This window comes from Pagrus pagrus (genome assembly GCF_965226575.1).
Source record: "Pagrus pagrus genome assembly, chromosome: 16".
Classification (NCBI taxonomy): domain Eukaryota; kingdom Metazoa; phylum Chordata; class Actinopteri; order Spariformes; family Sparidae; genus Pagrus; species Pagrus pagrus.
This window is the reverse complement of record NC_140200.1, coordinates 28,553,809-28,625,897: the sequence shown is the minus strand read 5'-3', so window position 1 is coordinate 28,625,897 and position 72,089 is coordinate 28,553,809. Positions and strand designations below refer to the sequence as shown.

Sequence of the window (72,089 nt, the reverse complement as noted above, 5' to 3'; positions counted from 1 at the left end):
CGTTCTGTGTTCATATGTCTGGATTTCTGAGTCACATTCATTTGTTTGTGTCTGTTGTTCAACACTGTTCTTTTTGATACATTTCACCAGTCTGTGTTTTGACACGTTTCCTGTTTGTGGGCTATAAACCAGGTATGCTGGGCTGTTCTTACTGTAACTCACAAATATTTCCTTCACACATCTGGGGTCAAGCTTCTTCTGGTGATGTTTATATGCATTACAGTCTGATCCAATTACCCACATTTTTGAAAGATTAGGCTTTCTCTTTGTTAGCATGGAGTATGGGGTACTTTTAGTTATGTCATTGTAACATCTGTTACGCATGTAAGTTTTATGTTGAATAGCATAAGGCCACAATATCTTTGGTAATCCCTTTTCCAGTAACATACATCTTCCCATTTCAAAAAGGGTCCCCTTCTGTCTTTCAGCTGTTCCATTTTGATGTGGGGAATATGGTGATGACGTCTCATGCCAGATACCTTTACTTCTTAAAAGGGACTGAAAGACACTGCTTGTGTATTCTGTGCCATTGTTTGATCTAATAAAATTGACACAACCGTATTGTGCATTGTCTGCCAGAAACTTTTTTGTTGCTAATGTTGTGTCACTCTTGTTTTTTAAGAAATACATGGACACAGTTCCTGTAAAATTGTCTGTGAATAAAATGGCATACCTATAACCATCTTGACTAGTCGGCTCAATGGGACCTACTAAGCCAGTATGTACCATTTCCTGAGGCCCATTAGCTTTGGTATCAGTTTTCCTATTCCTGCTGTTAGTGAATTTTCCTTCTGTGCAAATACTATAGTCTATCTTAGCATTACCTGTGATTTTCATACCATCTACCACATTTGGTCATTTTAGCACATCATCTACGTTACAATGCCCCAAAATCTCATGCCATGTTTTGACATTGCAGGTTAAGTTCACACTGTCACTGAACATCATAGTATTAACTATGTCATCACATTGTTTGTGGTTATTTACCATTTTCAGATAATACAGTCTCTTGTGTTCCTCTATGCGGAAGACAGTTAGATTTTTGGTTGTGAGTTCATTCTGTCCCTTTCTGAAGACCACTTTGGCACCATCAGCTGTGGCTGCTCTCACAGAGAATATATCCTGATATGTTGGTATAAACAAGGTCTCCTTCAGAGTGACCATGATACATCTTCCTTTTAAATCCTGCAGGCACACCTCCATGTCGCCACATTTCAGTGCCACATTGTTTGCTCTGGATCCATCGGCTCCATGTAGTGCTTATTTGGGTCAAAAGATTCATCAAATTTTCTGAATTTGTCTTTCTCTTTCGTGATGCGGCTCCACAATCTACCATTAGTCCTTTTTCTTTAATGTCATCTGGCAGAAAATAATAACTGACTTTGAACACAAAGGTTTGTTCTTCCTCATGGTCCCCTTGTCTTTCAGCAATTTGTTTTGCATCATCTATGTACTTAGTCTTTCTCCTACATGTCTCGTCACTGTGTGTTGAGCTCCTATGGTAGCTGCACCATTTGGGTACTCCATTTTTTTTTTTTTTTTTTTAAATATATTGTTTTTCAGAATGAAACAAAAAAAAAAAATAGAAAAAAGACCCTCCCTCATCCCACCCCAAAACTAACAAATAAAACAAAAAACATGAACAGGATCAGCACATCATAAGTAAGAAATAATAATAATAACAGGAGCCACAGTCATGACAATAAAATAAACATACAAATGTACAAAATGCAGTACCGGGTCCCACATCTTATCAAATGTCTCCCTTGTCTTCATTATAAAGTCTCAGTCTCTCCAGGTGAAGCATTATTTGCCATTTCTCTCAACCACTGATCGTACGTGGGTGCAATGTCTGACCTCCATGCCCAGAGGATCAACTTCTTCGCAATCACAGTTCCAAATAGGATAGCCTTTTTCTCATATTTATTGGCAGAGGACAAAGGGGTAGTTGCCCCAAGAATTGCTACCAACGGATCCCAACATTTCCCATAAGCCATAGAGAAGCAATGAAAAATACTTTTCCAGTATATATAAAATCTACTGCATAACCAAAAAGAATGTGCCAAATTACCAGTCGTAGTATTCACATCTGTTGCAAATGGGCGAAACATCAGGAAAGAAACTGTGCAGTTTTTCTCTAGAACAATAGAGCCTGTGTAATGTCTTAAACTGTATAAGGCAATGTCTGACATTCACAGAGCAATCATATATACTTTTTAAACATTCATCCCATACTTCATCTCCCAGTTCTGCATTCAGCTCATCCGTCCATGCCTGTCTAAGACTCGCTGTGCTCAATGGAGTATTGTTGTGCAAGATCCGGTAAAAGAACAAAACAGCCCCTTTAGCAGCAGGGTCAAATTTGTTCATTGCCTCAAGGGCCTCATGCGCTACCAGAATTTCAAAGTTGGGTAAATGCGTCCTGACGTAATTTCGAATTTGAAAGAATCGAAAAAGGCCAGATTTAGGAATGTCATACTTAGCTACAAGTTGTGGGTATGAGGCAAAAATGCTGTTAATGTATAAATCACCTATGTTGCAAATGCCTTTCCGCTTCCAGAGGAGGAAAACACTATCAGTCAGACCTGGTAAAAAAGAATGGTTTTCACATATTGGGGTATCCAAGTAGGTTTTTGGAGCCTCAATGTAATGTTTTATCTGCTTCCAGATTCTTATGGTGTTGCCAATTACAAAACTGTTATTAAAGCATGCCTTTTTAACAGCAGTGGGACTGTTAAGTAGAGCGGATAATGAAGTTTTTTTGCAAAGCATTTGTTCCGTACACAACCATGCAGGGCAGGAGTCTGCCTCAGAAGGAGGGCCCTTCTTCCAACATGCGAGAATAGATAAGTGTGCAACCCAATAATACAACTTAAAATTCGGTAAAGCAAAACCTCCCATATCCTTTGGTTTTGATAGGTGTTTTTTAGAGATTCTAACTGTTTTATAGCTCCAAATGAAAGGTATAATATTCGAGTCTAACTGCTTGAAGTATGATTGCGCAATAAAACATGGAATGGATTGGAAAAGATTGAGAAAGCGGGGCAATAGGATCATCTTGATTGCATTCATCTTTCCGACAATGGCTATTGGGAGAGTTTTCCAAAACTCAATGTTGGTTTTGGCTTGCTCAATTTTGCTTTGCCAGTTTAATCGGAGTAGATCATTTGGGTTTTTGGTGACAGTCACTCCTAAATATGTAAAAGTTGATAGAGAATCCTGACAGACTGCCAAACTTATCAATGAGAGTCAAGAGAGGAGGTATTGATACTTGCAGCTGGGAAATGAACAAGAGAATGTCGTCCGCAAATAGCGAAAGATGTTTATAGCCAAACATATCGATGGGAGAGATTAAAGGGCTCTGTCTGATACTAGCAGCAAGTGGTTCGATGATAACCGCAAACAAAAAGGGGGAGAGGGGGCAACCTTGACGGGTCCCATGGTGAACTGCAAATGGAGGAGAGATATTCTGATTAGTGATAACTGATGTGGCTGGTCATGAATAAATTATTTCAATCCATTTTATGAAGGAGGGTCCAAATCCAAATTTTTTGAGCACAGACATCATGTAGGGCCACTCTACTTGATCAAACGTACATTGTGCATCCAGTGAAATAACAACCGCCTCTCCTGAATGCTTGGCATATAAGATGTTAAAAAGGCTGCGTAGATTAAAATGCATGTGTCTACCAGGCACAAAGCCGGTTTGATCTGGATGTATGATGGAGCATATGCATTCCTTAAGCCTATTGGCAAGAATTTTTCTGAGGATTTTGGTTTCAATGGATAATAACGAAATTGGGTGATATGATGACACCATCTGAGGGTCACGGCCAGGCTTTGGGATTAGCGAAATATTAGCTTTGTATAAGGTAGGTGGCAAACCCGACGTCAACATTGTATGCTTGAAAATGCGTAAGAGCAGAGGTGATGACTTTGAGCTAAATTTTTTTTTTTTTATTCTACGTTAAAAAAATGTGGGCCTAGCACATCAACCGAGTCCAATGATAATTTTGGTATGTCCAGATTCTCAAAAAATGTATCAAAAGCTTGAAAATCTAGGCCGCCCTGTGACCGGTAGACATTAGCATAGAAATCTGCAAAACATTCATGATCTTCACCGGGTCTGTATGCAAGGTACCTCTCTCAGATTTGATACAATATATGGCTCTGGAAGCCTGTATTTGTCTTAGCTGGCGGGCTAATTGCCTGTGTGGCTTGTCGCCAAGCTCAAGATATCTCTGTCTGACTTGTATTAACAATTTTGATATGTTTTTTGACATTATAAAATTATATTCACACCGTAGAGCAGTTATTTTATTAAGTACTTACGTTTTGTATGAAGCTTCTAGCTTGGTCAGTTGATCATCAATTTCAGTTAGTCTTTCCTTAGATTTTTTTTTTTGCTGCTGCCTCATACGATATTACATGGCCTCTAAGGACAGCCTGTGGCCTCCCACAGAGTAGAACCATCCACATCACCCGTGTCATTGGTACTTAAATATAGTTCTATTTTACCAGAAAGATAGGTACAAAATTCTTTATCTTTTAAAAGTGTATTATTCAAACGCCAGTTATATTCACCTCTCTTATGGTTCAAGTCCAGACTTAAGGAGACAGGAGCATGATCTGATATTAGTATATTATGGTAGATGCAATCAACAACTGACTGTAGCAGCATAGAATCAAACAAAAAGAAATCATTCCTAGAGTAGGATTTATGTACTGTGGAAAAATAAGAAAAATCCTTTGTGGTGGGGTGGAGAAGCCTCCAGATATCCACCAAGTTGTAAGACTGCATAAGATTGCTGAGTGTGCCACTGTTTCTAAATATACTGGTCTGGGAGTACTGTCGATCAAGAACAGGATCTAAAACGTAATTAAAATTGCCACTCATGATTACATTTGAATCCGATAAAGTTGGTAAAGCGTTGTAAAGGTTCTGAAAAAAAAGTGGGTCATCGAAATTGGGCCCATATACATTTACTAATATTAATGGTATGGAGTTCAGAGTCCCACTAACTATCACATACCTGCCCCTCTGGTCTGAAATCGTTTGGGAGTGGATAATTTTTCTCATAATTGCAACGCCTCTTGATTTTGTACTGAAGTTCATCTGATGGACCTGTGAAGCCCAAGAGGGACAAAGTATTTTTGCTGCCGTTTTTTTAATGTGTGTCTCCTGAAGAAAATATATGTCAGATTTAAGTGCCCGTAAGTGTGCATACAGCTTCCCTCTCTTCAGTGGGCTGTTCATCCCTCTTACATTCCAGCTAGTTATTTTAATTTTATCATTGCTGTGTCTATGTAAATCAGCTAACATAGAAAATATCTATTGCATATGTAAAAAAGAAAACATTTACCATATCTGTGGCTAGGCATACTCAATAGGTTCAAACTGACACATAACATGTCCCCTAATATCAGTCCGTCCCCCGGCTTGCAGCAGCGCTGGCGGCTACATTCCATCCCTCAACCTCACGGCTCAGGAACTTCTTGGCTTCGGCCGGGGTGGTGAACGTGTCGGTGTTGTTGTTGACCATGACCACGAACTGTGCTGGGTGTCGGAATCCACACCGAATCGACTTGGCCCTGCACTTCTCCCTGATGGCTTGAAAAGCCTGACGTTTTTTCATCATGGCCGAAGTGAGATCCGGAAAAATGTACACCGGGCGCCCATCATATTGTAGAGGAGCTTTCTCTCTTGCACGCCGTAGCACAAGCTCTTTCACCTGATAATAGTGTATCCTAGCGATGATGGCAATCGCTTTGCTGTCTGTAGCCAGAGCCAAGCTCCAGTGGGCCCGGTCCACTTCTATTGGATGGCTGAAATGCTCCTCTCAAAGCAGTTTAGGAAGCAGCTTAGATATAAACTCCGTAGGCCGGCCATTTTCCGTCTTCTCCTTAATCCTGACAATACGAATATTCTGCCTGCAGGAGTGGGCCTCAAGGTCATCTAGCATAGCTTGTTGCTGCTTGTATTGGGAAGCTTATGCGTCATATCGCCTCTCCAGCCACTCTAGTCGCCTCTCGTGTGACTCGGTGGCGGCCTCAGTAGATGACACCCGCTCGCTGACTTTGGTTAGGGCAGCTTTAAAGTCCGAGATAACTCCATTGAGCTTGGTGAACCTCATGTCGACCCTACTACCCAGCGTGTTTATGGCTGTCAAGATGTCTTCATTGGTAGTAGGAGCCGGGGAACTAGCTACGCTAGCGTTAGCTTCACACGCATCTGTTAGTGTAGATCAGTCACTATGTTATCTTTACATATAATGACCTCATTTTGTGTTAAAGTATAAATACATGCTTTGCTAAAACAACTATTTTCATATTATTCATTAAGGGGAAATTGTTTTGTGCATTTGATAATCCTCACTCTGTGATTATTGAACAGTTGTTTACTGTATGTTGTTTGAAGGTTTGTTCACTATATACTATTCAGCAAACTGATAATTGACAACATGGTTTTGTCAGTGTATGAGCAAGAGCTAAGAAAGGGGGATGTAGATCAGTCACTATGTTAGCGTTGATGTTTATTGAGCTACTGCGGACACCGTACTGAGGAACACTCAGCTATACAGGTTACTGGGTCCGGGTCAGAGCAACGTTACACCGCTAGGTGCCAGCTGCCTGTATGTTGTTATGCATCCTCGTCGTGTTGGTTAATAAACCAGGTTGTGAGCACTAAGCCTGCGTATTTCATGAGAACACGAAATAGTTAGCATGTCACAATTGTCGCCAAAGTCGTCCTGCCCAGGACATTTGTCTTGCTTCTTTCCTTTACCAGTTTTCTTCATCTCGACTAAGATGTTGTTGTTCACTTCTGGCACATGAAATGATGATTAAATGTCTTATGTGCAAGGCAAATGGTGAAATCGAGGTGGAGCTCCCCTCACACACATCTACTCCATATCAAAACCAAACCGGAAGCCCCGGAGTACTCCTTTTTGGCGACAGTCTCTCGCAACATGCCCACGTTGTCCACATCTGTAGCAGGTAACAGAAGATGCATCTACTTTCATGAGAAGGCTGAAAGAATGTAAAACTAGTAGTTAACTTGGTCTGGGGCATTGCTACTGAAATAAACATGGTCTCTGCCATTTCTAGAGTAACATTTTACCTCTCGTTTTATAGGACACCAGAGAGTGATTTGGAGGGGAAATAAGCAAACGTTAACTTGGACAATCATTTTTCTGTAACGTTAGCCTAGTGACTGATAAAAGTTGTGTCTGACCGACCTAACTCTCAAGCTACGACGTTATGAAATTAAGATGCAAAGAAATGTTGTGTGCTAAATTACTAAAGTGTATTGGTGTAAATTATTGTGCTCTGTGGGGTGTGATGAATGTATTTTATTGTATTTTCCATATCTGTAGAGTGGACCTAGTGGGTATATGATAGGCCTACTGAAAACTGTATATTTTCATCATGCTGTAAATGTAAAAACCTAAGTAGCCATAGTGCATGCTCCAGCACATAAGTTAATTCCTCTATGTTGGAACTATGGTAAATTACATTGTCCCTATCAAATGAAATGTAAATAGTAAACAATGAAAACAAAGCTATGTCAATGAACATTCAAAAGTTGAATTTGAGGAATTCTAATTCAATAATGTATAAGCATTTTAGATTGACGTTAATAACATGTTACTGTATTATAAGTATCACTTTATTATCTTTCCTCAGGATCATTGCTGAAGTTTCTGGCACCAGCAGCAAAAGAGGATAACGTGCCACTTCCAAATGTTGATAACGGTAACTGTAAATTCAGTATTCCACTTGATTGATTACAACTGAATATGTATTGCACTCAAAATAATATATATAATATGCCTTGTGACATGTCATGCCATGTTTCTTTTTTGGTCATAACAGTTCAGTCAGCATCCACTTCCAGTGGGCAGTCAGCATCCACTTCCAGCGGGCAGTCAGCATCCACCTCCAGCGAGCAGTCAGCATCCACTTCCACCTCACGTGAGACGGCAACATGTTCTCATAGTGAAGACACATCACCCCAACCAGTATCACCACCACTTTGCTAATATCAGATGACCCTGCACAATGGCCAGATGTGTTGAGCCATCCAGAAAAGTGCATAATTGTAACAAGAGGACCGATACAAATTAAGGATATAGTTTTCCCACAAAATACTGACAAAACTTCACATAGATTCACAAAAGAAAACTTCGAAATGGTAACGAAAAATGTTGAAAAGATAGAGCGATCATGGCTTCTGTATTCACTCAGTACAGACTCAGTCTTCTGTTTTGTGTGCAAACTTTTCGGAAAACAGGACAATGTACTGACCAAAGGGGGATTTCGAAACTAAAAAAACTTAGCCAGTCAATTAAAGCCAGACAAAAAATCACATAATAACAATATGTGGAGTTGGCATGAACTCCAGACAAGGCTCAAAACTAAAACAGGCATTGACCAGATCAACCAAGATTTGTTGCGCCTTGAGGTGCAGCACTGGAGAGGAGTAATACAAAGAGTGCCATAATTTGTCACCTCGCTGAAAGGAACCAGGCATTGCAAGGGCATACAAATGTCCTATATGACCCACAAAATGGCAATTTCCTATCACAGGTGGAATTGATGGCACAGTTTGATCCTGACATGAACGAACATTTGAGGAGGATTCAAAACAAAGAAACAAAGGTGCACTACCTCAGTAGCCAAATTCAAAATGAAATCATAGCACTAATTGGAGACAAAGTACTTGACAAGATAGTCAGAAGGGTGAAAAAAGCAAAGTACATCAAACTGCAAGCCATCAGTTGGTACATCAATCTCTGAACATTTTGTAGGATTTATTGATGTTCAAGACACCACTAGAAAAGGTCTGTGTGACACACTCCTGGAGAAGTTGGACAAGTTCAACTTGAGCATTGCAGACTGCCATGGACAATCCTATGATAACGGAAGTAACATGATGGGACACAGACAAGGTGTTCAAGCAAGAATATTGCAACTCAATGAGAAGGCACTATGTGTCCCATGCAGCAGTCACACTCTTAATCTGGTTGTAGCAGATGCAGCCAAATATTCAGTGAACTCCATCTCCTTTTTTGGTATTCTCCAGAGGTTGTACAATCTTTTTAGCTCTTCTGGTCAACACTGGGCAGTTTTAAAAGAACATGTTAAGCAATTAACATTAAAATCTCAGATGGGAGGCCAGGATTGACTGTTAAAGTGGTGTGTTACCACCTGCCAGAGGTCTTACAAGCATTGTCTGCTCTCCAAACCCTCTCGGTCAAGAAGAAGGACTCTGAGACAATGTCCACAGTAACCAGCATAAAGGGTGGACTCACAACATGGTGTTTTGTATTGTGTACTGTAATCTGGTACAACATATTGTGTCAGATCAATCGCATCAGCAGGATTGTGCAGAGCCCCAATGTTTCTCTTGAAACACTTAAAGCAGGAAACAAGCACAGTCAGAGTATATCTGGAAAATGGACTTGCTACCTCTGAAACTGATGCTAGAGAGATAACAGAAAACCTAGAAATTGACAGGACATTTCCAGAGAAAAGACAACGAAAAACAACCCAGCAGTTCCGGTATGAGGGCAGTCAAGAAACTCAATCTACTCCAGGAGAGCACTTTAAGAGAGAGTTATTTCTCCCCCTAGTGGACACAGCCCTCAGTGGCTTGAATGAGAGATTTTCGAAACTTCAAGATGTTTATCACCTTTATGGTTTTCTCTTCTCTAAAGAGGCCATGTCAAACAGTATACAGAGTGGCACACTTATAGACAGGTGTAAGAAACTGGAAGAAAACACTACATGACGTAGATTCTGAGGATTTGGTTCTAGAGGTCAAGGCTGCCTACCATGCCTTTCCAGATCATGCATCTTCCTCCCCAAGAGAGATGCTTGATTACATTTATAAGGAACAGCTTCTGGATCTCTATGGGAACCTCAGCATTGCCCTTTGTCTGCCATGTCCCAAGAGAGACTTTCAGGACTAGCCCTTAGCTCTATAGAGCACAATGTTTGAAAGTCTTTGGATCTGGAGGACATAGTGACAGCTTTTGCACAAGCCAAGGCCTGTAAGCAGCAGTGGTAGAATCTGTGCTCAAATGGTGTACCCATGGGCACTCATGGGCATGTGGGTTTAGTTCCCTAAGATAACTTTTTAATGTTATGAGACTGTATTTTTTACAATGTGTATATATAAGTTATTTAATATTTTCATTGTCCTGTTTATATTTTGGCAACTTATTATAATACTGTGAACACTGGCTGTTAAGATTTATGTTATGTTTAAGTTATGTTAAGTTACGTTATTTATTTTTTGTTCTGTGTTTTATTGCTATTCATATGTTTTAATTAAGTTTTTTGTGGCACTGTTTGAAATAACAACACAAATTGTGAAATGTAAACATTTTTTTGTCATGTTATTTATGACATAAATGAATGCTTGTTCGATGGGCCCCCTGTGAATTTTTGCCAAGGGCCCCATCGGACTCTAGAATCGCCCCTGGGGAGAGTGTGTCTGTTCATAGAATTCTTTGCCTCTCCTGTAAATAACATTGAGATTGTAGCGCTGTAGTTTGAACCCCATTCTCTGGAGACATGCAGAGGCTGTGTGCAGTGGTTTCCTCAGGATAGTGATGAGGGGCTGATGATCTGTTTCCACTGTTACGGGTCGGCCGTATATGTAGTCATGAAACTTCTGGCAAGCATAGATGAGGGTCAGAAGTTTTTTCTCAATGTGGGCATAGCGTGACTTAGTTTCTGTGAGGGCTCTTGAGGCAAACGCCACTGGTTTGTTATTTGCAGGCAGACAGTGCCCAGTCCATGTTGTGAAGTGTCTACAGAGAGCACTACGGGCAGGTGCACATTGAAGTACGACAGCACAGGTGACAAGCTCCTTAAGTTTGTTGATTACCACCGTGTGGTGCTCGTGCCAGCTCCAATCCACTTCTTGAAGCAGGAGTTGACGTAGGGGTGCTGTGACCTCGCTGTAACCTGGGATGAACTTGGATAAGTAGTTTGTCATGGCCAGGAATCTCTGGAGCCCATGCTTGTCCTCTGGGGGCGCCATTAGATGGACTGAAGCCGTCTTGCCAGGGTCAGGCTTGACGCCCTGGTTGGCGAGTAGGTGGCCCACATATGAGACTTTGTCAGGATTCAGTTTGAGATTGACAGCTCATATTCTGTCGATGACCTGGTGGAGGCGCAGATCATGCTCCTCTTTTGTGCGGCCCCACACCAAGATGTCGCCGAAGACTACTGCACATGGTTGTCCTTCGAAAATTGTGTGGAAATTCCATAACGCATGCAGAGGAAAGCATAGCAGCCCACAGGAGTTATGAAGGTCGTCTGCTTCGATGACTCTTCACTGAGTTGCACTTGCCAGAAGCCACACTTTGCATCGAGGATGCTAAACATCTTAACCTGTGGCATGTCAGCAATTACCTGTTCTATGGTTTTCATGGGATGGTGTGGTCTGCAGAGGGCTTTGTTGAGGTGGACGGGGTCAATACACAGTCCCATGCTGCCATCTTTTTTACATGCAGCCACCATGGCTGAGACCCACTCAGTAGGCTCCTGGATCGGTTGATGACCCCCACCTTAGTCATTCTGTTTAGTTTGTTAATCATTTTGTCTTTCATGGCCAGTGTCACTCGTCTGGGAGCGCATATTGTGGGGTGCACCAAGTCATCCAAGTGCACATGGTACACCACGGCAGCTTCCCTATGGTGTTGCAGTCAAACAGATCTTTATATCCTGTGAGCTCTAGGGCCCCCTGCTGGACAGTATGTACTTCCGGTCCAAGGTGCACAAAGTGCCGCTTGACGCTGTCAATGAGACCCAGTTGCGGTTTAACATCACTGTCTACAACATGGAACTGCAGCATCCCACATGTGAAGTTCATGTCCGTCACTCCAACAGTCCTGATTATCTGACCCCCATAAGCCACAAGGTTGACTATGTGTCTTTGGTCAATGTGAGCATTTGGGTCAATGCGCTCTAGGAGAGCTCTGGATATTACATTACATCTGGCTCCAATCTTGTGTCAATCTTGACCTTCAGTTGCTTATTAGTGTTCAGTGTGGACAGGTGAGTGAATATCTCACATTTCTCGGCTGGCATCTCCAAACTCTCACAATAAAATATCTCTGTTGGTTCAGGTGGAGCCTGTGTGTCAAGCTCACTTATGTCACAGCCACTTTCAATGGCTGAGTTCAGCATTAGTGTCTTTTCTTTCAGCAGCTGTGAGCGGAGAGCATCATTCTGGATACAACACCCTTATCGATCTCTAATAAGATCATCATGTAGCTGCTAACGCCTTCAACGTGGATATGTATGACTGTGTGGTTTTTGATTCGTTGTGTTGAATGCGTGTCTGTCCATTATTACATTCTTCACCGGTAGGCATATTTCCTCGAATTTCCTTACCAGTATTTTGGGGTCTTCCCGATCCTCCTCCCCGTCCAAAGTAAAGGTATCATATTTATCCAATGCATCAGACCGGCGAGGTTGGGAAAGGTGTAGCCTTGACTTTCTGCCTCTCCGCCGGACTATTGCTGGGCGTTGCTGGGCGGCACTCTGGCTTGAACTTCACCCAGTTATCAGCAACGTTTTCGTCAAAGATGAGCGGGTAGATTTTGCGGAGTCCTTGGGCCATCTTGTAGTTAGGCTTGCTTCTGACACCATGTAGATGTGGGCACAATGATTTACAGACGCTCGACGTGCTGTGTAAATGCCAGGTAAACTTTATTAGCTGTAGCCTTAGCCTGTGTGTACATGCAATACCCTTGACATTAACACGTCATCTCTTGCCGACCTGGACGGTTGCTGGGGCAACCATCAACACACTCTACATACATAATCTGGGGGTGAGTATTAACCAAAATCTGAAGTGCCATTTGGATTCGTGTAAAACCAGCACACAAATTGAAACATCTTCAGGATGACTGAATATTATTTGTCTTATGCCGCGGCTCAAATTGCCGTGAGCTGGAATGAGCTAGAATTAAGAAAATTAGCACATTAATTCGAAATCATGTGCAAATACTTCTCAACATATAATGAGCTAAATCTGGCACAAGGTGGCGGTTTAACTGATTAAAAAAAAATTCAATTATGGAAACATTTCAGGCTGACTTGGTTACACCATCATAAAAACTGAAACATACCTGCAGGCTGAGGTTGGAAATGTGTCTACCAAGGCCCCACAAATACCAATTTGTCCACCTCAGAACCTGGTGGACAGAATTTCACAAATTTCACTAAATCTCACTAATTGCTGGTTGCGGCTTAATGTCATTTAACTTCTAGAGCTTCTAGCTATATTTATTATTATTATTTGTCTTGTGCCGCGGCTCAAATTGCTGTGAGCTGGAATGAGCTACAAACACGAAATTTGGCACAATAACTGGAAATGTTGGTCCACTTGCTTCTGATCAGATATAACCCAAATCTGCCACATGGTGGCACTATAATTAATGACACAAAATTGGATTACGGAAACATTTGCCAAAGGAACACTGTACGTCAAAGTGACTAGAAATTTGACACACAAGTCCAGGTGAAGGTGCTCTACAAATAATACCATTGAAGCATATAGGTCCGCTATGTTGGATTTTTTGCTAATTAATTTGACTCAATCAACACCAAATTGGGATATAGCACTAGCATTAATTAGGGTTAGGTTTAGTCATTTTAGAGACCCCCACAAAGGTCAGGTTATAACTCGAACCCTGCTAGTCAGTGTTTATATATGGACTGATGAGTTTTGTGTCCTCATCCATATTTTTTGTATGCACCTTAAGAACTGTATGTTCAGTTTTATTTTGTATGTATGATGTCTCTTCCTGTCGTAATGTTTTTATTTTTGTATTGCGACGTGCTTTACGTTAGTTGTATTGCTTTTACGTTTAAACGCTAGTAAGCGGGAAGCAGGTGAAACACTGGACTGGCCATGGCTACTGATTGCTGTTCCTGTCGCTACTGATGAATGGCTTAAATAAAAGGAAGGTGTTAACATACAAAGAGTGATTGTGTACAAAGAAAGAAAAGTGTAATGTGGGTCAACAGTAAGTTATCAGCAGTTTAACAGCAGACTACTAATGGAGATGTGGGAGTAGATTGTGGAACTAGTAAAAATGAAAAAATATGGTTATGAATGTGGGTATTCTTTGTGAGAATTTTTATCATAGGCTAAAATCCTATTTCATTTTGTTTTTACAGGGAAGCCCTCTGTGCCAAGACAATAAACTTCAGCCACGTCATGGATTTGGTTACCAATCTGATTCGAGGGGGGAACAGGTCTCTCAATCATAGAACGTTTGTAGCCTTTTTGGATGAAGTGAGCGCCGCTTATGGAGATTTACAGATGCACACTGAGATCAGATGGATGAGCTGCGGGAAGTGCTTGGAGAGGTTTTTTGCGCTGCACACTGATATCCCAATGTTCTTGGAGGACAGCATTCGATGTGATGCAAGTGCTTACTGCAGTAAACTCAGGGATTCAGATTTTCTCTTTGACATGGCCTTCCTTGCAGACATTACCTCACAACTGTGTTAGATCTCTTTTCTCAAGGACAGAGCCGACATAGAAAAACTGCAGCAGCAGTTCAAAGACCGCTTTCAAGATTTCTATGCCATGAAGCCACGAATTGCATTATTCACTGACCCCCTCTCTGCTGCTGTCATTGAGCAACCCCCAGAGTTGCAGCTTGAACTGTGCGAACTACAGTCAGACTCCTTATTCCAAGCAAGGTGCAATGAGAGGGGAATTTCATTTTGGAGACTCTAACCCGAGTCCCGCTTTCCACTTAAATCAAAAGAGAGAAACAGGCTGACAGATGAAACTCTGTTCCAGCTCATGCAGATTGGATGCACAATGCAACATTGACATTGACATTCAGTCTATTGTACGCCAGCAGGAGAGGCCACAAGTATCTGATTAAGACAGAATTTTACAGGGCGCTGTTTAGCTCAGTTGGTAGAGCAGGCGTCCCCTGTACAGAGGCCTTGTCCTCACTGCAGCAGCCCCGGGTACAGGTCCCGGCCTGGGGCTCCCTACTGCGTGTCACTCACCCTCTCTCTCTCATCCTGCTTCCTGCCTACCTTGAGCCTGTTCTATCAATAAAGGCCAAAAAAAGACAGAATTTTACACTGATCCACCGGTATATACTTTGTTGTTTTCATTTATTTTAGTAGCTATAATTGGCTAATTGAATGATGGGGTTACAGTATCCTACAGATGGAAGTGCACAATTGCAATCTGGCCTTCAGGTAGTGAGTATAAAATCTTTGTGGCCCTCTCTATCATCAAAGTTGCTCATCCCTGCCTTAGAGCTACACTCCTCCTACCACAGCAGAGGCCTCAACCACAACCATCAAGGCCCCACCAGTCTCTCAGCACAGCACTGTTGATCCAGGAGTGGCGCAAGCACAAGAACCTGTGGTCATCACTCACTCAGGAAGGGTGTCGAAACCCAACTCCCTCTACCAAGACTCCATCACATGATCATATATACTAGGGGTGGAGCCGAACCCGAATACGGTATTCGGGAAGGCACAAATAACGTGTTTTTTACGAATACTTATTTCGAACAAATACTTTAAATATATAATGTATTCGGGAACAAGAAAAACATCATATCAAAAGGCTACGTTTTCCTCATGAGAGGAAATACATGCCCGGATGAGTGAGTGAGTGACGTTCAGGAGTCGGGGGTGGGGGTGGGGGCGTCGAAACACACGAAAAAGTTTACACACACACACAAGCCATAGCTGTTACATATGTTGCCCTTAGTTTTTACAGGCTCTATAGCATTAAGAAGGGGGATGTAGAGTGTGTTGATGGGTGCCCCAGCAACCATCCAGGTCGGCAAGAGATGACATGTTAATGTCTAGGGCATTGTGGGTACAAGACACGGCATGTACACACAGGCTAAGGCTACGGCTAATAAAGTTTACCTGGCAGTTACACAGCACGTTGAGCGTCTGTAAATCATTGTGCCCACATCTACACTGTATACCAAAGATGGTGAAATAATGTCGCGCAGACTTGAAGGTACATGATTTTGATTTTTGATATTTAAGTTTCTCCTCATGATGCTACAGCTCTTAAAGTCTCACTATTTGTAAGGTAGTCTGGGATATTGCTGTACCAGTGACATAGTTCATCTGGAAAACCTGCTCCTTTTAACCTATTTATATCATCTCTCTCATCTCATCTCATTTTCTTTTGCTGCTTATCTGTGATAGTCGCGGAGATGTTGCCGCTTTATCCCCCCCTTTCGGGGGGTTGCGGGGTTGCTGGAGCCAATCCGAGTTTCTTTATGGGCGGAGGCTAGGGTATATCCCTGGATAAGTCGCCAGTTCATCGCAGGGCCCTTCTGGCGGCAGAGGCTGCCCCACAGGGTGCCAACTGCACGCCAGGAGCAATTTCGGGTTCAGTATCTCGCTCAAGGATACTTCAGCATGTAGTTCAGTTCCACCCAGGGGGAGATCAACAGTGCCACACATATCAATGTATGTAACTGTGGTTATGTCTGAGAATGCTCCTCTTGTTGTTCAGTACAACCACATAGCTCCCTTATGTTGTGCTGTAATTAACAGCTAGGATTACAAGGATATTCTTTATCATTGCAGACAAAGGTGTCTGTGCCATTAAATATCCTCCTTGTTCCTGGACTGAAAAGAGTCTTTGGCTCCAAGTGACTCTGTGTCTCCACCCAACTAGCAGCCCCTGGCCCCGCTTCCCAGCTGTGTCAGCCACTTCCAGTAGCCCTTCCAGCCACCCCTCCCCCTGAGCCACATGTGCCAGCTCCCGAGCATTATTCTGGAGATCTAGGTTTGTGCAAAGCTTTTCTTTTGCAGTGTTCACTAGTCTTTGAGCAACAGCCGTCTACCTACTCGACTGATAGAGTTAAAATAGCATACATAATGGGGCTTTTGTGGCATAAGGCTTTAGCCTGGGCCACTGTTATTTGGGATAATCAGCCCCTTGTGATGTCTTCCTACCCCACGTTCATTTCTGAATTAAGAAAAGTGTTAGATCACCCAGTACGAGTAATCTTCTCCTCCGTTTAACGAAGGGCTCCTGTAGTGTAACTGAATATTAGGTGGAGTTCAGGATCATTGCTGCAGGGTGGACTGATAGCCCCTTGCAGGGGGTTTTCCTAGATGGGCTTAATGATAATATTATGGGTGAGTTGGCCACTAGGGACGAGACTGACACTTTAGAAGCCCTTATTTCACTGTCAATTGAGTTAGCCGACCCTCTCCCTCACCATCAGTTGGGCCCTCACTTACCACCCATAGGCCCCTTCCCAACCGGCCTTATGCCCACCACCCAGTTCCTCACTCAATCAATCAGAATAGGAGCCCATGCAGCTTGGTCGAACACGCCTAACACCTCAGGAATGCCTCCATAGGATGAGAGCTGGGGAGTGCCTCTACTGTGGCCAAACTGGCCATTTCCTTGCCACCTGCTCCATTTGACCAAAAGGGGGAACTCACCAGTAGCTTTGGGAGTACTGGTGAGTAAGATTCCCTCTTCCCCTTTCCCACAAATGCAATTTCAAGCCACTGTGTGTTGGAATCTGGAGAAATTGCCTGTGCAAGCTCTAGTGGATTCCGGGGCAGTTGAAAATTTCATGGATGTCACTCTGGTTTCCTAAGCAGAAATAAAGACAGAACCATTAACCCACCCTCTCAACGCTAACGCATCGGATGGGAGACTCCTGGCACGCATCACTCAGCAAACTTGTCCTGTGCAGCTGATCATCGCCGGAAATCATCGGGAACATTTTGAATATCTTGTGATGCCATTTGGTTTGACTAATGCCCCTGCTTATTTCAAGGCCCTAGTAAATTATATGCTCTGGGATTTCCTCAACCTGACTGTGTTTGTTTATCTTGATGATATCTTGATCTTTTCCCGCTCCAAGGAGGAACATGTCCTACATGTCAGGGAGGTGCTACAGAGACTGCTGGACAACAAGCTGTTTGTGAAGGCCGAGAATTGTGAGTTTCATGTCCATTCTGTGTGTTTCCTGGGATACATCATTGAGGATGGGCAGGTGAAGACGGACCCCGAAAAAATTCACACAGTGGCAAATTGGCCAAGACCCACCACCATCAAGGAGCTGCAGAGGTTTTTGGGGTTTGCCAACTTTTACCAACATTTCATTCAGCAGAGTGGCAGTCCCCCTTACCTGACTAACCTCCTCTTCTGTCCCCTTCTTCTGGTCTCCTGAGGTGGAGGAGGCGGTTGGGGAGCTGAAGAGACGTTTCACCTCAGGACCTGTATTGGTGCAGCCTGACCCCAGTGCCAGTTCGTTGTGGAGGTGGATGCCTCTGACACTGGAGTTGGGGCAGTCCTGTCCCAGCGTTCCAATCTTGATCAGAAGTTGCACCCCTGTGCTATCTCCCCTCGGCGGTTATCACCTACTGAAAGAAATTATGATTTGGAGAACCATGAGTTGTTGGCAGTGAAACTAGCCCTAGAAGAATGGAGGCACTGGCTGGAGGGAGCTGAGCACCCATTCATTGTTTGGACTGACCATAAAAACTTAGCATATAGTCAAACAGCTAAACTCCTCAACTCACGCCAGGCTTGGTGGGCCCTGTTCTTCGGTCAGTTCAGGTTCACCCTCACCTACAGACCCGCTTCACGCAACACTAAACCTGATGCTCTTTCTCACCAGTTTGTCTCAGAGGAGGGGGTCTTCAGGCTGGATACCATCCTTCCACCCTCCTGTGTTGTGGCAGCAGTAACCTGGGAGGTCGAGACCATCATCAAGGAGGCACAGCGGATCCAACCTGACCCAGGCAATGGACCAGCAAACCGGTTATTTGTACCCAACTCACAACTCACACTGTTACGGCCTCGGCCGTACCCTTGATTTCTTTTCTCCCCCCCTCCTTCTTTCTCCCGTGTGCATCTGTGTGGTGGGCGTGGCATCACTCTCTCCCTGCTCCCTGAGATCATCTACACACCTGCTCTAAGCTGCTCACCTGCAACCCATTTGTGCCTAGGTTCATTCTCAGTCTCTCTGTCTGTCTGCCTGCCTGCCTGCCACACCACACCACCACCTGCACCTTTTGTTTCCACTGGACCACTCCTGCCTTCCCCAGCCTGGACTTCACTCCCTTCCTCACCCTCTGAAACAGTTTTTGGACGATAAACTCTTTCAATCAGAAACAGAAAATTGCATTGTAATGAGATCATCAATGTGTTGTGCTTTTATGCAACATTTATAGGGATTTTGGGTTAAATGTGGCTATCAATAATAATGATTACTGACTACTCAACATTATTTTGTAACTTTTTAGCGTATCTGTGTGAATCCGTACACCAAACTCAATCACAAAAGTGTCGCCTGCATACTGCAGAGTTTAAGGAAAAAGGCTGAGTGAACAATATATCCACAGCGGTACAGTGGTTTCTTGTTGAAGATTGGGGTGCCTTCAAAGCTTGCTTTTATGTTCACAACGTTTGAGCTTTAATGTTCTTCAGTGTCTGTAGTGTTTTGTGTCAGATTTGGTATTGATATATTACATGTTTACTTAAGTTCATGTCATGTTTACATGACAGTTTTAAGGTTATGATTTACTGAAATTCTTAGGTGCACTGCCTTATATGACATAAACACAACTACGTCTTTTCTGTGTCTAAGGTTCTCTTTGAACGCAGCAGATGTATTAATATCTTCTCCTGGCATCTTTTGTGGTAAGCTTTAAGTTATGGCATTTATGTGATATTGGCTCACATTGATTAGTTATTTAGTCATTTTAATTACATATGGCCAGATGAATTGTTCAGAAAGCTAACATTTTATTTATCTACTAAAATGCATACAGAAAATGCTGGCAAAGGTGGAGTATGGAGGGGTAAAAAAATACATAAAAGTTCCAAAAGATGAAAACTTTGATTTCCTCAAGTTTCTTCAGGAAGGTTTTTATCCATATATATATTATGAACTCATAAAATTAATTAATCAGTTAAAAAGTCTAAATGATCTGTTGGATGTTGTAGCTTAATATAATTCCTTTTTAATTTCCCCCAGTCACAGACAAATGTAGTCTGCATGCACAACTTCTAACTAAAGGTGTCCTCAGTCTGACTTATACATCTGGTACTGAGGTTGAGACATATTTGATGAGCTGATAAAGGGGTCCGAAACTTCAAGGCTGGATACTGCCAGTACCCAGCTACAGATAAAATTATTAAATAAATATTTTTCATAGAACTGACTCAGAATTTAAAATGCATACATAAATATTTCTTTTAATATACAACTGATAACTTTCTCATGCCAATTTATTTTTATGGAATAGTTTAAAAGTTGTCACACCAGTTAATGCATTTTCCATAATGTTTTTAAATGAAGCTATGTTTTCTAAAATGTGGTTTCTCAAAGGGCCATCAACTAAAAACATTTTTAAATACTTTAAATATGATTCCATCTATCATGTTGCCATTTGAGTCCTCTCAGAGACCACACACACATACACACATGGATCTGGGTTTAAGCCCTATTTATTGCTCAACCCTCGTTCAATATAACGCTACACTCAGGGAGAACTGAACGCGGCTCGTGCATCTCGGCATCTCTCTCTCTCTTACAGCTTCCCCCTTCTGTTCTCCGCAGCCTCTCCCCGGCATCTCCTCCATCTGAGGTCCAGCTCGCTACTGCCTATAAAGGGGAGACAGTGATTACTGATCAAGTGGCAGCCCTGTTAATCGCTCACCTGGCGCTGCTCTCCTGAGCCCTCCCCACCTCTCGCTCTCCCGCAGCCGCACCTCGAACCACTCCCACCCCCACATACCTCCACTGCCCGACCTAGGCTGGGGAGCCATCCGGCCAAACCGACTCCCCCCCTCCCCATGACAGCGAGAGAGGAAATCGGCCACGGCCATCTGCACCCCCTGGTCTATGCACCACTCTGAATTTGAAGGGCTGCAATGCCAGATACCACCGGGTGATACGGCCGTTGGCATCCTTCATGGGGTTGAACCACTGGAGGGGAGCGTGGTCCGAACAGAGGACGAACGGCCGTCCCAGCAGGTAATACCACAGAGCACTGACCGCCCACCGGATAGCCAAGCACTCCTTCTCGATGGTGCTGTATCAAGACTCCCTCTCAAACAGCTTCCGGATGATGTACAGCACCGGGCAGTCGGCCCACTGCACCTGCTGAGACAAAACAGCCCCCATACCCCTGTTCGAAGCATCGGTCTGCAGGAGAAAAGGGAGAGAGAAGTTAGGTGTGTGGAGGAGAGCTCCGCAATCGCAGCTGTCCTAATCTACCTGAGGACGCACCTGCCTGCCCCCAAGTGGTACCCCAGATACCGTACCTCCCCCCGTCCAACCACACACTTCTTTGGGTTGGCCGCGAGCCCCGCCCGCCGCAGAGACTCAAGCACCGCGGCCACCTGCTGCATATGCTTGGCCCAGCCGCCACTATGGATGATCACGTGACCAAGTATGCGGCCGCATACGCAGCATGCTGGCGCAACACCTGGTCCATTAGGCGCTGGAAGGTGGCCGGGGCCCCGAACAACCCAAACGGAAGTGTAATAAATTGGTACAAATTGTACGGGGGGGAGGATGCCGTCTTGTCCTTAGACCCTGGAGACAAGGGAATCTGACAGTAGCCCTTGGTCAAACCCAGTGTCATGATATAACGAGCCGTGCCCAACCAATCCAGGAGCTCGTCGACCCAGGGCATCGGGTAGGCATCAAATTGTGACATGTCATTCACCTTGCGATAGTCCAAACAGAACCGGACAGACCCATCCTTCTTGGCCACCAGAACTATGGGGCTACACCAGGCACTGTTGGACTCTTCTATTACCCCCATCTCCAGCATGGCCGCCAATTCCTCCTGAACCATTTTCTCTTGTTCTCCAGTAACCCATAGGGCCGTGAACGCACCGTCACGCCCGGGCGTTTCTCGATATGGTGTTGTATGAGGTCTGTGCGTCCTGGCAGGGGGGAGAACACATCAGCGTAACGCCGCTGCAACCTGGCAACATCTGCTCCCTCGGACGGTGTGAGATGGTCACCACAGAGAAGCGAGGCGGGATTGGCTGATTTTGGCACCTCAGGCCCCAGCTCATATATCTCCCCCACCGTCGTCACCAGGGAAACAGGCTCCGCCTCTCTCCAGGCTTTGAAGAGGTTGAGGTGGTAGATCTGTGTTGCCCCTCCCCTGTCAGAACGCATAACCTCATAGTCGACGTCGCCCACCCGCCGTGTGACCACGAAGGGTCCTTGCCACTTGGCGAGTTATTTGGAACTGGATGACGGAAGTAATACAAGCACTTTATCTCCCGGTGTAAACTGTCTCAATCTAGTTCCTCTGTTGTACAGGTGCCCGTGATAACTGCCCGAGTGTGTGGAGTTTTGCTCTAAGGTCCAGGACGTACTGAACTTCATTTTTACTGGGGCTCTGCCCTTCCTCCCAGCTCTCTTTAACCAGGTCCAGAGCCTGAGGTCCAGCTCGCTACTGAATATAAAGGGGAGACAGTGATTACTAATCAAGTGCCAGCCCTGTCAATCGTTCACCTGGCGCTGCTCTCCTGAGCCCTCCCCACCTCTCACTCTCCCACAGCCGCACCTCGACCACTCCCACCTCCACACCATTATTTTTTAATTGTCTAATCACTATATAAATGTATTTATTTTATCCAATTTTTAGATTTAGATATTAACGTGGTCTCAAATCACAGCTATCTGTATTGCCAGGCCCATCAGCATCGGCAGCTTCTTCTATTACATCAGATTGGACTATTATACTGCCAGCCACAAAGAACAGAACGAGGGGCTAAAAGAGCTTAAGATCATGATGGAGCAAGACAGGTAAACCTTGAAACCATCTACAGATTTATTAGAATTTTAGATCATTATTATTAGATGAGCAGACCTTAAACTATTAAACTATCAAAACTAAATAAGTAAATTTGCCTAAAAAAGAAGCTGATCAGGGATTAAAGTTCTCCGTCGCCACGACGGATTTCCGTCATTTGGAAAAATGAGAGGGGAGGGGGGGGGGGGGGGGAATACACGTGTTTTTTGTTGTGGTCCCATTAAGCCTATCCAATCTAAGCATGATATTAAAATGACACTGCTTTCAACAAATACAACTAGCCAGAGCCATAGTTTTAGCCAATCAGATGCAGAGCAGGGCGGGTCGTGCTTGCCAATTGGCGGTGGGCCCGGGTGGGAAAATGCTTGTTTTACAAGATCATCAGAAACTGGCGAAAGTTAACACGGGTGGAATGGTCTGACGTTATCTGTGGAAATATATTACTAAACGAGGACAGCTGGTGGGTACTCTGAGAGCGACTTCTACGGTAAGTTTCTATTCGCTACTTGTTGACGTCTCTGTGAAGTTAATGTACTGTTGAAGAAGACAGGGTTGGTTATAGTACACAATATATATAGAGCTTGGCAACGTAATGTCACCGCGGTGCCATCTTGGTTGGCCAAGAAGTATTTTTTATTTTTACCGGATTTCGATGTCGATCGTTTTTTGCACCACTGAGCAACTTTCGATAGGAATTAATGGAGGCTCCGCCCACGACGTTGTATCGAGTTCACATCCGTGAGGTGTGATTGTTTTTCAGGATGGATGCACTGTTTGTTTTTGAAGGCTCAGACGTTTTGACCATTGACAAAACTGTCAAAAATAAATGGAGATGGGCTTGGTTAAATGAAGTGGGGGAGAATGGAAAGCCTATTAGTACATGGTGCAAAAAAATTAAATTGCCGGGTGTGTGCATGTGTGTGGTTTGCCACAAAAAAATTGTGTATGGCAGTAATGGTAAAAAAGTGCTAATGCGGCATCAATCAGAGGATGCACACAAAGCCACCATTCGTGCTCTCCAGCACACCTCCTCCCTGCCTGGCGCAACAACCACCACAACAGAGGCATGCTCATCTATGGCTGACCGTGTGTGCAAACAGAAAGTCCGCATATGTACTTTTATAGCAGAGCACGACCTGTCACTCACCATGTCACAGCCACTAGTGGAGCTAGTGAAGTCGGTTGCTGAGGATAAGACTGCACTTTCGAGGATGACACTCTCTAATGCTCATGCTTCCTACCTCTGCACACATGGCATTGCTGCTCACTTTAAAACGGAATTATCTGCCAATCTACAGGGAAAAGTGTTCTCTTTAAACGCAGATGAATCCACAAATGCAAATATGGACAGGATCCTTAATGTGCTTGTCAGGTACTTCGATGAAGATATGGGCAAAGTATTGACCCAGCATCTGGCCTCAAGACGGGTCAATATTGCCGATGCCACAACCCTCACACACACACTGACTGATATTCTGGAATCAAACGGTCTTACCTGGGACCAGGTTGTTTCTATCCTGCTTGACAATTGCAATGTAATGAGAGGAAAAAGGTCTGGAGTGGAGACCCAAATTCGAAAAGAAAACCCATCACTCCTGGACATCAGTGGGGACACAGTCCACATGGTCTCCAATGCAGCAAAGGCGCTGTTAACTCCATTCCACGGATATGTTGAGGAGTTTTGTGCTGATGTCTACTATGACATCGAAAAATTCCCCAAACAGAGGGAAGTTTTTGGAGAGTTCCAGTCCTTGCTTCATTTTGAGAAGAAGAGCCTAATGCGTCCCATCAGCAGCAGGTTTCTGCAAACACTGGATGTGTGTAACAGAATTCGGGAGCTTATTGATCCACTGATTGTTCATTACTACAGTGTCCTGTCTCCAGCTGATCAACACAAACACAGGTAAAATAGCATTATTGTCTTTAATATCATATGTGTGGTGGCCTGGGAAAACCCTTGTAAGAGCTATTTCTGTCAACCAAACAGCTATACTTTGAATAATTTCTAATTTATGGAAAAATAAGAATTTAAATGTCAGATTTTCACCATGTGAAAGGTTTTCTCAGGTCACCACATATTTGTAAAATCTCATGAAATAAGTCGGAACATTTCTGTTGTCACTCTTTAATCTTACGTGTATACCTGTATGCTTTTTATCATACAGGGGGCTCCTGAACGAAGTCTTTGAAAAATATGCTGTTACAACTGATGAGAAGGCCAGGGTTGGTGTTCTGCAGCAGGAGATGGCAAAATCTGCTGGGATTGCAACTGATGTCGGCTAAAACCGGAAGATACGCATCTGTATACTTTTTTCAGAGTTCGACAAGCTCACTGCCCTGATTGATTTATACAGAGGTATGCTCAATTTAACAAAAGAAAAACATGCTTTTTTTCTCTTGTTGTTGCACATTTTTCCTTTAAATGGAGTCTGTGTAAATGAAATGCTTTATGTGAAGTAACAGCAAAAAAAATTACCATTGGCTTATTCTTTAACGGATGATTCATTAACGGATGATTATTTCCTGATGTGATCAGGAAATAATAACATAATATTCCATCCACTTCTAAATCATGCTCTGTTGTGTTTTTCAGGTGTACTTCCAACTTTTCAGGTTTTCCTAAAGAAGCTGCAGCATGACAAGCCCATGGTCCATGCACTGCATGCTGAGATGGTGCTACTCATCAGGGAACTCCTTTCCAAATTTATGAAGCCTGCCGCCATCCCCTTGAGTGTGAGGGACCTGATAAAGCTTGATCTTCAGAACAGAGACCTACAGTACCATGACAAAAGGTTGTCTGTGGGAAGATTCAGCTACTTTGCCATGACCAAGGCTAGAGTGTTGAAGAGGCCCTGGGTGGAGAATGTCTACTTCTCTCTAAGAGAAGGCTATGTCAAGGCAGCAACATTTCTCCTGAAAAACCTTCCCATCAGCAACAGAATCATCACCTCTTTGTCTGCACTATCACCGACATTCATTCTCCAAGAAACAGTCCAGGATGCATTCAGCACCTTAGCCAGAGCCTTGCCAAATGTGGTTAGGTCAGAAGAGCTGGGTCAACTGGATGAAGAGGTGAGAACCTACCAGGTTGACTCAAATCTTGGAGAACAGGCCAAAGGCTTTGATGACAATACAGCACGCATTGATGTTGACTGGTGGAGTACAATCCTTGCCATGAAGATGCCAGCTGGAGACATGAGATTCCCTATCTTGGCAAAGTTGGTGAAGGCTCTTCTCTCACTGTTCACTGGCCCTCTTGTTGAAGGATCATTTAATATCATGGACGACATTATTGAAAATGACAGAGTCAGGCTAAACATTGAGACATACGAAGGCTTCGCCATTATCAAGTCCCATATTAAAGCAAGAGGGAAAACAGCCTCCAATATTGAAATCTGCCCTGCAATGAGGAGCAAGTGCCTCTCTTCTTATGAGCGGTATAAAACCCATTTAAAGCAGAAGAAGGAGAGAATTAGAAAACAAAAGGAGAAGAAACTCAGAGAAGCTGTAAAGGTCCTCTCAGCCATTCTAAGGGTTAGAAAGGTAACAAAAGCTTCCACCTTTTCTGCTACTAGAGCCTCCTCCACTGCTGGAGTCAGAGCCCCACGACCTGCCACAGCCTCCTCCTCCACTGCTGGAGTCAGAGCCCCACGACCTGCTACAGCCTCCTCCTCCACTGCTGGAGTCAGAGCCACTGGACCTTCTACAGCCTCCTCCTCCACTGCTGGAGTCAGAGCCACTGGACCTGCTACAGCCTCCTCCTCCACTGCTGGAGTCAGAGCCCCACGACCTGCTACAGCCTCCTCCTCCACTGCTGGAGTCAGAGCCCCACGACCTGCCACAGCCTCCTCCTCCACTGCTGGAGTCAGAGCCCCACGACCTGCTACAGCCTCCTCCTCCACTGCTGGAGTCAGAGCCACTGGACCTTCTACAGCCTCCTCCTCCACTGCTGGAGTCAGAGCCACTGGACCTGCTACAGCCTCCTCCTCCACTGCTGGAGTCAGAGCCCCACGACCTGCTACAGCCTCCTCCTCCACTGCTGGAGTCAGAGCCCCACGACCTGCTACAGCCTCCTCCTCCACTGCTGGAGTCAGAGCCACTGGACCTTCTATAGCCTCCTCCTCCACTGCTGGGGTCAGAGCCCCACAACCTGCTACAGCCTCCTCCTCCACTGCTGGAGTCAGAGCCCCACGACCTGCTACAGCCTCCTCCTCCACTGCTGGAGTCAGAGCCCCACGACCTACCACAGCCTCCACCTCCACTGCTGGAGTCAGAGCCCCACGACCTGCTACAGCCCAGTTATGGAGATGGTTGAATATTTGTATGACTACATTATATCTGAGTTAAGCCTTGCAAAAAGTGTTTTATTGAATAGATTGAAAACATTGAAAATACATAAAAGCAAATTAACAGAAAAGCTGTTCTAAATAGTAATCAAATCTAAATAGTCTAGGTGAAAGTCTTCTTACAACTCGAAAGCTTTATTAGAGAACAGTGTACTGTGTACATGCCCGCCTTGGGATAAGGGCATGTAAACAGTGTACTCGTTTTTACATGAAAACCTTTGGGAAGTGACCGATAGGCAGAAAAAAAGGCTCTTACATGTGTGGCATGGTGGGTTGATGGTCGGGTAATATGATTTGGTGTCGAAAAAAAATTTCAGTCAAAAGATTTTTTTTTGCTTTAATCCCTGAGCTGATATTTTAGGAAAAAATGTCTTTGCAGAAGGTTGAAACTGTCCTGAGGTCCAATCCAAAGGGTGAAGAAATCTTAAAAGAGTATGATAAAACTAAAACGCTGTCAGATGCAACACGTAGACAGATGGTCAACATTTTGGTTGCTGAAATGACAGAATCACATGGGTAAGAAATCACTTAATCCACCAAGGGAAACACACATGGCTAGAATGAAGCTGCTATGCCGCTACTTCCTCACAGTGTCTTCAAACTCTCGGAAAAGTTCAAAGGTCAACGCCAGAGTCTTGGATGTGGCACAGAAACATTAGCGTAGCATTGCCAAGGAAACAAAAGCAACATGTCTGACAACACCGACAAGATTTACAATGCACCGTCAAATCATAAATCAGAAGTTTGGCTGAGATTTGTATTTTAGAAGGACAGAAAGTTGGACCAAAAGTAGGCCGTTTGCAAGTTCTGTAGAACAGCATTTAAACACAGCGTTAGAGACAGTACCTGGTAAGACAGCATGATGAAACCTGTGCAGACGACGAGGATGCTAGTAAAGCTAGCACTAGCAAGACAATGCAAGGCAAAGACACACAAGACTTTATCCAGCCACAACGTAGCGATGTCTAAGGTAATTACGGCATCTATAGGCCGTTTTATTGCTAAGGACTTATGACCTGTCTGCTTTTGAACGTGTTGCTATCATTAGCTGTATTCTGTGTATCAGATATTCTGTCAATGCAATTTGTAAATTGTGACTTTGTTGTTCTGTTCTGTACATGTGACATCTATTGCATGTCTGCCCATCCTGGGAGAGGGATCCCTCCTTTCCTGATATTTCTTCCATCTTTATTTTTGCCCTGTTAAAAGGTTGTTTTTTTTTCTCAATATGGCACGTTTTTCCTCACTTGAGTCAAGGGTCCAAGGACAGAGGATGACTGTACAGATTGTAAAGCCTGCCTCAGTGGGCTTTACAATGTGATAGCAATTTTGGGCTATATAAAAAATGAAAATGTATTTGATTCTGTTACTGCTGGTAGTACTGCACACTGTTAACTGTCATTGTCTACTAAAATTACGTAAATCAAAATCAAATCAATTTGAAATATATAGCCCAAAATCACAATCATATTGCCTCAGTGGGCTTTACGAACTGTACAGTGAATGACATCCTCTGTCCTTAGACCCTCGATTTAAGCTAGGAAAAACTTGCAATATTGAGAAGAAAAAACAACAACGGGGGAAAAAAAGATGGAAGAAACCTCAGGAAGAGCCACAGAGGAGGGATCCCTCTCCCAGGATGGAAAGACATGCAATGTTGCATGTACAACAGAACAACAAAATCTAGTGTTTCTACATGAAACAAAGAATTGTATCGGATTGTATTGTACCCAAACTGGATCAAATCGTACCACATCGGAATTGAATCATATCGAATTGTTCCACGATAGAAAGAATCGTCCCTGAATCGTATCATAGCCCATGTCTCTAGATACATATTCAATTGTCTTATATGGAAGAGATGCACACCGATACTGTGTCTGAATGCGTGAGCAGGAACATAACTATGATCCTGAGGCCAACACTGGCTATTTTGCTTTGGAGACTCAAGACAGTACAATGCAACACCTGTGACGGCTTCAGTTGGCTTTCCAGACCTAATTTCCAAGACCACCCAACAAACTACCGAGAATCTCTGTTAGTTAGTGATCAGCTCTTTGGTGAGGAGTGCAGGGAGGCTCTCTCCATTATGAGACACTCAACAGATAAATCTGTGGTTAAGAAGACGAAGATAAGAGCAACCTTCAAGCATAGACAGAAGCTGGTTCATGACCCGGATGCAACATCTTCAGTGTTGGATGTCCCCCCTTGTTTCCTTGACACAACTGGATTGGTATGTGTATATATTATTTCATGGTATTTCAAATATTTTGATGAAGTATCTGGAAAGTTCCTCACATAGTGGCCATCATATTTGAAGCACAGAGTCATCGCAGAATCGCATGTTCACATGTTTTGTTTGTAAACCTCACCACAAAAATTGTTCAGTTCTTTGTCACCACTTAAAATTTCAGCATGGTTTATATTCAGCAAAAAACTTGTGCTTGAAATGTGGAGAGCAAGGATATTCTTCATCTTTTTGTACATACAATGGCTTCAGAAAGCACCTTAATGCTGTACACGTGCAACAACATGATGAACAAGTGGATACTAAACAGGAGGCCACACAAAGACATTTTGAGGTCGAGTTTTCAAGTGATCAGCCAGCAACGTCTGTATCCACGCTACATTTCACTTGTTACACAAAACTTGCTTGATAGAATGTGTTGATCAATTGTTGCACACTCACAAGCTTCTGGACTTTCTGAAAGCACTGTCCAAACAATAGTTTGGTCAGTGGAGGAAGTTGTCAATGATGTTTAAAGTCAAGCACAAGAAGTAGTTCTCCGAACATTTTCTTCGGAAACTAAGGAGTCCGACATTTATAAGAATATGGGGCACAATTTAAATCAATTAGCTAATCCCTAAATCCCTAAGCCTAAATAATTTGTCCTTGGTGTTAGATTGGATACACGCATATAGAGCCACAGGTGTCTAGAGCCAGATTCCTGTAACAGACAAGTACAAGCATGTACCCATTTTAGGTACATTAAAATCCATTTTTTAAAAATAGTGATATAAGACAGTGCTTTTTGCAAGAGAAACTGAGTAAAAACGGGACATACAAAGACATTAATAATGGGTTATATTTCCACAGCAGAAGCATGCTCTACAAATTTTGCTCTATTACGATGATTTTGAGACAGCTAACCCACTAGGTTCTAATACCCCTTTTCCACTGGTCAAAAATCCCACTTAAACCCACTAAGATCGGGACCGGTTACCTGATTAAAAATGGCTACATGTCAATGAACACACTGTTAGACAGGATACACAGTTTTAATTATGGTTGCATGGAATGTAAAAAAACGACCAAGGGGTTTAAAAATTGATGATAACATCAAGCACTTAGGTTTAAACGCCATTCAGTCATTTTTGTTTTCTGCAATACCCCACTTACCTTTGGTGATGTGGTTGAAAGGGAAAATAATCACTAGAACTGAATGGTGAATGTGCCAAGTCTTGTAAAGCGCTTTGAGCTGTCAGTAGACTGGAAAAGCCCTATCCACCTTATTCCTGGGGTTGTTGCTGTAGAAACGATTATAGGTGCAACTTCCGGTTTTCACCGGAAGTAGCAGTGAGCCATTGTTTGCTAGCGGTTTTTGTTTCCCGTAGCGGTTTATTTGAAAGTTGTCTCTTACTGTTTTCTTTTCTAAACGATGATCAGCTAACCCTAAAATGTCCTTGCGCAGCTCGGGAACATGTTGCGCTGTTCGTGTTTGTACTAATAACCACACAAAGTTAAATCTGTAGCTACAAGAACAATGTTTTGAACATGCACCACGGACTAAGAGAGAATGTTGTTTCGAGAATCGGTACAGTTTCCACCGCCTACCGAAGGATGAGGAACCCAGAAGGATGTGGCTGAAAAATCTTAACTTGAAAAGACCACCTAAAACGTTATACATGTGCTCTTTTCACTTTGTTGACAAAAAATATTACTACTTACTTACTTATAGAATTATTATAATATATATTATATTATAGTATATTATATATTATATAATATTATGAATTATTAATACTTACTTATTACTGTCCAGGCACTGATACACCTCAGAGCTTTTCAGATTATTCATTGCCTCCCCGTCCGAAGCAACAGAGTTAAGAAAGTAGCTAAAAATGCAACTGTCTGTTATCTTAGGCCACTTCTTCATGTCATCCTCCACCTCTCTATATGAGTAGGCAACGGAATTGTAATGTCTCGTTTAAGCTCTTACAGCTGATGTTCCCACATGTTTTACCTCTCTAACCCTCATGAAAACCGGATTAGCGTCTACCGTTACCATGTAAACAAACGCGACCGGAAGTCGCACCCATAATTCACGCAAGGCATCATGGAGGCTAGGAATAAGGTGGATAGAAATGCAAGACCATTTACCATGCCATTTGAAGCAAAACAATATTTTTGAAAAATGTTAACCCTCTAGGCGCCAAAGTCGCATTATTGCGACAGGCAACATTGCTGATTAAAACAGCCCATATCTTTAAATCTACTGCCTTGTGCTGTTACTGCTTGCTACAACTAGATGGGCACTAGATTCAGCTTCAATCCTGACGTCATTTGTGTGTTTCTATGCAAAATACCTGAGAAAAAAAAGTTTGAAACCCGACACCAGCTGTCAGAGCGACAGCAGCTAAGTGGCAGAGTGGGAGAGGAGAGAGCCGCGGCGCGATGGCAGAAGTGTGCTGGACAGATAGAGAGACAGATAGCTATTTTTTTAATAAAAAACAAAATGCCCAAAAGACTTTACAGTGCAGATTAGGTGCTTGCACAGATCTTTGCTGATCGCGATTCAGAAGGGGACGATTTGCCCTCTCAGAGACGAGTGACTGACGATGCTGCAGCTGCACACACTGTCACACAAGCAACACACACTGATCACGGCGAGAGTTTTCTTTTCTTTTTACAAATTAGATTAGGAAATGTACTCCTATCAGATTCCTGTTCCTTTATTTTGAGGATGAGATGACAATATAAATATTTTTTTTCTGTGTAAATATGTTCAAAAATCAGACAAACTTTAGGTCATTATGAATATTTTTCTCATTTACACTATGGATTTATCTCTCACCGCTTCCAAGCTACAGCCTTTTGAAATCTTAAAATCCAAACGGAATATTTTCCTAAATAAACTCTGGCGCCTAGAGGGTTAAGATTTGCAGGTTGTAGTTTTGGACCCAAATGCGGACACCAGAGCAGGCAGAGGTTTGCAGGAGGTGCAGACAGGTGAATGGAGCAGCTCCAGCTCTGGCTTGACTCTGCTGGGGGTGCAGTGGAGGCAACTCACGGTGGTGCTGGTGGATTGCGCAGGGGGAGGGACCAGAGGTTTGCTGGCAGTGTTTCTATTTCTAGAGTGTGATCTTCACTCCATCATTGTCTCCGTGCCACTCTGAGTGTTGGCCATGTACCGCTGGGAACTGACAAAATAATCTGGCAGCAAGCAGGGTGAAGACCACAGTATTTAAATAGGTGCTGATTGCCAATGCGCTGCAGGCGTGTGAGAGCATCAGCAGCTCCAGTGGAGGGGAAAACCCCGCCCCACCTTTCCAGCACCTCAGAAGCACAATAAGCACCAGAAAACAAACAAAAAGAGATCACTGGTGGAGACCGGATTCAGGTGGGACACATGGAATGTGGGGAGAACAGGTAGGCAAGCTGGTAGCTTGAGACAGACGGTGGACAGGTTGATAATTTTGTCGACCTTGAATGGACAGACAAAAACGGGGAGGAAGTTTACAAGACACCACTTGAAGTGGGAGGTCCCAGGAGGAAAGCCACACCTCTTGCCTCAGTTTGGTACAGGGGAGCTGGTGAGCGGTGACGGTCCACCAGGCATTGGTTGCGCTGGGGGAAGAGATGAGGACGGCATGGGAGCTCGCCAAACCTCCTTTCAACAGGCAACATGAGTCTGGATGGAGGGAACAGCAACCTCACCTTCCTGAGAGGATAAAAGAGGGGTTAAAAGCCGTAGGCTGCCATGAATGGACTCATCCCGACGGCTGAGCTGGTAAGATGGTAAGTTATGGGAATATTTGACCCACAGGAGGAATGTGGACCAGGTGGAGGGGTGCTGGGCAGTGACGCAGTGGAAGGTGGCCTCAAGGTCTTGGTTGGCTTGCTCAGTTTGTCCATTTGACTGGGGTGGTATCCAGAGGTGAGTGTGGAGGTAGCGCCCAGCGCTTTGCAAAACGCCCACCGAAACCTGGGATGTGAACTGGGGTCCCTGATCAGCGACGATGACACTAGGGAGGCCGTGGATTCAGAAACATGGAGTGTGAGGAGCAAAAGGTGGAGCTAGTTGATCTATGACACAAAGAAGCCCTCTCTCTCTCTCCGTCTCTCTCCAAGGCGTCAACCTCTACCACAAACTGAAGGGAAGGGTCGGATGCTGGAGAACAGGTGTGTTGGTGAACAGTTTTTTTTTAATCTCAGGAAGGCTGCACTAGCCACAGGGAACCAAGTGAATGGCAAGCTTGCCAACTTGAGACAGCGGCTGATGCCCAGTCAACGTGAGGGTTATGTAGTCTGAGCCAGGGGTGGCCAAGAACCACAGGTGAGGTAGGAGAGGGAATATCGAACAGTTGGATAAGTTCGATGAGTCAGGGTGTTGACTGTTTTAGGAAGTCAAGGGCAACAATGGAAATCTGAGCTTGTTCCACCAGAGTAGAGTCAATAAAACTGTCGTCGGCACTGGAAAACATGCATGGGGAGGAGCTCACGTGACCACTGGAGAGAGGTAGGCAGGGGTATGCATTTATGAGAGCTAGATGTCTGGCTCGCTAATGTACTTGCATTCACTGGGGAGCCTGTCCTTTTGTCATAGAGGGGCATGAGGCGTGGAAGTGTCCAGGTTATCCACAGTTTGTTCATGACGTGTCGTTGATGTTCCTCAGGTGACAGACGAGTCCAACCCAGTTGCATGGGTTCCTCTGTAGCAGCAGGGGGAGGTCTGGGGTTAGGTCAGGGGCATGAGACTGGTCTGTGCTCCAGGGCAGGGTGAGGAGCCTGGCAAAAGGTGGCGCTAGCTGACCTATGACACAAAGAAGCCCTCTCTCTCTCCCCGTCTCTTTCTAATGCGATTGTCAATGTGAATAACAAGTGAGATTAATTCTACAAGGGTTGATCACTGTTCTCAGTTGGCTACCTCTCCGCCTGTATTTTGAACTACGTACAGTACAGTAGAAGAACAGTAAGATTAATATAGCTATTGTAGCCTATGCAGAATAAGCAGAGGTAATAAATATTTAGATGTAAGAGACGATGTAGTAAATGTCGCCTAAAAAGGGATCATATACACTATAAAATTGCTGATTAATGAAAGCAGTATAACTGTTAATCATTGTAGATAAAGATCAGCTGTGCTGATGAGTCGTTGACACAGCACCTGCTACCGTAACATTACTAGCTTAAACTGACTGTAAAGTCAGCAGACATAATAACTATATCAGTCCATGAAAAAATATTTTTTTCCAGCGGATATATCTTAGTTACAACATGATTGAGCTAGCAAAGCAGTTGTGTGTTCCTATGTGTGGTATTTATTCAGTTTTGGGAAATTGCGATGTCTTGAAAGCATAAGCTGAAGTTGGCTGTAGCTGACAGGGACTAGTTAACGCCAGACGTCATGTATTTCCATTGAAACGGGGACAAACACTAGCAAAACACTTACACTTTGAGAGCGTATTGTTCCACATTATGGATACATTTTTCTAATGTATTTTATTTTTGTTGTTGTTGTATAATCACATTATTAAACGAGAGGATGTGCTTTACCGTCATTATTGTCACTTCAGTGATACTAACGGAACTTGCCGCAAGCACCTCGTTCCTGACCGCATCACTGTCATGGCGATAATGACGGTAAAGCACACCCTCTCGTGTAATAATGCTTAATTCAAACGTGTCTCTGAATCAAACATCGAAGTTCAGACGATGACTTAATTTGTTTAAAACAAAACAAAGACCTCCCTGTCAATTTTCAACAGCATAGTCCTATAAATTATGTATTTATAAAATATTTAATCCTACAAAAGCAGACTCTTGCATTGTGACTGCTCAATGAACTTGCTCATTTTCCTGGCAATTATTCCACTGTCTTCACCGCCATCCACATGGCCAAATCTATGCTCCTCCAAGTTAAAAAGGACTCTGCGTCCCCCTGACCAAGAGGACGATAGATGTAGCATACTGCCTGCTTGAAGCAGAGCCATTAATCACATCAGTGCCATTACTGAATGGGACTCGGTCAGCAGAGCAAGAAGGGGGGGGGGGGGTAGGAATACCTCTTATTCAGTTAAGATGAAAAGCACAGACTGACAATGACTGAGGGATGTCCCTTATCCAAATGGAAGCAGATTTTTCTATTCATTTGGACCTTTACAGGACATTTTCAGGGAAACAGTTGGAAACACAGCAGCTACATTCTTCCTCTGACAAAAGTATCTACCACTCATAATAGCACATTGTTTCGGTTTCTCTCCTCATGGAGAGACATGGAGTCTAAGTAATTGCCTGCAATGAAACAAGCTGTAAATGTAGATAGTTCAGCAATTGAAAACCTCCAAGAGATTTCCAACTTTTCTTCGACTCACTTGACCTATAAACATGACAGTGATTGATGTTTAGTCCAACATTTACCCGAAAAGTGTGGGCCATGTGTTGAAGGTCAGAAGCCACTGGGGGTAGGGGGGATGCTGCTTGGTAAAGCAACAGATGCCTGGTGTCAAAAGTCACCATGCATCCCCCCTCCTCCTCCTCAGACAGAAGGGAAATAGGGAGGGGCAGACGGCCTCTGGGCCCCTTTGAGGGCCTAAACAAAAACACTCTTTTCCCTGCAAGCTTCTGATGCTCCAGGCTTTGTCTTCTTCTTGAAACCTGATGCCTGGAATTATCAATGGACTAGCCAAGGGTGCAAAAGATAGTGTTTGATGCAGGTAGTTTATAAAGTGAATCTGTAGAACACATGCGTCCATACATTTAATTTTTCTTTAATCTGATTGAAATCCTTCTGATTAGAGATTCCAACTTAAAGGTCCAGTGTGTAATATATCAAGTATTTAACGGCATCTAGCATTGAGGTTCTAGTGTAGATGGGCAAGAAAAATCGCAGCTCAAGAAAAGCATCCACTTTGTTGCATCTAGACTAATCAACTGATCAGAAACACAGCATCAATAAGATCCTGACACTTTTCATGAAATCACTCACCGAACCTGTTACGACCCCAGAGGTCATATAAACATTTCTATTGTATGTGCTTTAATACCCCTTTCGTTTTGTGGCTGTTGCACTCTACTGTTGTGTTGGTCACCTTTTGCTGTTTTGTGGTATGTGTGCGTTACCACAGCAACTATGTATTTGGTTTTGTGTTCTCTCCTCATGGCGGTAGCCTGATTTTGGTCCTGTGCAGAAGATTAAGTTTTTATGTACTGTAGACTTTGTGGTTCAGCATGACAGAGGGGACGGACTTGTGATAGCTGAACACCCTATTGCATCTGAAATTGAACATTTCTTTTGGGGAGAAATGTTCAGTTTGGGGGCGGGTGTTACAACCCTTGTGGTCATATAAACAATTTCATTGTGTGTACTTTAATTGCCTCTGTGCTTAAATGCCCCTCTGTGTTACACTAGTGTGATTGGTTGCAGGTGTGTTTCGTTAATTGAGTAAGTGTACGTTGTCCAGGATTGGTTCCTGCCTCGAAACCAGAAGTTTAAAGGCCAGCGCTTGAGACAGGCAGAAGTTTTCTGAGGTGACAGTACTGTGCATTGCAGGAACCAGTGGCATCATTAGGGCTGAAGCCCCCCTAAATAATTTGGTGTTTTTATTACATTTTTTAAAGATTTTTTTTTTTTAAAAAGTGCCAATAAATTCAATATAAAGTGGCCAGAATATGAGTTTAAATAAATAATCATATAACCTGTCATTATTCACTTAAATATGATCATAAATCTGTCAGTTTCCCTTCACTTCATAGTGTAAGGTAGAGAGAGCCCCTTTTTCCCTGTGACAACAATTCAATTCAATTCAAACAACATTATTAATCCCACAAGGGACAATTAGTTTTGAGCAGCAGGTTGTCGTGGTTCATATAGCCTACATGGCCCACAATAAATAGTCAATAAATAGTCAGTACATCAAATCAGACAACATGGAGCTTAGTATGGACAGGGACACATTTTCATGGACAAAATTTCAAAACTTTTCCATGACTTTTCAAGGACCCATAATAACATTTCCATGACCATTCACAACCTATATAAGTACACGAACAGAACTGTATAGTATACTTTACTCCAACTGTTAATTATTGTATGAAAACTAAACAGTAAACCTTTTTCAATCTCTAATAGTTGGTTATGTTCGTATTCACTTCAAATACTTTTTGACATTTAACATGATAAATATTGTACATAAAATATAAAAAGCAGAGGCTAATTATGTTTATATGTTGATATGGTTTTAAGTAACTACTGCCCTCCACATGTGCGCTGAGATTGCTTGCATAGTTCAAACATATAGCCTCATCTCTTCAAAAGATCTTCAGGTTTACAGTACAAGCAGACACATAAGTTTCTTGTGTCATGAAATACATTTTCCATATTAAATTCAGATCTTTGTACTAAACTACTGTTACACTCTTCAAAGGTCAATTATGTATAAAAAGCATAGATTAAAGCCAAAAAAAAATCTTTTGACTGAAATGTTTTTTTTCGAGCTGCAGCCAAGTCATATTCCCAATTTGTAATTTGTGAAACATGTTACAGGGCATTTTACTTGACATGCTAAAAAAATAAGATAAGATTTACAGCCTCAACCCACACCATGTTCTCTAATGCAGACATCAAGTTTAAATATTTGACCAACAGTGTTTTACAGGAGGACGATCTGAACAGCTGTTCTATTTACACTTAAAATGTTTTTTGTCTTTTCAATGTAATTTTCAATCTATGAAATCAATCTGTGCCTTTTTTTGCCAAGCTTCTCTCAAGTTTTACTCTTTCAAATAATCAACCATCTACAGAACTTTTCGGTACGCTATTTTTCTACTTCTTCTTCTCATCATCATATCATTAATTATTATTAATAATATTGTTTAAAGTGAGCCTCTTATCGTTTAACAGAAAAATACATCATACAAACAGCAACTTTTGCAGCCTTGTCAGTCTGATGGCGAGTTATCACCTTTCTGTCATCATTAACATACTGTTAATAATCAAAGAAGCTCTGAGGCTTTGTTCTGTATGTTATAATACACAATTTCAGCATTGAGCTACAATCAGGCTACATTCATGATTCTGTACAGTCAAACTAACCAAAAACTTCTTATTGATCATCATTATAAAGTTTCAGGGCGTTCCTGTAACCATGGTAACTCACGGTGCCAGAAGGGAGGGAGAGACGCTGAATGAAGCCGTTTACACAGATACACTGCAGACAAAGTCCAGACTATAGTTGTTGTTTCACACATGTAGCACACAACAGGAGACTCTCCGTGTCAGACGAGTTCTCACGTGCTGACTAAACTCAGTTGATAACATAGCAGCGCAACGACTCCTTGCTAGCTAAGCAGCTAAACTTTAGTGCTGCTCCGTGTTGAGATCCCGCCCTGTGTGGGTCACTACACTGTCATTGGTCAGGCGAGCACACGCTGTTAACGATACCATTGGCTGTAGAGTGTGACAATCTGTCAATAAACATCAGCCAACAGTTCTCCTCCGATCTACATTGATCTCACCGTTATGTTACATTACATGGGAAGTTATCCACTGTAACAATTAATTTAATTTCACACAACAAAATTCCATGACTTTTCCAAAACTTTAAAGAATTTTACTAATTCCATGACTTTTCCAGGCCTGGAAAATTAGTTTTTAAAATTTCATGACCTTTCCAGGTTTTCCATGACCGTGGGAACCCTGTATGGATAATAACTATAAGAGCCTGTGATAGCCTACTGTATAATTAAAAGAATTTACAAAACACATTGCTTCAAAGAATTAAGAAATAAGAAAAAGAATAAAAGGGTCATTATACGAAAACGTGCCATTTACCATTCTTAATGTTTGATTTTCAAAGTACTGTTTTAAAAGTCTTTAAGCCCCTTTTTGGATGAAGTATATCCTTACCTTTCAGAAAAATGTGCCGTGCCATCTCAGGCCATCTTATTTTTTTATTTATTTTCACATATAATCAACATACATATGTGTTTTGTCAACCCTGTTACTGACACATCAGTTACTGTTTGAAAAGGTTTTAAATCTAAATTTAAAACAAATCTGATATACAGTGAAAGATACAACCCCCCTTGTTACACTAAGTATGTTTACAAAGTGAGAATATTGAGGATTTGACTTTTTTCCATGAATGAATATGCTCATTTACAATTGACTCTTTCACAGCATATTCTGTTTTAAGAAAACGTTATGAAAACAAAATAATAATACCACAATTTCTTTGAGTGGATTACTGGTCTCTTTTACTTAAAGGATAACTACCGTTTTTTACAACCTGGACCATATTTCTGGCAAAATATATGGTCATTTACTCACCCAGATAACTTTGGTGTCATTCGGCGTCGTTCGGACGAAATTAGATCCAGTGTAGCGGCGATATATCCATATAATGGGAGAGACGGGGCAGCGACACACAGCCTCTATATAACGCATTATCTGCCACGAAACTAGTTCATTTCATCAATATTTTGTTATGAAATGCTAGCGCTATTAGCCTCTGAGTCCGGGCTCGTCTATTGTCAACATCCGGGGTCTGTAGGCTGATCTACTACCTCTGACCTGGAAGATGTCGTCTCTGAGCTGCGCGCGCACCCGCGACAGCGCGGCTTGTTTACCTGTAGCTGCTACTGCTAGTTTGACCCCGGATGTTGATAACGGACGAGCCCGGACTCAGAGGGGAATAGCGCTAGCATATCGTAACAAAATATTGATGAAATTAACTAGTTTCGTGGCAGATAATGCGTTATATAGAGGCTGTGTGTCGCTGCCCCGTCTCTCCCATTATATGGATATATCGCCGCTACACTGGATCTAATTTCGTCCGAACGACGCCGAATGACACCAAAGTTATCTGGGTGAGTAAATGATCATATATTTTGCCAGAAATAAGGTCCAGGTTGTAAAAAACGGTAGTTATCCTTTAACATATACAATGAGTTGATTTTACATTTGTCTTTTCATGTTTTACATTATATTAGAATATTATACAAGTAACAGGGTTGACAACAGTTACCGTATTGGTTATACTGCTTGTTTAAGTTACAGTTATGGCTATAATCAAGTTATAATGGGACATTCCTAAATCTTTCATTCAACATGACTAATCTGAATATTTTTTTTATTAAAATAAAAAGATCTTAATCTATCTAAAAAGATAGATCAGTATAGGTCAGTAACCTCAACAAATTGTAGCCCGCCTATCAGTAGAATAAATAGAAAAACATGATATTTAGGTATGAAACCTGCAAAAACATGTAAATACTATTGGAAAGACAAGTATATTTTCATGTACACACAAAAGCATATACTTTCGTCAACCCTGTTACCCTAGAATGGTAACAGGGTTGACGAAAGTATATGCTTTTGTTACGGTAACAGGGTTGACGAAAAATGTTATTGGCAGCCATTACTAGCCATGTGGTAAATGTAATGACACCACATGGTGTGCATTCATGAGAGGCTTAAATGTTGTTATATATGTACATTTAAAATTTCAAACAAATAACTTTTTAAAGTATGCTTTTGTGGTAACAGGGCTGACACAATGAGCTCGTCCCCCCCTGTCAGACATTACATAACTCAAATAAAATTCATTAAAAAAAGAGGACACTCACTTGTTTTTTCACCATCAACTTCATAAAAGGCAGATGATTTCACTACCGGGAATGATGCAACTTTCGGAACAGTCCATTATCTCTGAAGGGGTGTTTTCATTGAAAGTAACAGGGTTGACAACAACCCAGGGACCCGAGTAAATTGTTGTTGTTTTCAACATTTAACACATATTAAGAATAAAATCCATTCATGAGTAATGAAACAACACTTGAGGCTTTACATAGGTTTAAGTTTTTATGTGATAGTTTGACTTTTTTGGCCTTACTAGCTAGTAAAGGTAGACAAAACATACTGTGGGACATGCCATTTTTACATTTCTTGCAAGATGCTTTGCACAAAAAAGGGTTTAAAACTCTAAAAACAAAAGAAAAAAACTTTTAATTAGTTTGTATGTTACTAGGCTTATCAAGGAAACTAAACTATATATATATATCTATATTATTTATTGTTTATTCAGATTTACTGAGCAGTTTTGTTGGAGGGACACAAAATGGCACGTTTTCGTATAACCACCCAAAACCATACGAAGAATTTAAAAGTCTGAGTGCAGAGGGGACAAATGATTTAGAGAAGCGTTTTGTTTTACACATAACAGGACATAACAGCACCCTGAAGGCAACAGAGAGAATTCACCTGCAAGGACATGACTCGGGGAGGCTAAAATGCACTCTGCTTTTCGGAGGATTTGCTGGTTGCAGAAGGAACTTAAGTCTCTTAGTTTCACTCCAGTAATCTTAGAGCAGGACTTATACAATACAAACCAATACTGGTCAGGCTGTTTCTGTCTTTAACTGAAAGACAGTGAAACCAGCAAATAAAGGAAAAACACATAAGGCTCTCAATAAATGCTTGATATAAACGACAGAGTATAACAGGCCTGACAGAGAAAGAATTTAGTTTCCTGAGAAGATGAATTCTCTGTTGTCCTCGCTTCACAATAAAATCTGTGTTCACATCAAATTTGAGATGGTTGTCAAAAAAGGTCCCCAAGTATTTGTATGATGAGACAATTTAAACTTTTTTGTTATGTATGATGCACTCAGTAGGAATCTCCTTCTTACGTCTAAAATCAATAATCTATTCCTTGGTTTTGGATACATTTAAATCCAAAAAGTTACAGTCACACCAGGAGATAAAATCAATCTGACCATAGAGGAGGGACAGCAGTGCACTGTCATCAGAGAATTTAATCAGATAGCTGTCCTCCTGCCTGCTCCTGCATTCGTCAGTATACATAATAAAAAGTAAGCGTGAAAGGACGCAGCCCTGGGGTGAACCCGTGGAGATGGTTACAGAGTCAGAGAGACAGCCATTAACAGAGACTCTTTGCTCTCTGCCAGTTAAAACATCTAAAATCCATAACACAAGCTGGTGAGACAATTCAATTTTAGACACGAGCCTCTCTATTAAGAGATGTGGCTGCATTGTATTAAATGCTGAAGGAAAATCAGCGAATAGAAGCCTGGCTTGTGGCTTCTTTAAGTGTTTGTAGAGGTGATTGAGTATGAAAAGCTTTGCGTCTCTCCCTCTCCCTGCTTAATAGGCAAATTGTAATGGATCAAGGCCCTATATAGAAGACATGACCAGGCCTTTAACGATTTTCTCAAAGATTTTCATTATTAAAGACGTTAATGCAACTGGTCTGAAATCACTGAGTTGTTTAGAAGTAGATGTTTACGGGATGGGAATCACAGTAGAGGATTTCCACATGCCAGGAATCTGGTTACAATCAAATGACATTTGAAAGGTATGCTGGAGGGCACAGCAAAGTTGGTCAGCACAATATCGAAGTGTACGCCCACAAATAAGGCCTGGACCAGGGGCCTTCCTTATATTGACCCATTTTAAAAGATCTCTTACATGCTCCTGCTCAATGATAATGTTGGATCAGAGGTAAGAGACTCTCTGAGGAGGGAAATATTATCAGAGAAGTCATGCATTTCAAAGCGACAATAAAAGCTATTAAATGCATTTGGAAGGTCAGTCACATTTATTCCCTCAATTTTAGTAGGATTCCTGTCGCTTCCACTACTTCCCTGAGAGATGGAGGTCATTGCCTTTATTCCTTTCCAAGCTGCCCGAAGATCTCCACTGGTATATTTGTGTTCCGCCTTATCCCTATAAACTCTTTTAGCTTTCCTTATCTCACTTCTTACCACTCTGTTAATTTCTTTCCTTTCCTGAATGCGCCCTGTGTAAAAGATGCATTTCTTCAAGTTTATGACACTTTTTAGATCCTTGGTGACCCACGGTTTGTTGTTGGGAAATATGGTAATTTCCTTACAGGGAATATTAGAGTCCACACGAAAAGATATATAAGAGGAAACAGTTAATGGCCGCGTTTCCCAGATTCGATCATTCTTAAGGACTTAAGAAGGCTCTTAAGAAGGGTTCGGCTAAGAAGGAGCGCTAAGATACGGGTGTTTCCCAGATGCGTTCTTAACTGCCTTCTTAGGAGAACCTTAAGATCAAGCCAAAGAAGCTTCTTAAGAAGCTCTTAGTGGGAGCAGTCCACCGCGGTGCTGCTGAAACTGAATCAATCGATGCCAGGCAAATCGATCACCCACCACTTTATCAGCGCATAAGTCACACGAAGCGCTCCGTGGTCCCCCTACAGGTGCAATTAGGCTACGCATGTATCGTGTGTGTGTGTGTGTGTGTGTGTGTGTGTGTGGGTGTGTGGGGGTGTGGGGGTGTTGATGGCCGCGTAGTGCTTTCTACCGATCCAGCACGGATCCACCAGGGAGGGATTGTGGATTGGAATGAGGGTGCCATCCACCACACCGATCACCCGGGGGGTCCCAGCCACTGCGTGGAACCCTTGGTGGACCTGGCGGTCCTCGTCCAGTGTGGTGGGCAGCTTTATGTGGGTCCGGGCATGGCGCAGGAGAATCGGTGTCACAGCTGCCACACTCCGTGACACCGATGCCTTGCTGAGGCCGGTGCCATCCCCGACCACCTCCAGGAAGCTCCCCACTGCGTAAAAACGCAGCGCAGCCAGGAGCTGCACCTCCGGGCTGAGGCCAAAATTGCGGCGGGTTGCTCTCTGGATGTGTGGAGACACCAGAGTGATCAGCCGTTGGATCGCCGCACGGGGCAGCCGGTACTTTGCCTGACAGCACGTCCGGTGCGGAGAGGTGTTGACGCACGTATGCATTTATGTAAACTGTCTGGCTTCGCGCACGGCGACGCTGTTGGTTCGCAGCGAGAATGTGCTGTATTGCAACCATGGTTTCTCACACGTGCGGACTTTGGCAACGCATATATAGCCTATAGAGTAGCAGGTGAAGCCTCTCTGGATGAGGTTCAGCTGAGTTTAATTACATCTGTTTCCTTGATATCTGTGAAATGCCACAGGGTTGTTTTTTTAATGTGTAGTACTATAAACTCATATGCAGATGTGTGTGGAAAACTTAAACGTGTAATTCAATAAAAAGTTGTTTTTTTTTCATCTACTATTAGCCTATGTTTCTTGCGCCAGTTCAACATTGAGCATTGTTTTATTATTCCGAAAAGTGGAGGATGTAAATTTCCCTGACGCGCTTGATCACTGAGCATTTGGTCGCTAAGAAGGCTGTTAAGAGTGGGTCAGCTCGATCTTACATTTCCGTCTTAGTGAAAGATCTTCTTAAGCTAAGAGCGACTCTGGGAAACACATCCTTCTTTCACAGCGTTCTTAAGAGCGCTCCTAAGAAGATCTTAGCACTTAAGAGCTTCTTAACGAATCTGGGAAACGCGGCCAATGTCAGTTCATTTAAATCCTCACATGAACTATAAAAGACATCCCAATCTGTCAAATCGAAGCATGCTTGCAAGTTGGCAATGCTTTCCTCTGTCCAACACCTTACTGTTTTTATTGTATGCACTTGCTTCTTGCAGATAGGTTTGTAGATCGGCATCAGCAGGACACTGCTGTGGTAAGACACTCTAAAGGGAGGCATGGGCAGGGACCTGAAAGCACCAGGCACTGAGCCATAACACAAGTCAATTGTGGAGTTTTTTAGGGTTGTTGCACAGGTGACATATTGCTCATACGTCTTCAGAGTCCTGTGTATCTGACACTGATTGAAGTCTCCTAGAATAAATTTAGGTGCGTCAGGTGAGATAGCATCGAGTTTATTGGTTACCTCCGCGATCAGCTGGGTGGCTGCCGGGATGCTGGCCCTCGGGTGTATGTAGACAATGGTGAAAAAAGCTGGGGAAACTCCTTTGGCAGGTAAAAGGGCCAAAGTGAAATGGATAAAAGCTCAAGGTTGGGGGTGCATATTTCCTCCCGAACTGTGACGTTATTGCAGTACCTCTCATTTATGTAAAAACACTCCACCTCCGCAGGTTTTGTTCGTTATGAGAGGCGACCGGTCCATCCGGACAGGAGGCCCAGGGCCGCTGATGTGTAGATCCTTATTGCTGTCCGAGGCTTTCAGCCACGTCTCTGTAAAAGCCAGCAAACATGTCTCTAAAATCACGCTTACATCTAGCATAAGCCTCTATTCATCCATTTTATTCCGGATGGATTGGACATTAGAGAGAAGGATAGTTGGGAGCGAAGGAAGCCGGGGTCGGCCTGTTGCTACCAGGATATTGCTTGGTAGCGAGTAGGGAATGGGCGGAGTTGCGTTGCCTGCTGTCTGTGGTCACAGGTCAAGCAGTATCTCCCGGCTGTAGGTGATCCTGTAGCCAGCCACGCCGCCATCAACATCTAATCCCCAGGCAAACTGACTAAAAAGAGTACAAAGCGCCACAAGGACGCCTAAGTAGATGCACCTCATCATTTAAAGCTTCCACACCAGAGTGCTCCAAAGTGATAAAAAAAGTGTTAAATACAACAAACAATTCACAACAAAGGTAGTCAAGATGACAATAACAATAAGCATCTTTTTGGCCACATTAATTGCACTTGCCCAAATTTATTTACTCAATCTTTTAAAACTGCTCTGTCCCACTGCACATTGACAGGTTATAATGAAGGCCTACATTTACTGTATTTACCTCAGAAATTGGCCCACTGGGCTTGTTTGCTTTATGTATTATTTTAATTTTAAAGGTTTATAACTACTTCCTTGCAAATTGTATGTATGTAAAGAGAGAGAGAGGAGGATGGAGAGAGGGCAAGAGCAGGATGGAGAGAGAGAGGACACACAGGACCTGGAAGAAGCAGGTGAGAAAAGGGCATTGATTGTTATAGGGGCAAACCACCTCACTACCTATAAAAAGAAAGTACATTATATTTAGAGTAATTTCATGGATGACTTTTTAATCTCCCTTTAAATATTTATATATTTTTTCTGAAAATTAAGTTTATACAAACAATATTCCAATATCAATAAAACAATTTGTTTTGAAGTTCATATTTTACTTTGTCTTAAAATTTTTACCATCCATTTTCCATATTTACCATGTGTATTTTACATTGAAAACCAATGTGTTTCAGTACTGTGTAAATATGATACAGAAATACTGTACTGTCCATGGCATGGAGGAAGGTGGTTCATGTCTCAATGCATGCAAAAATAGCCCAAAATAGGCTATAGTTCAAGACAACTTTTATCCCTTAATAGACCAAAAAAGCTGAGACACAATGTTATAGACAGACAGCTGTGGTCAATTGAGCCTTCTCCTCAGTTTACATTAACTATTTTTTGGAGAAAAGTTGATCATTGTTCATCCTTAATCATTACTGTTATCATAGGTTTAGGGAGATATTAGACTCTCATCCGGTGAAATGACTGATTTATGTCAGTGGAGCGTGTACAAAGATTCTTGCTTTTATGAAAAATCTAAGAAATTTAAAAACTGGATAAAATTCGGTATCCTCATAATTCCTCGTCAAGAGCGGATGTCACCTGCTTCCTGGGGGCTAAGCCCCCCCAAAGGTCAGATCCTAGAATCGCCCCTGTGGACGCCTCAGGGTAAGCTTCAACTACATACTCATTGCTATCAGGAAACACTGTAGCATGCATCCTCTCAGGAGATTCCATTGCCATTTGGCAGGGAGATCTGCGCAGCTCGCCTCCAACCTCCAACATAACCAGGTCGCTATCACTGGGACATGCTGGCTCAGAAGGGACGAACTCCATCCTGGCTGAGACACGCTTCACCTAAAAGCAATAGAGAAACACAAAACTTTAGTACATGCATCTATTTACATTGTTGTGGTGTAACACTTTCTATAGAAACGTGCACAGTAAACTAACAAAGTAACTCACCGGGCTCTGTATTACTGTTGCAGCAGTACCAGCGAACCCGTTGGCAGACACCTCTGGGAGAGCTTGAGCCTCCACCTGAAGAAATACAGAGCAATTTTATATCAAACATTGTCATATCTTCTCAATAAGGGAGCACATGTACATATCTGACAAGTTGGCTCAACACACATATAGCCAGCAACCTCTATCGATGAAAAGGATTAACAAATCGTCTTGACCATTTCCATACCTAATGCTTGGCTATATGGCGTGGAAATGTCGCCATGACTTCATCAAGTGTGGCTACATATTAACAAATACAACCCTACAAACTACAAGTGTGCTGTGGTTATGCATCACGTATTATAACAAGTCGACGTGTCTCCATGCTTCGATAAAATTACTGATATAGGAATGGCAGTGCTCTTCAGTCTGACAACGTGATAACAAAGTGCAATGTACCAACCTTGCCCACGATCACCGTCCCAGCTCTACCAGCAGACACGGGAGCTGACTCCGCCGGGGCTGGCGTGGTCAGCTCCTACACAACAGGCATAAGAATATTTAGCAAACACAATGACATGCACACTGCACAGGAGAGCATGAAGACATTGACACTTTGTCTGCCATGTCTACACCTATATACATACTCAGTAGTTTTTGTGCATGAACAACTGATGCAGACAGATTACACATCATAACATTCTACACACCTTTGTCTTGCTGCTGATTGGGGTTACCGCACAAGACTGTTCCGCATGGCCACACTGAGTAACCTGTAATGTAAAATAGCAGTTAGCTTTGGACTCTAACATGTTTGTTGTCATTAGTATAGAAAGTAGGTGCATATTAGCCCTCGTCATAAATGACAGAGTCAAGACTCAATGTGTACGTGTCGTCCCACAAGTGTTGACAGTCTCTGGCTTAAATGCAACTTTACCATACAACTACAATATACACATGCCACAAAAGCCAGCAACTAAGACAAGTATTCCTGCTTACATTCAAGTGCTGTAAACACTCATGCAGTAATGTGTTGCTTCAGAGTGGCGATGTTAGACACATGCATAGAGTTCACATGCACATCAACAATGTGCTAACATAATGACTACTGCGTGACATCAAATAACACAAATCATACTGTTGTATATACACTAACCATATACCTTATGCTGAACAACTGTAGTTGGCACACCACACTGCACTTGCTGCAGCTCAGGCTTCTCAGGTTGGGAATGCTGGCATGACAAACAGGAAAGCTCGTGTTAGACAATGACAAAGTCAAGATAATTACACTGAGCCTTTTGTACAGTAAACATGCCTTCCTAAAACACACCCTGATACATGACATGATCTTCTTATCAACTGTCTACAAATGTGCCTTCCAGTCAATTAAAGCTCAGTAGAGCTGAGGGGGGCTGCAGAGTTGGATGATAATTATCTGTGGATTCACCACTAGAAGCGTCTCCTTTTAGACAACACATAGTCATTTGATCCTGTTAATAGGACTGAGGTTATATCATCAAAAGAGGTCAGACAAGACAGGCAAGAAACGCAAGGACAGAAGATCATTTTAGACAAACGCCCAAGTTAATCAGAGTAGAAGTCAATACTTCAACAAGATGGCGGAGGGACGTTGGCGCCGAGCACAGGACGAAGACAAAGATGAAGATAAGGAAACAAACCTGTTGCTGAAAGAGATGAAATTGCTAAGTACGAAGATGGATAATATTGAAAAACAGTTCAGCAGCAAGGTTGACAGCATGTATGGTTCTCTTGAAAAAATGATGAAAGTTGAACTGAAGAAGTCTGTTAAGGAGATACAAGAAAATATCGACTTGGAAATAGGTATCCTAAAGTACAAAAATACAGACAACTAGCTCCAAACCCTCTGATAAATTTGACCCTGATGTGTCGATTGTGATACTGGGTCTGGCCTACGATGAAGGGGAAGATTTGAATGGAAAAGTAAGAGAGCTACTGGAGAGTGGTTTGGAGTGTGAACCTGCGCCAGGAATTGCTGCAGTGCTGAGAATGCGAGCGAGAGGACCCGGCCCAGGTGTGGTGAAAGTTGCCTTTACTAATGTGGCTTGTTGATGAGCAGAATGGGTTTAGAAAGTACCGTGCCTGTGTTGACCATATTCATTCAGTGTCAACTATTATTAGAGCCAAAATCGCCACAGGTAAACCCACTTTCTCATGCTTTGTTGATTTCCAAAAGGCATTCGATTGGATTAATAGAGATTTACTTGCCTTTAAACTGATGGAAGTAGGGGTGGATGGTAGATTTTACAACGCTATTCAGAGTCTGTATGGTAGCCCAGTTGCTTGTGTTGAGATCAATGATATGTATACTGATTGGTTTGAAACCCCTTTTGGCGTGAAACAAGGTCATATTCTTTCCCCAACACTTTTTGCATTGTTTGTGAATGATTTAGCTCTACAGATTAAGAAAAAAAATTTGGGTATATGTTTGGATGACACTTATTTAGGTATTTTATTATACGCAGATGATATGATTTTACTGGCAGAATCTGAGTCTGATCTACAAAATATGCTAAATTTGGTTAGTTCTTGATGTCATAAATGGAGATTGGTGATAAATCAGAGCAAAACACAGATAATGCATTTTAGAAACAAAGGCATGGAAAGAAGTAAACAAAAATTCTATTTTGATTCAGTCACCTTAGAATATGTTAGCTCATATAAATATTTAGGTTTCTTTCTTGATGAATTTATGACGTTTGAAACTGGTTTTAGGTGCCTTGCTGATTCAGCTGGGAGAGCTTTGATATCAGTTATTAATAAAATGAAAGTTTGTAATGATTTGGATACTTAACATACACTCAATTGTATGATGCATGCATCTCCCCCATACTGAATTATGCTGCAGGAGTGTGGGGATTTAAAGAGTCCAAAGCTATAGATACTATACAGAATAGAGCTATAAGATGTTTTTTGGGTGTTCATAGATTTGCGCCTATTCCAGCAATAGAGGGAGATATGGGCTGGATTCCAGGATGTGTACAACGAAAATGTGAAATGATTCGACTGTGGAATCGACGAAACAAAATGGCAGAGGATAGAATAAATAATAAGTATTTATATGGAGTACATTACATAGTTCTCCCTGGTCAAAAGAAATTTACTCCATTTTTGAGGAGGTGGATATGGTGTATATTTACAGGAATAACTTGTGTTGTAATGTTAACTCCATTAAAAATAAGCTTTTATTGAAATTTGAAGAGAAATGGTTTGACAATGTTCTATTAAAACCAAAATTAAGGACATACATGCAGATTAAATCTAACTTTGGACCTGAATTATATGTTACATCACGTTTACAGAGAAGTCAAAGATCTTTAGCTACACAGTTGAGATCTGGTATTCTTCCTCTGGCCATTGAGGTTGGTCGATTTAAAAATATTCCCGAGGAGAATAGAATATGTGAAATGTGTGAGCTAGATGAAGTAGAAAGTGAGTCTCATTTCCTTTTATATTGTACAAAGCATGACGATTTGAGAGAGGTATTATTTCATGAAATCTGTGGACAAAACCCTGAAATATTTTGGTGCTCGGATGAACAGAAGCTGGAGTGGTTATTTAATTTCAGTGTGTTTAAAACTGCTAGCTTTATTTCTCAAGCCTGGAAAAGAAGACAGATAAATTTGTTTAATTAATCGCTGATGATTTCTCTTGAACCTTGGCATTGTCTTCCCTTTCTTTTTGTTTTCTTAGGTAATGGTTTTGAACCCCTGTTTGTTTTCTTATTTCTTTGATGTGCTGATGATGTGCTCTGGATCCGGTTTGTTTTCTTGGTGTCTTATAAGCCCATGTGGGCTGGGCATACAAGTATGCATGACACAATAATAAAAATAATTCATTCATTCATTCATTCATTCATACCACATTACTAATCCTAATATGTGTACACACAAGCAGCGACGTTTACAACTATGACATGGTATTTACATGTGTAACCACACTGCCTAGTGATGCCATCTAGTTTTCCCATCAGGAAACCACACATAGCATATACAGACATATCACCGTAAGACTGCCTCTACAAACAAAAGAAGTCTTTCACAAACCTCATACGACACCCTCCTTTTCGGTGAGGTGGAAGGATGGCGACGTCTCCCCACCTTGAAGACCTATAAGACAAGTGCGGTCCTTTGAATTAGGATGAGTGATAATGTGCGCTAACCACGATATTACAGCACAAGACAAGTCTTTATGACTACACAACAACGAAGGGGGAAGATTTATAGTGTGACAGTAGGCCTATAAGCTTTTAGCCAGTCAAACAACTGTTGGGTACTTCATTACACTATAGCATTTGCTAATATACATTCTTCAAGCGACAATCACATGGGCTGCCTTTGCCATACAACTACTTGTGTAACCTACTGCACACTAGTGTCAACAGTAATGATTATGATCAGCCAAGGCCACCAAGTGTAGCACAGACAGCAGACTGCGACAACATTTAGCATTCTACGTACCCTTTTTGTCTGAGGGAAAGCAGGAGCCTGCTTAGCACAGCTGTTAATCGCAGCTTGTCTACAACAACAACACGCCATTAACATGCAACAGGTCTACAATAGCAAGACAATGCATAGCAGTTAGCGCAGCTCTTCACCGATGCTTGTCTACAACAACAGCATGCCATTGACATGCAACAGGTCTACAAGAGCTAGACAATGCATAGCAGTTAACGCAGCAGTTTATCGCAGATTGTCTACAACAACAGCACACCATTGACATGCAACAGCTGTTTGTTGTAAACACATATTGCATTCATGAGCGTGACATGAACAAGATCATACATAGCACTTAGCGCAGCTCTTCATCGCAGATTGTTTACAACAACAGCACGGTATTGACATGCAACAGATGGCTGTCATAAATACATACCGCAGTCATGAGCGTGACGGCGATTAACATCACTCAGGAAACCCTGCAGAGCCGGCTCAACAGTCTGTCGGCGAGGAAAGTCCACAACGTAAACCTACAAAACACAGACAAATATTAAACACCATATCCCTGCTCAAAGTATTATTTCATCAGTGTACATACACAGCGCTTGTACAAAGCAGAATACCACGTCACCGCCAAGACGAAGACATACAACTATGTTATTCCAAGCATTAAGAATAAGTGTCGCCGACAATGGCTCACCTTTTCCCACCGACTGCAGACAGTATGAAGGAGGCTGGCAAAACCCTCCCCTGCCTGGGTGTAGGTGTGGTGCGCTGTCAGGTCGTTGCCTGGAGCCAGCACGCAGACGGTGTCCGGCTCCACAGGCAGCAGTGCATGCTGCATCTCCTGCCGCAAGACTGGTGCAGTGGCACCAGGCGTGGATAAGAAGCCGAACTGGATACGTCCCGCTGGAAGGTCCACAAAGCCGTCCACACAGCTACGCAGATGGGAGTCACCAACCACCAGCACCAACTAAAACAACACAACAAAGTCATATTACAATTTCCATCATGGCGCGTTCACGGAGGATTCGTTTCACCGTTGTCTCATCATTCTTACCTGCTTAGCGGGGGCCGGCACCGGCATGACTACCTTGTGCTGGCATCTCGTAACAGGAGAGATGGGCCATGCGCTAACACGATGCCGGAGACCAGTGCCGCTGTCTATTGACAAAAGAAATAAGCGCCATTAATGCCACAGAAACACACACAAACTCTCACTCAGACACGACACGAAAACATAACAACACATAATTCTACTGGCACAACTACACAGCACACACACACTTACAGGAGAACATCAGGAGATACTTAAAAACAGAGACCGATCCTCAGCGCGCCGTTGCGGGGTAATGTCGATGGGCTCCCACCCCTCCCTCCTCCGCTAAGCTGCCAGGGAACGCTTCCAAGTCTTTCCACGCGGCATCTGAAATAACACAAAGCAGTATATTATGTCAACATGCATGCTGTGTCCACGACTCTTCCCTAACCCACTGTAACAGCTATATGTAAGAAGCAGTAGTGTAAATTCTGCCTGTACTAAAGCTAACATAGTGCTTACCTGGCAAGATTGCTAGACAGACAGGTAGATGAAGGTCGTTCAATGAATGAGCTCTGCAGGTTACACCAACAGAACAAACATCTGCTCTTCGTCTCACTGTTTTACCTGCCACGTCTATGGGCGGAGCATTCCTCTAACCCAAACACAGCTGTCTGAAAGCGATAGCCGCAGCAAGGGGTGGGCGGGATAAACAATGACGTAGCTGATGTGGAGCCTCCGGGGAAACGACTGTTGAAAACTTGTAATTACAACTATACATAAACTTTATACTTGTACATTTTGTCATTAGGGGAAGAATACCACACTTATGACAAACGATAACCGCCATGCTTTCGCCACAGTATTGTCGTCACGTTTAGCCAGCCAGACACGGGAATCCCCTGTTTACTCTGTGACGTCATTGCAACATAAACAAAATGACGGCCTCCCGTTATTGTTATTCGACCAACGCTAGATTGTTACCAGGAAAACATCAACATGTCGCTTCACGGATTGTAATTGTCTGTGTGAGATTTGGGGTGGATTGCTAATACTGTAAGTCTACATGACATAATACCAGGAGGTTGTCACAATGCAGTATGTCTAAATCAACTCATAACTGCTAAGACACACACATCAGGTAGTGATGCAGACAACCAGTCAAAAGCGAAACTCCTCTTTGTTAGCTCACTAGCACATTCGCCTGGAGCACTGTCGTGACTTTGGCGTCACTCCTTCTTCATTACTGACCTGTTCCTTTGCCTATGTACTACTTTCTATACTGATATGTAGTTACAAGTTAGCCCACCTCTTGCTGCTCAGTCACCAGATATCGAGCGCACACCTAAACAAAATGGCTGCCACCTTGTCTTATTGATAACCAAAGCCAGTGTGTCGCTGTATGACCTCTAACCTCCCCCTCCTCAACTGTTATGTAGCAGTGTTGATTTTAGCCTTAACCTTATTATGTATGTGTACTTGACCTAATAACTGGCAAGACTGATAATAAACTATGTCTAAAAGATGTCCTTAATGCAAAGCACACCAGTGAAGCAATACAGACACACACCTAACATGAAGCCCTTTGTGCTCACTCGCACTCACAGTCACAGTGTGCTACCAAACTATGGCGTTCTGCCAAACCATGTCATAACTCCATTTCATGAATGCAGTTCAACCTTGCCTGTTACAAACCTTTAAACCTGCTATATACTTAGAAGTCCCAATGACTACAGTTGTATCAACAGCCTCTTGCTGCTCTGTCACCACAAATCGCGCGGGAATCACTACAAAATGGCTGCCACCCTTTGTTATTGCGAAAGACAATAACAATCAATTCGCTGTAACACATCACACGTCTCCCTACTCAGAGGTTATCTTGCTGTGTGCAATTTGGGTGTCATGTGCTAATACTGTATGTGAGTTACATGAGCTAATCACAGGCATTAGTAATAATACTATATATCTAAATGAGGTTATAACTGCAAAGCCCACAGCGAGGTGGTGCATACACTGACGGCGACAGGGATTCCTCTGTGTGAGCTGCCACTCACTTTCTCTTTGCGTTACAGACATCTCCACTCTATTCAGGAAAAGCCATATCATACCTCATTTTTCATAAAGGCACTATTACTTTGCCTGTTTACTACTTTAAAACCAGGTTTATACTTACAAGGCCTCACTTGCGACAGACATTGCAACAGAGCCGCATTTCGGCGCAGCTGCTATGTCCCCTGCATCGGTAGCGTGCTGATGATGCGACAGCGAGCAGTGAACTTATGAGTGTTCTGATTGGTTGGACGGAGGTTCTGCCCATACGTGAGCTGCCTATAAAGTGAACGTGCCGCCGCGGACCGTAAGTGCGCCACCTTTCTTCGCTACAACTACAGGTAAGTTCTTTATGTCTTATGCCACTGTTTCACTACAGCTAATATACTCAACAGTACACTCAACATTACACTCAACACCAGACACAGCCTTTCCTAGCGCTTATAGCTGTGTTTCTACATTTGGTCGCAGTCTGATGGTAGCCCTTTTAACAAAGACACAAAGCATTCTCGCCTAATTTGCTAATTCTCAGACGTTGGTAACTCACACAAAAGCCAGCAGCTGCAGCCGGCGCGCCAGCTCCTAAAGGGGCGTCACGGTACACATCATGATGATGACGTGTGTGTTTTTTACAAGGGTTTTCCCGGTGTCTTCCTCTTACCTAAACATGTACTCGCGGACTGTTTCTTATCATAAGGACGCTGTTATTAAGCATTACGCTTGACACCCTGACACACCATGCATTCTGGAAAGTCACTCAGTGACGAGATGGACTCTAATGCTGATTACACTCTAAATGCCAGCAACACACTGTCGCTCGTGAAGTGGGCTGCTGATTTCTAAAGGAAGCTTGACTGATGTCTCCGTCGGGCGAGATGACGCCACATACACAGGGGCAGTTACTGTTTTACACCGGCAATGACGCTGTATTGCGCCCAGACATATTAGGCAGAGTAGATGCGCTAATTCTCTGTCGTTGGTGGTTCACACAGAGACCAACAGCTGCTGCCACGGCACCGGCTACTACACAAACGTCACGGTAAACGTCATGACAATGACAATGTCCTCTTAGCTGAAAATTTAACCGTGGACTGTTTAACTGCGGAGAGTGACTCAGTGACAACATGCGCTGTAATGCCTGTAACACTATAAATGCCAGCAACACACAGGACGCTGTCTTACAATGTCGCTGGCGGGGAGGGCTGCTGATATCTGGGGGAGGGATGTACACACAAGCACTGCCACATACACTGGGTAAGTTACAGTTTTACGCCGGCATTGACGCTGTACTTCGACCAGACGTATTAGGCAGACTCGATCGCCACAACAGCCTGAAAGACAATCCTCCACTTCTAAATGCGTTAATGTTTACTTCTTACTGATGACCCCAGACGCTACCATTTACTCTGTCACTGTTGTGTACTCACTTCACGTTGCATACTGGGACTTTTCTCACTAGTTGCTGAGTTAAGGACGTGTAGTTTTCAGACGGTCAGATCGACACGCCACCACTGTGCGCCACCGGACTATCCTTGCACTCTGCTTCGAGGTTACACCTGGCCTTTCCGAAACCCCGCTGTTCCGAAAATAGACTTCCATTCTTCGTAATGGCGGGGTTCCCCATTTTTCTAAAGAACCCGCTATTCCGAAAAGGCTATTGGGGAAACCCCTCCATTCCGAAACCCCCCCACTCCGAACGGACACAATCAGAAAGGAAACGGAGGCTGCCCATTTATCCTTTTTTCCTTTTTGGGTTCAAACGGATCATGTGCGTAGGCTAATTAACCGCAAAACAAGCAAATGGCCTACTTCATATTAATTACATATAACGCTCATTATGCTTCAGCTGAATCCTCTGAGCAAATGGCTATGTTGAATTGAAATTACTTTATCATGCTATATGTCCGAAATTGTATGAAATTGCTCCAATGCGTTACACCGATCTTTGTGCATAATCACACAGCCTGATATGGGTTCTGAGCAAAGGAATGTCTGTTTTCTCCCCCGGTCTGTTGTCAGCGGGAGCGCCGGCTGCAGCAGGCTCACGCCTGGGTGAAGTGGGCTCAAGCCAGAGTTCAGCCGCGCTCGAGCTGAGCGTGGAGAGAAAAAAATGTGTATTTCTTTTGCTCTGTGGGAGATAAATAAAAGATAAATGTACAGACAAATTCATGTCAACCACATGTTCTGGCTGGCTTGAAGACACAATTCTATGTAGTACTTACCTGTAACCTGTTTTTACATTTTAGATATGTTTTGGATTTATTTTGGTTACAGTTTTATAACATTTACATGTTTATTTATTTGTCCGATTTGTAAAACTTGTACAGCTTTTAACTGTATGTTTTTCTTTCTGTAGTTTTACCCTACTGCCAGTTGCTGCATTAAAGAAGCTTAACTTGGAGCTCTTTGTAAGTGTAGTGATTGATGCATGATTCATGCAAGCAGTGTGAAGAGGACAGGACACCCCCGGCTCCGCCACAGTGCCACCTCTCCTCATTCTCCTAAGGATGCTCCACAAGGCACCAGTTTAGGCCAAAGCCTCCACCTGCTCCCTGGAACAGCCTTTTATTATTTCATCATTCTGCACTTATACAGACCTCTCCTCCAGTGTTCTCCATTTCCTCCGCTGGGGGGGTGGAGGATCTCCACGTTCTGCGTTGCCACAGCCCGTCTCCACCATCCGCTGCTCATCTTTTAAGCGCCGGATAAACACCCACAGTGATGGGTGGCGCCTGTCCATGGCCGAGTTCCATCTGTGATGGAAACCTGAAATAATCATATATATGTAAGAACAACATGCAGCGCACACGGCCCATGACATGTCATTCCTGTGTTGCTCAGTGACATTGAAGGACATTGAAAAGATTTTGAATGAGAAATTATTCATAATAATTATAATAGTAATATTTAAGTTGTTACCTTCCACCCAGTTGTTACTCCTGTTGTTGAGACACGGCCATGGACATTCCACACTGCCGGTGGAAACGTGGAATTTTCCCCCACGTACGTGTTATCCATATACTGGATGAAGTCATCCAGTAAATGGTAACGACGGAGCAGCCGGCGGGTCTGTCTGTCTGTCATCATCAGCCGAAAATTTTGCCTCAACGCGGCAAGGGGGAGGTAGCCAATGGCCATTACCTTCCTGACCCACTCTCTCAGCTGCCTGTCTCGCCTGTATGAAGCTGCAAAAGTTGAGTAAAGAAGTAAAAGTTAACTTAATAAAAACTGCCTGAACTTGAGAAACCAGATATTAAAATACTTAAAATACACTAATATAGTACCTCTACATTTATTTTTTTTGTGGCACAATGCATTAGAATAGATTCAGGATGTATTATTGTAAGTACATTACTGCTATATTTCATGAGCACTCATCCAGACTCTATTAAATAAGGTGATCCCATGACTATTGCAAAAATGTATATTTTTATGGTCTGTTTGTAAGGATATGCAATAAACGATAAAAGAGTAGCCTAATGACCATGCAAGCAGGGAGTGATCATTATCACCCTCTCAAATGTTGGTGGAGATTATTATTATTATTACTATGATTATTAGCAGTAGTGGGGTTATTTGGTTTATTTTAGGCTACTACTATCATGCCTAGCAACACTAGACATGACCTCTAAATTTCAATAATTTGTTCTTTATTCTGTGAAGAAATCACACAAAATGACTGTTGTGTTTTGATGATACATGATCACTGACCTGCTAGGCCAAGCTCCTGCAACTTCCGCCACAGGCTTTGGCAGAAATGGAAATAGCAGACTGACCTGCGGGTTGTGGGGAGCTCTGCTTGAAAAGCATTCATCAACCCCATCTCAAAGTCAGTGATGACTCTGTTGGGGCTCCATCTTGTAAAGATAGACACAAAAATCAGTGTTGTACAAATCCATACTTGAGTAAAAGTACATTTCCATGCTCGCCACACACACACACACACACACACCGCTGTCCTGTGACACGCTGCACCTTCCTCTGAACGTGCCTCAGCACAGCGTGGTACATGGCCTCAGTTTTGGCGCTCATCAGTACCATCACAAAGGGCAAAACCCTCCCCAAATAGCGCCCGTGAATTGTGGCGAACTGGTAGAAGGGCCTGGGGCAGGTTTTATACGTGCCGTCCATATAGATCTAAAACAAAATTCAAAGTTAATTTAATTCATATATACATTTTTCAATAAATAATTAGTCTTCATTTCATTTGACTGAAGTCTTAGGAGGGAGAGGTTCTAACCTGTCGACACTGGCTGAGTTTGGCAAAATTGGTGTCTGTTCCAAACACCAGGAACCCATGCACCCCATTGTGCCGAGACAAGAAATTGTCTCCAACCCAGCTCTCAGCCCACTCGCCCTCCAAGGCCACCTCCTGGACAGTGTTGGGGATGGGGGGCATGAGGCTGGCCCGCAGTCTCTCCAGCCGAGTCTTCACTGCGTTAAATGGGGGCATGTGCTGTACGTCAGCTGCCTGAGCCACCACCTGATTTAATACAATTAGATGTTTGTGTCTATTTCATATAAGGCGACCTTGAGCAGTATGAAAAGAACTATCTTAATTTGATAGCCTATTATTACCTTAGACCTGCCTCACTGGGCGGGTTGGATCGGCCGCCACCTGTTTAAGCATCAGCTCAATGAGAGCTGTGGTAGCGACCAAATCCGTCTCCGCCTCGTGGCCATGTTGACCAGGGCGCTTCAGGATGTCGATCACTGGATCGTCCTCCTCGGCGTTGAAGTGCACAACGCCAATAAACTTTTTCCGCAGACGTTTTGTTTTTCAAATATCTGAAATTATTCAATATGAGGGCTTTCCCTCCGCGGCTATTAGCGATTTGCATGTACGCCATTGTGGTTAATAGCCAAGTGATGCGTAGGCTAATACGGAAGAGGATTAGGGCCACTGTGGAAAAAAAGTGAGTTCTGACTTTTTACTCTGAAATCTGACTTTTTTCCTCAGAATTCTGAAACAAGTCAGAATTCAGAGAAAAAAGTCAGAACTCACTTGTTTTTCCCCACAGCGGCTCTAATCCTTTTCCGTGATGTTCCTGATATCACCAAGTAATTAACAGCCCAGGATCAATGTCAAAGTTGTTCGCCCAGGAGCGCTGTTATAACCAACCAATCAGGGGTTAGGGTTAGGCATTTGAGACAGTGAGGTTAGGGTTAGAGGAAACCACAGGGAAGGTTGTAGATTAGAAAAAAGGAAACAAGAAAAAATGTCCTGATTGGTTGGTTATAACAGCGCTCCTGGGCGAACAACTTTGACATTGATCCTGGGCTGTTAATTACTTGGTGCTATCAGATCGTGCCTTTTCCGTAATAGCAGCAGCAGAATAACGGGAAAGGGAAACTTCTTTTTAAGGTATTTGCTGATGTAAAATAAAAGTGTTTCATGTATTAATATTCAGAGCAATCTCAGCTCCATGTACACCAGGGCTCATTTTTGTCCTAGAGCACCATATAAAGAAATCATTTCGGCCAAATGCTGAAAATTTTATGTCCACTTTTTCAAATTCCTTTTGAAAAAACACCTTCACGAGGAAGAAGTGTTTTGGTGCTTCAAATAGGTTTACCAAATTACCTTCACATGTGGAATAACTAATTCCAATAACTAATAATATGAATAAAGTAATAGATGTAGAAAACAACTCTAAAATGACATTTTGAAAAATCGCCTTTTGAGCATGAATGTTGTCATATTATTTTCACCAAATGTCTCAAATGCTAGACAAAAGAGGCAGAATATTGACTTCAGATTACATATCAAGCTTCATGAAATGTGTGTAAATGAGAAATGACCTTTTTTTCTCCAAAACAATATTTACTAAACACACGGAAAACACACAGACTACGCTCATAACTCCCTTACTGTAATATAATGAGCCCATATCACCGAGATGCTTTTATAAAACGGTTACTAATAATGACAATAGGCTATAAGAGATGGATACACAATCAATTTCATGTAGTTTTTATTGAATCAAAAATACATAGCCTATTATCTAATAAAATAGTCCCACTGTAAAAACAAACAGAAAGGCTGCAGGGCGACTGGGTTGTAGGTCTGCATGTCGTCTTCTCCTCTGCTTCTTTTTTCAAGGACAAACTGAGCAGCACTGCTCAATCCACTCATACATTGTTAACCTTCCACAAAGTCAAAGTTAACCTTGGACAAGTTATGTTAAAACGAACGACCAGAGGGGTCATTCCCCGGCAGATCGCACCCTGGGCTGCAGTTCATTTCAGAATTGTGCGAGTGCGGCCGGGAGTGGGGATTTCAGCACCACGGACAGCGCGTGTAAAACGTTTAAATGTGTTTGCTGCAAGCGAAAATATACACAATAAATGAAGATAGTGACATAGCCTATTAGCCATAAAAAACAATGAGTTGCGTGAGTGCAGCCGGTGAGCGGACGGCAGTGTTTGATGTAGGAAGTAATTTGAACTTGAAAATCAATTTTGGTGTGTGTGTGTGCGCGCTTGAAAATCAATTTCGGTGTGTGTGTGTGTGTGTGTGTGTGTGTGTGTGTGTGTGTGTGTGTTCGGGTCGGGGTCGGAACAGTGGTGTTTTTGGGGGAGGGTCGGAATAGCGGTGTTTCGGAGTGGAGGTGTTTCGGAATGGAAGGGCGCTCCCCTGCTTCAGTTGCCCACTACTGCGCGACATTATAGACACCGTTGCCAGTCTCTAATTATACATTATTAACTAATGTGATGTGTCATGCTTGTGCACGGGTTTTGTGATTCTACAGAAATGGAAGCTACATGCCACCCATCCCCATCCAAATTTCCTGAGGTGAAGGATAAAGAGCTGAAACAGCTCCGCGACATGCTGAAACTGCTTGCTGTAAGTACTTCTTATTACATTATGTGGAAGTGCTGCCTTGTAATGTGTGTGTGTGTGTGTCTGCCGTTCTTGTCATTCTGACTATTATTTGGTGATTGTGTATGTGTTGTGTTTGTTTCAGTATTCGTGCTTAGATGGACACGTCACCCCACAAGCATGTTACAAGAACTGCGTGGAGATGGCACACCAAAGCCTCAACCTGGCTACGCGTCACCTGCGCCAGACGAAAGCAGCTGAGCAAAAGGTGAAAACGCTGGAGACGGTGCTGGCAAGCCGAAATGCTACCATCACTCAGCTGCAAGAACAAGTCAGCCAGCTGCAGGAGAGGCTTCTGCCTGTCAAAGCTGGTAAGTACTCCTACAGTGTGTATCAGCATTACAAGTATATTGACTGTACGTGTGGGGATGCTTAAAGACTGCATGTAACAACATGCTGTTTGTGGCTATTGCAGACATCAGCGATGAGGACATGTTGGCTATGGACATGCCGGACATACAGCCTATACCAAGCGCTGCAGATGGTAAGTTATACATGTGTTCATTTGTATCATTCCTGGCATATCATTGAAATCTCATCACTTATTAGACTCTGTTGTTTGTTGTAGGAGAAGCTGTGGATGAGGACAACCCATGACAAACACCATGAAATGTACTCATGCTGCACTTTTGTAAATAAAGTTGTGTTTTTAGTATTTGGTTGCGTGTTGGTGTCCTTTTTTTCATGTTATATGGTGATGACATGCTTGGAGGTGTCATAAGTCATGCAGATAAATCAGCGACAATGAAGATAGGACATCTGCCTCTTATCCATCTATCAGCCTCTAATAAAAGGGAATTTTTGCCTACAAATACGTTCTAACTGCAGAAGTGTATGTCTCCTTACCATCAGCAACATCACCTGTAAGAAAAAGGTGTACAGACTACTCCTTGATGATAAACTGTGCTAAAACTTAGTTAAAGCTCACTACAAGTGATCACTACATGCCTCATTTGGAGCTTTCATCATAATGACCTTATGTGCATTCTTTCATCTGACATTATACACTACAGACAACAACCAGCTCTTTACATTTCTATGATCACACAACTAATGCTTTCGTCACAACTGGTAAATTGTAACATCACTACCATAACAATCACAGCAAGGTCGCACACTATATTCATACACCTTACATGGGATTCCTCACATATCAAACCCTAACCCCTTATATCCTGTTTCAAGCACAGTGACTAATGCCACCACATATTCACTGCTCCTTCACATGCAAGACTACTGAAGACAAGGCAGACATGCTTACTGTGGATATGCTATCCTAATCTACATCTTACTTCTAACTATATACACGTGAATTACTCAAAAGACAGCCAATCACTATACACAAACTACAGTAGAGTCTAATAAGTAGCATATATAGTTCTTGACTCTACTTCTGGGAGACTACTGGGTTCTGGGAGAACCCCTGACATATACACCATGACTTGGAGGGAGAAAATATAACTTATCATCTTCTATGCAATGACTCATCACTCCTCTCCACTCTGACAACACGTCTTTCTCTGCTAGAAGACTAAAGTAACTCATATAAAAAAGCAGGAAACCAATTCTATTACTGTATACTTTTGGGACGCTGTCATGGTTTTGCTTTAGTTGCAATGAAACAATAGCAGTCCAAAAATCCTACTTTTCACACTGTTTCACCTTTGCTGGAAGATTTTGCCTAGCATCTATACTCAGCTGACAAGATGCACTAAATACCTCCAGGCACCAACACCCTCAGGCAAACTAAAAGTCTGCCATTTCCCTTCAAAGGCTATCCTTCACCATAAAACATGAAGTCACTTTGCCTAAGTCATACAATTGCCCTGCTACATCATTTCACTCACACATATAGAGACATTCACCCTGAATACATCTACGCATCTATACTATGTCATAACCATAGCACCTCCACTGAACACAGGAAGTCACTGCTCATTTCACTATTGTCTTTTGGGTGACAGGTATCCTATTCATGTGGAATGTGCACCTCCTCCAACAGCACCACAGCCTGAGGTACGTGAGGTGAGGGCCCTTTCATCGCTGCTTGCAGCTTTAATTAGGGCCCGAGCACTGAGAATGCGAGGAAATATTGTATCTGTAAGGATTATTAGGGCCCGAGCAGGAAATCTGCAAGGTCCCTATTGTTTTTGTAATGATTATTATTTATTTCATTCAGGAACACTCTCGTCATTGATTAAAACCATTTATTGCAACAAATGGCATACAGTTAGGCTTGGCTCTGAAGGCTCTGCTCCGAAAGCTCCCTGGATTTGACGAGCAGCATGCTAAGTCACTCCAGGGAGCGCAATGAATGCCCCCCAAAGAACAATGGAGCTCAGCACTAGCCTAGATGAGCCCATGCAAGCATCAGCCAATATGAGGAGAATTATGTGTAGCAACAGCTTGCTGTGGACCTCACGTTGTTGTCTTAATCGGGCGCAAGCATGCATCCCAAGGAGGTCATGTACCTTAGTGTGCCTAACTATGTGTTGCAGCAGCTTGCTGCAGACCTCTAATAGTATTAACTAAACGGGCGCAAGCATGCATTCCAGCCAGGTTATACTACCTCAGTGTGCCTAGCTGTGTTGCAACAGCTTGCTGCAGACCTCTAAAGTATTAACTAATTGGGCTCAAGCATACATCCCTAAAAGAGGCCACAATACCTTAATAAATACTATGAAACCCAGCCATCCACTTCAATGCAGCTTTTATTAACTGAACATTTTTACGTGACCGTATCCTATACGGTCTTGCTCATGGCTTTCTGAACAGATATGATTTCCTTAATAAAGGAGTGGGAAGTGTACAGGTGGGGAGGCAGTCCACAATGCTGGCAGATCAGATGGAGGCGAGTGGTGAACCAGGACCGGGACATGGACCTTCCTTTGTCGGTCAGGAACAAGGGCTCGTTTGGCTTAGCATGAGGTCGCCACTGAAGATATCGGATCATGGAGGACAGAGGACAGAAAGCAGTGTTAGTTTGAGTGATTGCTATGGTTGAACCTTTACCTTCTTTGTTTGTTTTGGAGTATTTAAGGTGAATAGAGTACATGTTGGCTTAAACAGTAATATCTTAAAATCGTGAGGTCGTGCAGGGGATTGAAGGAGTCTGTATTGGTAGTGAATTCACCACACCAAAGGAACCCATAAATGGCTGTGAAGAAAACCGCTTCTAGTAGAGAATCTGTGTAAACACCCTTGCCTTAAATGAGTCACCATTTTGTGAACAAGAGACAAAGAAAAAGGAAGGCGCTTATTGTGGCTTCCTGGCTGCTCCTTATTCAGCCCCTTGAAGAGGAGGCGTATAGAGGGATGTCCGAGAAGGTTACTAATTGAAGGATCTGCACATCTTAAATGACCTGCCACTGATGCTTTAATGGAAGAAGGTTGCATTTTGTGTGATTGAAAACAATGAACTATGAAAGCACAAATTACAGGTATGTTCACAGGCATCACAGGTACAGATTCAGATTTTCTCTGCTGATAGGGGAATGCCCAATTGATTGAAGGTGTCTTTTAAAGTGCTTATACAACGATCTGGTTTAGAATGGGGATAATCGACCACCAGAAAGTCATCCAATAAGTGCAAAACAAAAGGCAGTCTACAGTTGTTCAGCAAGATCCAGCAAAGCGCCTCAGAAAGGGAATTGAAGATGCAAGGGCTGCTGCGACAGCCAAATGTAAGCCTAACTGGGAAATACATTTTATTGCACCATTTGACGCCGAAAAGATGCCATTGCGACAGATGTAGTGGCATCACCTTGAAGGCGTCTGTTACATCAGCCTTACCTAGCCATGCCCCTTTACCTGCTAGCTTAATAAACTTGAAAGCATTATCCACGGTAGCATAAAACAAAAAGAATGGGGCAAGTGGTATGAGGCTATTAGGGGTGGAGCCGAACCCGAATACGGTATTCGGAAAGGCACAAATAACGTGTTTTTTACAAACACTTATTTCGAACAAATACTTTAAAAAATATTTGTATTCGGGAACAAAAAAACATCACATCAAAAAGCTACGTTTCCTCATGAGACCGCAGTACATGCCCGGATGAGTGAGTGAGTGACGTTCAGGAGTCGGGGGTGGGGGCGTCAAAACACCGCTGTTCCGACCCCCCCGCCCCCGCAGCTGTCCATGGTGCTGCTGAACCAGGTGACGTTGTTTGCACTCTGCGTTGTGGCTTGTCTGTGAAACGCGCGCTGCTCAGGGACTGGGCAGATCTGTCCCACTTGCTGTGTCCCTCACTCCGTTGGGAGATCTTCCACAGAGTAAAAGAAATACACATTGTTTCTCTGCCCCGCTCCGCTCGAGCGCGGCTTAACGCGGCTTGAGCCCACTTCACGGGCGCGAGGCTGCTGCAGCTGGCGACCCTGCTGACAGCAGACCAGGGGAGGAAAAAAAAAAAATCTTTGATCGGTGCTTTGGTTGGGTTTTAGGCAATGAAGAAAGGAGTTGGTTAAGTTTAGTAAAAAGACCAGGTAGAGGCCAGAAGCATAATGACCATTAGCTATAGGCTACTATGTCATATTATTTACTAGAGGTGGGTGCAATTCATCGATGTGGCGATGCATCGCGATGCGTCACGTGACGATTCGGCATCGATTAATTAACGTCGATGCTTTGCTAGGTCCGTGCATTTAGACAGAAGGCGGCAAATTGGCGGTCTGTTTTGGTCAGCCAATTTGACGCCTCTGAGGGCTGAGGGTACACTTACTGCCGCCTCCATTGCTATCTAAATCCGAGGCGTCAATGTGCCGGCAATTGCGGGACATGGGCGGAGGTGTCGATAACGTGCACTGTTGTGCGACCCGCAGCCGGGAGTTTTAAAACCAGGAAACAGCTGATCACAGCAGTCAGTTCATCACGTCATCCGCGGATGTCAAGATGAGCAACTGGAAAGCCGCTGAGATCCGGGAGATGCTACCGTCTCCTCGGTCCCTGTAGCTGACAGCTAGCGGACACAACCAAACAGCTAGTAGCTGCTGACTGTCAGCTGTTGTGTAGCGGCAAGCTACGAACGGTCGCTACTTTCAAATTAAAAGCCCCCCGCTAAGAACCCAGTTCTAAAATCCAATGGGGTGCAATGTAAAGCTCTTATTTTGAAGACAACTTTGTTGTCACTGATCACTGCCCACTTCGTGCTTCACGCCACGTCACGTCACATGTTTACGCCTCATTAAATCCAGGGCTTGACTGTTTTCAGTGTTTTCCGCCAATAGAGGGGACTCTCCTGCAAGTGGAGCTTTCCCTGGTCAAAGTTAAGTAGGTCAAAGTGCAAATGTTTACATAGTCATAAAATAAAATATTTTGTGTCTTTGAAAAATACAAGTCAAATGTTCAAAAAACCTTGTTATTTAGTTTATGAGTGTAGTTTTAGAGGAACTGAGCTAATTAATAGGCTATTTATTTACAAATATAGCCAAAGATGAAGACAAAATCAATCATGTATGGAAAAAAGCATTAAAAATTGCAATAATCGAAGAATTGTGGCCAATAATCGAATCGAAGCTCCCATAATCGAAATCGAATCGAATCGTGAGGTACCCTTGTTGGAACACCCCTATTATTTACAGATCAAGTTCTGTGCATTAGAAAGAACAGTTCTTTTAAGTATTATTTGTTTTTATTCTGTCTGTTCAACGTCCTCCAACAAGGACGGGTGGTGGTGGGGTTCATAATGTTCACAATGATATTTTATTAGTTGTTGGTTTAACCATGGATGAGTTAATGGCTGTTATGTTATTTTCTTTTCAATGACATTCCTTGTTACATGTTCATTGCTGGATTTATGGAAAAACATCAACCAATATTGCATATCCAGAATTATTATAATGGATAATTAAAGAATACTTACACTATAACGAAAATTAGAAGTGTAACTCAAAAAAAAAAAAATTTTACGCCTATTTTGAATTTTACTCGAATACAAGTACAAATACAAATACTTTTCCCCCCTCAACAAATACAAATACAAATACAAATATCGGCTGCTCTGCACACCCTTAGTGCAATCCATACAAATGTATGTATGTAGTAGTTGAACACAGACCTTCTGTATGGTTGTGATATTTACTGAAAGTAGGATGCCACTAACCAGCTAAATTCAGTCCATACTTGCTAATAATACCACTTTGTACAAATAACATAACACAGTTATGTATTTATGTATATATTTTTGTTTGTTTTTTACAGCTGGCGTAAGAAAGGGTTTGAGCACCAGTCAAATGGAGCACATAAGAAAGAAGTGTCTGGAAATTGAGAGTGAGAACAAGTTCTCAATAGATGAAATGATGGTCCCTTACAAGGGAACAAAGGCTGGGTCTCTCTGACAGTATCTCCCGAGCAAACCTCACCATTGGGGCTTCAAGATCTTCATTCAAGCAGGCGTTTCTGGGATAGTTTATGACTTCCTGACATACACCGGAAAGAGCACATTTGGCACAGGCCAGGGTCCAGCCAAAGAACTTGGAGTTTGAGCCAATGTTGTCATTCAACTCTGCAAGACCATCAAGAACCCATTACAGTGTGTTGTCTACTTTGACAATTTTTTCACCTCCCTCCCACTCATTGTGCATTTGAAGGAGTCCCTTGGTTTGCGAAGTCTGGGAACCATCCGCAAGAACAGGCTTAAAGGATGCACACTTGAGGATGACTGTGCTCTGTGGAGGCAGGGAAGGGGCAGCTATGACTACAGGGTGGATAATGAGGAAGAAGTGGTTGTTAAATGTAAAATGGTCTGACAACAAAGTTGTCACCTTAGCTAGCTCCTGTGCTGCAATCATCCCTCTCAAGGAAGTCAGGCATTTCTCCAGAGAGGAAAGAAGAAGAGTTGCTGTTCCCTGTCCAAACATTGTGTCACAGTGCAATGTCCACATGGGAGGAGTTGACCTTACTGACATGATGGTGGCCTTGTACTGCACCCCTGCAAAGTCCCACTGGTGGTACCTGTGCCTCTTTTGGCAAATGGCTGATATAGCCATCAACAATGGATGGCTGCTGTATCGCTGAGATGCCAAAAGCATTGGTGTGCAAAAGCACAAAAAGCTCAAGGAATTCAGGCTGGAGGTTGCAGATGCCCTTATCCACAGTGGATAGAAGAAGGGAAGGCCTTCCAAAGGATGTGAGGAGAATGTGCACAGCCCCACCAGATGCATACAAAGGCCAACAACCCCAACACCCATGGCTGATGTCCAACATAATCAAGTGGATCACTTCCCAGCTTTCACAGACAAGGGAAGGTGCGGGCTTGGCCCAGAAGGACAGAAAACAATCTACTTCACAAAATGTGGTGTTCGTCTGTGCATCGTCACCGGGAAAAAGCCACGCAACTGCTTCCAAGCGTTCCATAAAAAATGAAATATAGACAGGAAATGAGGGGAATTGTTCAGTGTTTCCACCATTATGGAAAACCTGGACCCATAAAACTTTCTCCAGTGTTCAGTTGTGTATGCATCATTTGAGAAAATGAAATTGTGTGTTGTTTTGTTTTTATGTAATCTTCAGTGCACAAAAAGTTCAATATGTTCATGATGAAATGTTCCGTTTTTGTGTCACTTTTTTATGATTGCTTTGTTATGAGATTACTAAGTTCGATTGGTAAAAATGAATAAAATCAACTTTAAAAGTGCTATGTGTAATGTAAATGATCAAGGAATACAACAATGTATAATTTATCTTCATCAAATTGAACATTAATATGTTTATTATTTGGGCTCTGTTTATACCTTAATAGGGCAACGTATCCTGGGAGATACAACTCATAAAATCCAAAATATTAAATATATATATATTTTGAATGTGGAAATATTTTTCTTAGGGCCTAAAGATAAAGTGATAACATTAAATTATTTTTTGCAACTTATTTTCCACTCCTGTCTGTTTTAGGGTTAAGAAATAACCCCAAAACTGGTCTAATTTTTTCACTATGCAACTCAAAGCTATGGTCTACGATCTGAGAAAGATTTGAAAAAAGCATCCCCCCCCCCCCACACACACACACACACACCTCTCCCCTCTGTGCTCCTTAATCCCTCCCCTCCGAGCTCGTATCGCTCTCCCCTCGGAGCCTCCCCCCTCCCGCAGCAAGAGCAACAAGCCGGCCGGCAGAAACCAAATACGGCGTCAGCTTTGAATGCGGAGTGACGATGTCGGATTCACAGGTAAAGTTTTTACAATGCACGTTGAAACTAACGTAAATCTTGTAAGTCATTACAATGTCCACAGCTAAGCTCCACAGCCAAGCTAGCGTAACGTCATTAGCATCAATAGCACCACGACCGCGACACAAACGTGCCCCATAAACCGTAATCTCTTGTTTATGACGGATTAGACACACAAATACACACATCGTAACGCGTATATGATAATCCATCATATTGATTTAGCAAAGGCTTTGTTGAAAACAAATGGACAAGACCGGGAGGAGGGTTTGCAAAACAGTTGAGTAGTGACCGGGCAAGAGGTTGTTATGGAGAAATAAATCCAGACACGATGAATGTCTCTGCCTTTTCAGTGACAGATTTGCGCTTTCTTTCAGCCTTTGCCGGTGGGGCAAGCAGAGGCCGCTTGCTACTGTTGCTCTGTTTTCCCTGTAGTTTCAAATGCGGAAGTGGGTTGGGACGAGACGTGACAGGGAGCAGGAGAGTGAGCGAGGGGAATGGATGGAAAGAAACGGCTGCTATTGGTCCATGCGGGCCGCATGGCTGCTATTGGTCAATTTCTTTGCAGTTTTGCAGGCGCTAGAGAGAATGGATTTATTTGGTTCCTTTTGCTCTTCACATTGTGTAGGTCGTACTATTGGGCCATAACCACCATCTAAATAATGTTAATAATAATGATCAATCTTTTAAATCGTAGACCATAGCTTTAAACAACTGAAAATGAAATATACTTCATGCACAAACCATATAGCCTACTGTATGCGGTGAGTGTGATGTATTTTATACCAGATGAAACAAGAAAAATGACATGACAACATGCTGTAGCAATGGCATTTAGATTTCAGTTTGAACACAGGTATCACATGCAATTGTGTACACAAGAGATACATTTACATGCTCCGAGGCGGCAGCACTGCACTTTTTCACTTCCACTCCACTCCATTTGCACTGTTTACTGTTTGCTGTAGCTACTGTTAATTTGTAATGTATTTCTTGTATTTTGTATGCTACTGGACACTTCACACACTTCACGGTGCTGTGGGATAGGCTGAGCTTGCCATTTGTTGTGTGGGCAGAATTGTACGTAGTTGTGTGTTGTGTTTCTGCTAATAAAGCTCTGTCTTTGAATTTTTCCTTTCCTCAATAAATTCATTCATGTCCTTGATGGTAATAATAGTGTAGTCTATAGCATATCATATGAATGAATGAATGAATAAATAAATATAGGGGTGGGGTTTACATTTATAATGACCCAGGGTGATTTTTCGTGTTTGAAAGTAGTGGTTTCATCCGATACTGAGTGAGGAAATTCAAGCCAGGCCACACATCCTGTGGCCAGGCATGGTTTTGCTGCTATTCATATGCCAATTAGAGCCGTTCGCACCTCCGCGAGCTCCACATACGTCATGATTCGTTTACGACAATTTTCGGCACAGACGAACGCGACGTTCACAGGCTGTAAATTGTCGTTAACTGCCGAAAATTAGGGAGATCTCAGCCGTTTACGGGGACGAAAAGCCCACTTTTCATGCAGTGAGGTCTATGCGAGGGCAGTCTTTCCCCAGGATGAAGAGGAGTTCAGTTTTATGAAGGTTGAGCTTGAGGTGGTGCGCAGTTGTCCAAGCGGAGATGACTGAGGAGGATTTGGTGGTTGACTGTGTCAAACACAGAAGATAGGTCAGGGAGAAAGATAGGTCAGGGAGAATGAGGACGTCACCGTGATGTCAGACGGTGACGTGCCTTATCAGCTGATGTTACGGAGGCGTGACCTTCCTGTCAGGTTTGAAAGGTCGGTCACGCCTCCTGCTGTCAGGTCGCTCCTGCAAGACGGTGCTACAGGTGTGTGACAGCATGCACGGTGACAGTTCTGAAGAAGGCGGAAGAACACGCCAAAACTGTCAACAAGGTATGAGGACTTTTTTGTCCTTAAAAAGAAAAATAAGGAAAATCTTCATGTTCTCTGTTGACAGAAATTGGCACCCATCGATGAGCTCTACCTTTCGGCGGGACTGAAGCTGAGGGATCTAGGCCATCGCTTTGGGGTCCATCGCACAACAGTCAGCAGAATTGTCACAACATGGGCCAACTTCTTGTATTTGGTGCTGGGGACAGTGCCCATCTGCATGCCCCCAGAGCTTGTGAAAGCTCGGCTGCCCTGTGAGTTCACAAAGTATGCAGACACCCAGGTGGTGATTGACTGTACAGAAATCCGGTGCCAAACACCATCGTCTCTGCAGTTGCAGAG

The 72,089-nt window shown here is 43.0% G+C and overlaps 2 protein-coding genes across 4 annotated transcripts; one reads left to right on the top strand and one right to left on the bottom strand.

Annotated features, from left to right (window-relative positions):
* Positions 1-45,810: 45,810 nt before the first annotated feature.
* On the bottom strand, positions 45,811-54,348 carry LOC311271489 (uncharacterized protein). Of its 3 annotated transcripts, none has more exons than XM_084377182.1 (6): positions 52,147-52,198; positions 48,396-48,467; positions 47,943-48,005; positions 47,696-47,770; positions 47,251-47,325; positions 45,811-47,142 (listed from the first exon to the last, which is right to left on the bottom strand). In XM_084377182.1, exons 1-6 carry the CDS (start codon positions 52,174-52,176, stop codon positions 46,858-46,860), a joined length of 600 nt encoding a protein of 199 aa, XP_084233308.1. In that variant the 5' UTR covers positions 52,177-52,198; the 3' UTR covers positions 45,811-46,857. The 3 variants fall into 3 exon arrangements, with proteins under 3 accessions (XP_084233308.1, XP_084233310.1, XP_084233309.1); XM_084377183.1 differs by lacking the exons at positions 45,811-47,142; positions 47,251-47,325; positions 47,696-47,770; positions 47,943-48,005 and adding exons at positions 51,321-51,383; positions 52,411-52,683; positions 52,771-52,874; positions 53,002-54,348 and having other exon boundaries at positions 48,399-48,467; positions 52,147-52,240; XM_084377184.1 differs by lacking the exons at positions 45,811-47,142; positions 47,251-47,325; positions 47,696-47,770; positions 47,943-48,005 and adding exons at positions 52,411-52,683; positions 52,771-52,874; positions 53,002-54,348 and having other exon boundaries at positions 48,398-48,467; positions 52,147-52,240.
* Positions 54,349-61,484: 7,136 nt separating this feature from the next.
* Positions 61,485-62,266, top strand: LOC311272156 (uncharacterized protein). The gene is made up of 3 exons (XM_084378334.1): positions 61,485-61,645; positions 61,767-61,992; positions 62,097-62,266. Exons 1-3 carry the CDS (start codon positions 61,520-61,522, stop codon positions 62,210-62,212), a joined length of 468 nt encoding a protein of 155 aa, XP_084234460.1. The 5' UTR covers positions 61,485-61,519; the 3' UTR covers positions 62,213-62,266.
* Positions 62,267-72,089: the final 9,823 nt, after the last annotated feature.

Bases quoted from the DNA above. Each gene is read 5' to 3' on its own strand.
- LOC311271489 (XM_084377182.1), bottom strand. From the start codon at position 52,176: ATGTTAATCGCCGTCACGCTCATGACTGCG. The intron at 47,326-47,695 runs GTTGGTACATTG...GTATTTCTTCAG, and splicing joins GGACGGTGATCGTGGGCAAG to GTGGAGGCTCAAGCTCTCCC. The intron at 47,143-47,250 runs GTGAGTTACTTT...TATTGCTTTTAG, and splicing joins CAACAGTAATACAGAGCCCG to GTGAAGCGTGTCTCAGCCAG.
- LOC311272156 (XM_084378334.1), top strand. From the start codon at position 61,520: ATGCTTGTGCACGGGTTTTGTGATTCTACAGAAATGGAAGCTACATGC. The intron at 61,646-61,766 runs GTAAGTACTTCT...TGTTTGTTTCAG, and splicing joins ACATGCTGAAACTGCTTGCT to TATTCGTGCTTAGATGGACA. The intron at 61,993-62,096 runs GTAAGTACTCCT...TGGCTATTGCAG, and splicing joins GCTTCTGCCTGTCAAAGCTG to ACATCAGCGATGAGGACATG.